Source organism: Neoarius graeffei, chromosome 15 (genome assembly GCF_027579695.1).
Source record: "Neoarius graeffei isolate fNeoGra1 chromosome 15, fNeoGra1.pri, whole genome shotgun sequence".
Classification (NCBI taxonomy): Eukaryota; Metazoa; Chordata; class Actinopteri; order Siluriformes; family Ariidae; genus Neoarius; species Neoarius graeffei.
In genome coordinates this window covers 57,121,072-57,182,322 of record NC_083583.1, presented here as the reverse complement: position 1 = coordinate 57,182,322, position 61,251 = coordinate 57,121,072, and the positions used below count along the sequence as shown (strand labels likewise).

Below are 61,251 nucleotides of genomic sequence, written 5' to 3'. Positions count from 1 at the left end.
ACCGTAGGTGTGAATGTGAGTGTGAATGGTTGTCTGTGTCTATGTGTCAGCCCTGTGATGACCTGGTGACTTGTCCAGGGTGTACCCCGCCTTTCGCCCGTAGTCAGCTGGGATAGGCTCCAGCTTGCCTGCGACCCTGTAGAACAGGATAAAGTGACTGGAGATAATGAGATGAGAAGTTCAACCTTGGTTTCACCAGAACACATTTTCCCACATGCTTTTGGGAGAGTTGATGGCTTTTTGGGTTTTTTTGCAAAATTTAGCCGGGCCTGGATGTTTTTCTTTGACCCTACCTTATAGTCCAGACATATGGAGAATATGGGAGATTGTTGTCACATGTAGTACACAACCAGTACTTGCCAGAAATTCCTACAGCTCCTTCACTGTTGCTGTACACTTGTTGCCAAGAAAAAATCTTGTTTTTCCCCTGAACAGATTTTTGTTTTTCAATTGAATTGTACAAGTTATAGGTCACATTAAAGGTGGGAAAAGTTTTGAAATTATTTATCGTGGTCTCGTTTTTTTTTTTATATCAGAAAAACCGATCATTTTAACGGGGTGTGTAGACTTTTTATCTCTACTGTATGCTAAATATAAATCCATTTTAGACATGAATGAACAATTCTGTGCAAGTACCTTAAACATTTAGTAATGCCTACGGGGGGAAATTGCATCGAAAACAAAGTAAACACGCCATATTTTAAAGGAAATTAGATAAGGTGGTTATCGGTAGAACTAAGCCAAAATGCAAAATCCTGTCTTATCACATGGATGTCAGTGCGTCCAGGACAAACATCCAAACGCTGCAGCTAATGTTGTTAACTCTGCAGTCATGTTTGCACAGGGTCACAGCAGCAGCACCATCTGTGCATTACAGTTTGATTCCAGCTGCCTCAAAGCAGATTAAATCAGCCTCTAATGTCTGAAAACACATCAGAACTGGCAAACAACGTTCCCGCTCTTCATTAAAATATTGCACTATTACTGTAATTACAGTGGTGCTTGAAAGTTTGTGAACCCTTTAGAATTTTCTATATTTCTGCATAAATATGACCTAAAACATCATCAGATTTTCACACAAGTCCTAAAAGTTGATAAAGAGAACCCAGTTAAACAAATGAGACAAAAATATTATACTTGGTCATTTATTTATTGAGGAAAATGATCCAATATTACACATCTGTGAGTGGCAAAAGTATGTGAACCTTTGCTTTCAGTATCTGGTGTGACCCCCTTGTGCAGCAATAACTGCAACTAAACGTTTCTGGTAACTGTTGATCAGTCCTGCACACCAGCTTGGAGGAATTTTAGCCCATTCCTCCGTACAGAACAGCTTCAACTCTGGGATGTTGGTGGGTTTCCTCACATGAACTGCTCGCTTCAGGTCCTTCCACAACATTTCGATTGGATTAAGGTCAGGACTTTGACTTGGCCATTCCAAAACATTAACTTTATTCTTCTTTAACCATTCTTTGGTAGAACGACTTGTGTGCTTAGGGTTGCTGTCTTGCTGCATGATCCACCTTCTCTTGAGATTCAGTTCATGGACAGATGTCATGACATTTTCCTTTAGAATTCACTGGTATAATTCAGAATTCATTGTTCCATCAATGATGGCAAGCCGTCCTGGCCCAGATGCAGCAAAACAGGCCCAAACCATGATACTACCACCACCATGTTTCACAGATGGGATAAGGTTCTTATGCTGGAATGCAGTGCTTTCCTTTCTCCAAACATAACGCTTCTCATTTAAACCAAAAAGTTCTATTTTGGTCTCATCTGTCCACAAAACATTTTTCCAATAACCTTCTGGCTAGTCCACATGATCTTGAGCAAACTGCAGATGAGCAGCAATGTTCTTTTTGGAGAGCAGTGGCTTTCTCCTTGCAACCCTGCCATGCACACCATTGTTGTTCAGTGTTCTCCTGATGGTGGACTCATGAGCATTAACATTAGCCAATGTGAGAGAGGCTTTCAGTTGCTTAGAAGTTACCCTGGGGTCTTTTGTGACCTCGATGACTATTACACGCCTTGCTCTTGGAGTGATCTTTGCTGGTCGACCACTCCTGGGGAGGGTAACAATGGTCTTAAATTTCCTCCATTTGTACACAATCTGTCTGACTGTGGATTGGTGGAGTCCAAACTCTTTAGAGATGGTTCTGTAACCTTTTCCAGCCTGATGTGCATCAACAACGCTTTTTCTGAGGTCCTCAGAAATCTCCTTTGTTCGTGCCATGATACACTTCCATAAACATGTGTTGTGAAGATCAGACTTTGATAGATCCCTGTTCTTTAAATAAAACAGGGTGCCCACTCACACCTGATTATCGTCCCATTGATTGAAAACACCTGACTCTAATTTCACCTTTAAATTTACTGCTAATCCTCGAGGTTCACATACTTTTGCCACTCACAGATATGTAATATTGGATCATTTTCCTCAATAAATAAATGACCAAGTATAATATTTTTGTCTCATTTGTTTAACTGGGTTCTCTTTATCTACTTTTAGGACTTGTGTGAAAATCTTTTGTTTTAGGTCATATTTATGCAGGAATATAGAAAATTCTAAAGGGTTCACAAACTTTCAAGCACCACTGTATTATAAGAAAAGTGAAACACTGTTCTTGGCTTCTGGTCAATGCTCTTAGACACTGATAAGCTGTAAAGATGCTATTGAGGGCTACTGACGATTTATTTTATTATTATTATTATTATTATTATTATTAATTATTTATTTATTTATTTATTTTTTAAATCCAGAAGTTAATTTATGCTGGATGCTCCTAAAACAGAGACTTGTTCCAGACCCTTCCAAAAACTACAGGGGTCTAATTTCCAATTATATAACTACTGTATAATAGTTCAAATCATAGTTGTAGTGTAATCAGTTTGTCATGCACACTGTATATGCTTTTGTATCAATTGTGTTAGCGAACCCAGAGTTTAAAAACACTTTCTTTTATATAGAAGCATGCAGTAGTTATGTGAATTTACTGTATGTGAGTACACAAAATATTCACATCAATTGAGATGTATAACATTTCCATATTCATGCACTATGTCTGGACCTGTTAAATTCTACTGCATCCAATATCCATTGCCTGTCTTTAGTTGTAATTACTGGAAAATGCAAACATATCTGTAGTTATACTCCATTAGTGTCCATGAAAGACTAATCAGCATGTTAGCATGAATTATCTTGCCCTGTTGGAGGACGTTATGCACTGGGCTATTTGGAGAGAGCATAATTCTATTTTTTGAAAGCTCTGAATGGAGAATTAGACATGTGCACCAACAATCGGAGATGGAACCAGGAGGTACAACCGTGATATCGTTTTACATTATATGGACACGAGTGTTTCACTTGTATTTTTCATACATGCTACATCTGGGACATGGAGAACCAAAACCATGACATAAATCTCTATATGTCACTTGTGAGGAAATCGGTGAATTGTTTTGATAAATTTGGGTACTTGTTGTTTGTGAATGTGTCGATATAATAAAAAGAAAAATCACACGTTAGCTTGAAGATATGAAGTTTATCTGCTCATGTTGAAAAACTTGAATTTTTCATACAAAATATATTGTGAATCTGAGCGACATATTTAAATAATATTGGCTGGCGTTGAGTGGTATATCAGATATATTCCATTCAGTATTATGCTAGCTGAATGAGTCGAAGAGGAGTAGCTGAATGGAATATATGATCTCATCTCATTATCTCTAGCCGCTTTATCCTGTTCTACAGGGTCGCAGGCAAGCTGGAGCCTATCCCAGCTGACTGCAGGCGAAAGGCGGGGTACACCCTGGACAAGTCGCCAGGCCATCACAGGGCTGACACATAGACACAGACAACCATTCACACTCACATTCACACCTACGGTCAATTTAGAGTCACCAGTTAACCTAACCTGCATGTCTTTGGACTGTGGGGGAAACCGGAGCACCCGGAGGAAACCCACACGGCCACGGGGAGAACATGCAAACTCCACACAGAAAGGCCCTCGCCGGCCACGGGGCTTGAACCCCGACCTTCTTGCTGTGAGGCGACAGCGCTAACCACTACACCACCGTGCCGCCCGGAATATATGATATACCATGAAAAAAAAGCCATTATTATTATACATACACATTCCAACTCGTCTTTCTCTTTGAAAATTCTCTCAAAATCTTCCGTATTTAATGAAGCAAACCTGGCGGCCATGTTTGTTTATAAATTGTCACAGTCACTCGCTAGCGCAGAAGTTTTACATCTCTGATGTGTCTCTTCAGTTTTTTGATGCCCGTTGGTATGTTTTTCTCTTGTAAATATGCGTGAAGAATATCTAATGAAGTTTTGGTAGCCTATTGGGTGTTCAGTGCGTCTTTCTCTTTCCCAGCGAACAAAGAAATGCTTCTGTGCATGCGCAGCAGAAAACTTTTCTCAGTGAATATTCACATCAGCTCCGACATGTGACGTCATGTTGTCTTGACAACCATGCAATATCGTAAACCATATTCAACGCTCATACTCCATTGGGTAGAGTGATGTAATACATGTAGGATAAGCGATATGCTAATAATATTGCATGCTATGAAACCCACTAGAAGGGAATAGAACATGTTTTTATTCCATCGAGAAAGTGTTCTGTATGTATAATTCCTGATATTTCACTCTGATGACATCACTCCCAGTGTTTTCCTGCTGACTAGACATGCATTGTCAAAATGCCAAACCAGTTCAAAATTAAAATTATTTTGATTAACTTGCGGGGTTTTTTTTGTGGATATGTCCATATAATATAAAGAACATTACATAGTGATGGGAAGATCTCATCTCATCTCATTATCTCTAGCCGCTTTATCCTGTTCTACAGGGTCGCAGGCAAGCTGGAGCCTATCCCAGCTGACTACGGGCGAAAGGCGGGGTACACCCTGGACAAGTCACCAGGTCATCACAGGGCTGACACATAGACACAGACAACCATTCACACTCACATTCACACCTACGCTCAATTTAGAGTCACCAGTTAACCTAACCTGCATGTCTTTGGACTGTGGGGGAAACCGGAGCACCCGGAGGAAACCCACGCGGACACGGGGAGAACATGCAAACTCCACACAGAAAGGCCCTCGCCGGCCACGGGGCTCAAACCCAGACCTTCTTGCTGTGAGGCGACAGCGCTAACCACTACACCACTGTGCCGCCCTGATGGGAAGATATGAAGTTTAACTTCTTGTGTTGAAAATATTTTCACTCATTCATTTTACTCACTTGTGAATTTATTCACTGCTCAACGATAAACTTCATATCTTTGCACAACTGTGTAATATCAGAATCAGATTCAGAAAAAGCTTTATTGCTAAATAATTGTTGCAACTACAAGGAATTTAGCTTGAAGTTAAAGTGCTAAATAAATAAATACTAAATAAAGACAGTCTATTCTAATAAAAGAGCTACATAAAAACAGTCTATTCGAAGATATTAAGAAATAAGTAGTAAAATAAACAAGATAGAAATAAGATAAAATAAATAAAGAACTGTGCAAATCAGGTAAACAACTTGGGGGGGGGGGGGGGGCAGAGTAAATGGGGGTCACTGGTCTTGTTTATTGGGGGGGAGTGGACCAGGAGTCTGAGGAATGGTACTGGTGGGGAGGGGGCAGGGGCAGAGTAAGTGGGGGTCACTAGTCATGTTTATGAGGCCAGCAGCAGTAGGAAAGAAACTGTTTCTGTGGCGTGAGGTTTTGGCCTTGATGGATCGCAGCCTTCTGCCGGAGGGGAGTGTCTCAAAGAGTTTATGACTGGGTTGGGAGGGATCAGACACAATCTTTCTTGCCTGCCTCAGTGTCCTAGAGGTGAACAGGTCCTCAAGTGAAGGCAGGCTGCAGCCCATCACCTACTCTGCCAAGCGAATGAGACCCTGCAGTCTACCCTTGTCCCTGGCAGAGGCAGCAATGTACCAGATGGTGATGGAGGAGGTGAGGATGGACTCAATGATGGCTGTGTAGAAGTGCACCATCATTGCCTTTGACAGGTTGAACTTCTTTAACTGCCGCAAGAAGTACATCATCTATATATCCAAGTGCTTTCAACCATAGATTTTTTTTAATTTACAAGCCTAATTAATTGAGAAACTGAGAATATAGTGGGAATATAGATAAACTTAAAAGTCTACATTGATATAAATCCTGATTTAAACAGTCAGCCCTATAAATACCTCTTAAGAGTCAGCAACAATATTCTATACAATTCTGTTTTGCTCGGTTGTTCTGTCTATTTGTGTATTTTTACATTCATGTCACACTGTCATGTATTTGCACTTTATGTAGTCCTGTGAATTGTTGTTCATCTCTGTTAGCCCTTCAATAGATTGCTGACCTGCCCATGGTGTATTTCGCCTCCCACCTGAAGTCATTTGGGATTGGCTCCAGCAGCCTCCCCCAAGATCCTGATAGACAAGCAGGATGGATGGATGAATGTAGTCTTATGTACTGTGCTACTACATCATTATGTGTTGCATCATGGCCCTGAAGAAACAATGCTTCATTCCAATACAAGTTCATATAGAGGAATGACAAAACTCACCTGAATTGAACTTGAAAACAGAACTTGAATATTTGATACTTCTAGCTTAACAGGGACCTTGCTGTTTTAGTTAGTGTTCTCAGGCTTGTCTGTCGTAAAGTAAAGGGTAATAATAACATACCAAAGGTCTAATGTGTTTAGCATACTTCTGAAACCATTGTTCTCGATAACACCATAAGATTGCATGTTATTACAGGTGAAATGCGGCTACTGACACAGGCCGTAAGTCCATTTTATTGACGCGTATGCTAAAATATTTTAAGTCAGGTTCTGTAACTTGTATTGGTTTTGAGCAATGAAAAATGACAAAATACAATACTGGCATCTTCAGGCATTAGGTACAGTATGTATTTCGTCCAAATCATCTGGACTTTAAATGTTCAGCTTATCAATGCAAAATCATGTCAGAGCTCAGACATCAAGTATCCAAACAAATCCAAAGAAATTTTTATTTATTCTTCTTTAGCAACCACTTCATGCTGGTCAGGGTTGTAGCAGACACAAAGCCTATCCCAGTAACACTGGGCAGGAGGGGAAATGCACCCTGGCTGGGATGCCAGTCCATGACAAGACACTATGCATGCACGTTCATACACTCATTAACACCGAGGAAACATCCATCCATCCATTCATTATCTGTAACTGCTTATCCTGTGCAGGGTCACGGGCAAGCTGGAGCCTATCCCAGCTGACTATGGGCAAGAGGCGTGGTACACCCTGGACAAGTCGCCAGATCATCGCAGAGCTGACACATAGAGACAAACAACCATTCACACCTACAGTCAATTTAGAGCCACCAATTAGCCTAACCTGCATGTCTTTGGACTGTGGGGGGAAACCGGAGCACCTGGAGGAAACCCACGCAGACATGGGGAGAACATGCAAACTCCACACAGAAAGGCCCCTGTCAGCCATTGGGCTTGAACCCAAAACCTTCTTGCTGTGAGGCAACAGTGCTAACCACTGCACCACCGTGCCACCCCAGGAGAAATTCAGAGTGGACTGTTTACTGGAATGTTTTCAGAGGTGGGTGGAAACCCACATGGACACACGGCCAAGCAAACCTGTAATTTAGAATAAATTAACTCTAACTGGTGAAGCAATGCTACAACCCTCCTAACTACTGTAGTTAGATACAGCTGGTTATAGAACTAATTGGTACAAGTCAATGCAACTGTCACTTAATGAGGCTTAATTTTCAACTATATTATTCATGTATTATGATCATGCTATTATTACACAAGTTTGTCCAGCATAAAATCAGTGCTACCTTTTAGAGTCAAACTTTACTACAGTGTTATTATTTCTGTGATTAAGTTTTAGAAACATTTATCTTCATTTGTACTGTTTGTCCATCCATCCATCCATTATCTGTAACCACTTATCCTGTGCAGGGTCATGGGCAAGCTGGAGTCTATCCCAGCTGACTATGGGCGAGAGGCGGGGTACACCCTGGACAAGTCGCCAGATCATCACAGGGCTTGACTTTGTACAGTGTATACACATATATATATATATATATATATATATATATATATATATATATATTTTTTTTTTTTTTGTCTTGGGTATAAATTCATATTGTAAGAACTGCAGAGGTATGGGGCGGCATTTATGGTGCCAAATGCCATTCTCTTCTACCCGGTAAGTCACAACAAATCACATCCACAGAGAAATCACAAACCAGAACATTGTTGTTAACCAGGCAGTAGTTATAGTGCAATCAGGTTAAAAGAAAATCTCATCATCTCATCTCATTATCTCTAGCCGCTTTATCCTTCTACAGGGTCGCAGGCAAGCTGGAGCCTATCCCAGCTGACTACGGGCGAAAGGCGGGGTACACCCTGGACAAGTCGCCAGGTCATCACAGGGCTGACACATAGACACAGACAACCATTCACACTCACATTCACACCTACGGTCAATTTAGAGTCACCAGTTAACCTAACCTGCATGTCTTTGGACTGTGGGGGAAACCGGAGCACCCGGAGGAAACCCACGCGGACACGGGGAGAACATGCAAACTCCACACAGAAAGGCCCTCGCCGGCCCCGGGGCTCGAACCCAGGACCTTCTTGCTGTGAGGCGACAGCGCTAACCACTACACCACCGTGCCGCCCTAAAAGAAAATCCAAAAGAGTAAACCAAGAGGACACACAGAGGGGCAAATTAGTGATGTTATGTTGGGTACCAGAGCATTGAAACATGCATACTGTAGATAAGACAGGATACATTCAGTTAAAACTCCGTCATTGTTGAAGTAGTTTTCCTGTAATATGCTGATCACCAATGATGGTATGAAGCCTTGTTTAGGGGTTGCTTCGAGACTGGGTTCAGATATGCTGAGGTTGTTTCACTTAGTCTATATTCTCATCTCAGCCTCAAACTCGCATTCAGTGCCCACTGAAAGAAACACCGTCACCACTCAGTTGAAGCACACTATTATTTTTTAGGTTTTAATCTTACAGACAGGATTATATCAGTGACCTAAGAAAGGAACACAACTTATGTGCAACTAATAGTACTCCATAATAGCATTAATAGTACAGTGGGTTGGAAAGTTTCCCAACACACAAATATACATCTCTATCCAGGCTAAGATAAAAACGTGGTACACTATTAAGAATTCCTTTATTTGACATGGCATAAATCAGACATTGATTGATTGATTGATTGATTGATTGATTGATTGATTGATTGATTGATTGATTGCCTTTTTGTGCAGTTATCTAAAGTTTTACATGACCAATAGTGGCCTCTAGTGTGTAATGAATGAAGGTTATTGGAACCTGTTATTATCTTGTGGGTGCGTAGTTCTGGGAGTGACGTGTGTGGAAATGTTATTGTTGCTGTGCATGTGTTCACTTGTTGATTAGAAAACGGTATGCAGATGAACTCACATTTGGATCATTCTGTCATTTATTACATTTTATGTCAGCCAGATAAATATCTACAGACACTACATAGTGGACAGTCGAGAAAATGAACCATTTTTCCATTCTTCACAAAACTTCCTCTAGCCAACACTAATCAACAGGATAACAAGGCCCAGAATGTAAACAACTGCAGGGTTTGACGAGACTTCATAATGAAGTTGTGATCTTGGTGTGTTTACATTACAAAGGAATCAAAACGTGAACCAGAAATGTTTGGCAGATGTCGCGACCTCTGCTGGTGGGAAGGGGTACTGTCCTGAGCAGGGATTACAGGTAATAAAAATAAGTTTAGTTTTTCACTGGAGAATAATGTAGCTAGCCATCAGATGAAAAAAACAAAGACACACCAGGAGAAAAGGCTATTATTATTATTATTATTACCGGCACAGTGGTGTAGTGGTTAGCACTGTTGCCTCACAGCCAGAAGGTTCTGGGTTCGAGCCCAGTAGCCGACAAGGGCCTTTCTGTGTGCAGTTTGCATGTTCTCCCTGTGTCCGCGTGGGTTTCCTCCGGGTGCTCCGGTTTCCCCCACAGTCCAAAGACATGCAGGTTAGGTTAACTGGTGACTCTAAATTGACCGTGAGTGAGAGTGGTTGTTTGTGTCTATGTGTCAGCCCTGTGATGATCTGGCAGTTGTCCAGGGTTTACCCTGCCTCTTGCCCGTAGTCAGCTGGGATAGGCTTCAGCTTGCCCGTGACCCTGCACAGGATAAGCGGCTACAGATAGTGGATGGATAGATGGATGTATTATTATTATTATTATTATTAGCCTCTTCTCCTGGAGTGTCTGTTTCTTTCACCTGTTGGCTGACTACATTATTCTCCACTGAAAAACTAAAAAAAATGTTGGACACCAAAGCGATGTAGTGATGTAATTGACTACAACTGGAGTAAAGGAGACAATGTAAAAATTTCATTTGTCCTTTACATCTTGGAAATCTATGCATACATGTCATACGTTATGGTTCATAAATCCAGTACAGTATAATTCTGATAGCTTTATTTATATAATTTATTTAAGTATAGTAGATATTCATTTAACTGAGTAACCATTCTGGCCCATTAAAGAAGCATTAATGGCTCAACATCACAAAACATTTACTTATATGGTTATAAAAATACTGCAATGAGCAGGCAAATAAGCCAACCATCTCATGGTTATATATTCTGATACCTAAAACACTTCTTTAAAATAATGTGTCAGGACAGAGACACACAAAAACATTACAAATACTGAACATGTAAGAAAAATATTATTAATGTTATTTTTGACCTGGTAGAATACAGTTTATAGATGGTTATATTATGGTTACAAACACTACACTGGCTTAACTTGATCAGTCTTAATTAGTAGATGTATGACTAGGATCTATGCTGTTCTGACTATGCTCTCCCTGGAGTGTGGAGCTGCAGGTTTTACATTAGAGTTTTCCATCTCCTAGAGAACTAACTTGACAAAGACTAAGGGGCCTCTCTCTCCCACTGGGCTTACCGCGTGCCTGGACACCAACCCAGGTGTTTCTACGTCCCCGCGCATCAATAACTTGCAGGGCACCACATACATACATACATACTGTACATACATATCCAAACACTCATTGACTCCTATCACTCTCAGAAAATAAAGTACATCATTGTACCTTTAGGGGTACAATGGCTTGTTACTGGGCCAGTACCCTCTAAGGTACTTATTTGTACCATTTATATACTGTTTGGGAACATATATGTACCTTTTTTTTTTTTCAATTGTTTATTTATTGAGTTTTTTTCTTTAATATACACATACAACACACTCAGAACAAACAGTTAAGCTAAGAGAGAGCAAATACATTAATATAGCTATTAAGCAATATAGAATGTGTGAAGACATTGACAAGGGAAAAAAAAAACAGAAATAATACAAATAAATAATAAATACAATAGCAAAAAAAAAAAGTGCATTATTGTTATTATTATTACTATTATCTTAGAGAAGAAAATAAGGTACACAGAAATGGCACACATGGACGTAAGTCATATATAAGGCCAAAGTGAGATGTCACTCAAATTAGGTCAAATGATGATCAAGGGCGCCAATGTTTGTGCAAAGAGATCCCCTTTACCTTTCAAGTGGTAAGTGTGTTGTTCCAGTTGCATTGTGTCATTCATTATTGATTTGAAGAGGTTAATTGTAGGTGGTGTAGCTTGATTCCAGTTAAGCAATATGCATTTTTTCGCTACATAAGCTATTATGCCAATTCTTTTATTGGAGATAGAGTCTAGTGCACCGTCTGGATCTGTACCAAATAGATACAGTAAAGGTGATAGTTTGAATTCAATTTGCATGACTTTGGTTGTTAAATTGTGTACCTCATTCCAAAATTGTTTTAATTTACTACAATTCCAGAACACATGAATAAGTGAACCAATGCATGTTTTACAACGATGACATTCCGGGGAGACAGTGGGAAACATCTTGCTGAGACGGACTGGTGTTAAATACATTCTGTGCATAAATTTATAATTCTGCTCAATTACCTTGTTACAGGATAAAGAAACAAAAACATTACAACATATTTTGGTCCAGAGCTCGTCATCAAGATCTTGTTCCAAATCTCTCTGCCATACAGTTCTAAGTGACATCAATGAGGAGCTATTATAGTCCAATAGTGCCCAATAGATCACAGAGATCTTTCCCTTCAGCGTTGTGGAATTGACCATAATTTCTTCGATGTCAGATAAAGTAAGGGACATTTGCCCTGTATTTTCCAATGTGGCTATATAATGACGAAGCTGTAGGTATTTGTAAAAGTCTTTGTTTGAGATTTCAAATTCAGATCTGAGGTCTGCAAAGGATTTTAGGGTACCCTTCTCAAGTACATTTTGGAACTTGTGTATTCCATGATCTTTCCATTTAGTAAATAATGATTTCCCGATCGAGGGTGGCAGGTCTGGATTAGAGGATATAGGGGCTAAAATAGAAATGGTGGTAAGTAAGCCACAAAATCTCTTCACATCTTTCCAAGCCTGAAGAGTGTTTCTTATTACATATGTTCTTGATACTGATTTTATTGCTTTTATGTTATTGATGAATGGCAGAGTAATGATTGAGCTGGGAAAACAAAGTTCTCCTTCAATGTCTGTCCAATGAGCAGTGGTTCGATTCTGTATCCAGCTAATTATGTCCTTAGTCTGTGCCGCCCAGTAGTACAATTGAAAATCTGGGAGGCCCAGCCCGCCCTTTTCTTTAGATTTAGTTAAAGTTTTCAAGGAGATTCTTGGGGTGGAATTCTTCCATATAAAAGAACTAATTATTTTGTTAATTGACTGAAAGAATGGTTTGTTTAAATAACAAGGTAAGGACTGGAAAAGATAATTAAATCGTGGCAGTACATTCATTTTAATCACATTGATTCGTCCAATAAAAGAAATGGGAAGCAGATTCCAGTATTCCAATTCCTCTTTGATTTTGCTAAGTAAAGGAGTATAGTTTACCTGAAATAAGTCTTTTAGGTTTTGACAAACATTAATTCCCAGGTATTTAAATCCACCTTGTGTCCAGGTAAAAGGAGATATTTTTTTTAATTCTGATGAAATGTCTGTGTTAAGTAGGCAAGCATTGGATTTTGTTAAATTAATTTTGTAGCCTGATATTCTTCCAAATTTCTTAATTAGGTCTAGAGCTGCTGGGATTGATTTTTCTGGGGCGGACAAATACAAGATCACATCATCTGCATATAAAGAAATTTTATTGTTTTTTTTGCCAATATCAATGCCAAAAATATCTGTACTTGATCTTATAGCTTCTGCAAGAGGTTCAATAGCCAAATTGAATAAGAGAGGGGACAAAGGACACCCTTGACGACAGCCCCTAAATAGGCCAAATCTGTCAGACAAAGTGCCATTGACACGTACCTGTGCTTGAGGGTCCCTATAAAGACTCCTGATCCACCCAAGAAATGATTCGTCAAAATTAAATTTTTTCAAGACAGCAAATAAATATGGAAACTCTACCCTGTCAAATGCCTTCTCGGCGTCCAGTGAGATTAGCAGTGACTGGTGTCCAGACAGGGCTGAGTAGTCAATGACATCTAACAGTCTCCTAATGTTATCTGAAGCATATCGTGCTTTGACAAAACCTGACTGATCGGGATTGATTAACGTAGGCAACAGGTTCTCCAGTCTCCGTGTGATGAGTTTAGATATAATTTTGAAATCAACTGTGAGTAAAGAGATTGGACGGTATGAGGAGCATTCAGCACTGTCTTTGTCTTTCTTGTGTATCAGTGATATTACAGCCGTTTTCATAGAATCTGGGAGCCGCCCTTTCTTAAAAAAGTCCTGTACCATAGGCATAAAAAGGGGCTCTATATCAGGCCAAAATTTCTTGTAAAATTCAGCAGGATATCCATCCAGTCCTGGGGATTTTCCTAATGGTAGAGACTTAATGGTATCCAACACCTCTTCTGATGTAACAGGGCGACATAAGTGTGCGTTATCTTCATCTGACAAAGAAGGTAGTGATAGTTTCTCTAGAAAAGACTGAATGTCTGACTCTACTGGGTTTTCTGATGTATATAATTCTTTATAAAAGTTCAGGAATGAGGACTGTATACTTTGCAAATCATATCTTAATTGGCCATTTGCCTGACGTATATGTTTTATGGTACGGTCAGTTTGTTCTTTTTTGAGCTGATAAGCTAAAAGTCTGCTGGGCTTATTTCCATATTCATAATAACGTTGTCTTGTGAAGAACAGAAGTTTTTTAACTTTCTCTGTTTGGATGATATTGAGATTAGCTCTAACAGCTTTGAGGTTCCTCAAGTTTTCCTCTGTGGGTGATTGTTTGTGGGATTGTTCTAGGGTAGTAAGTTCTTTTTGAAGTTGAGAAGCACGTTCATTGGCAGCCTTTTTTATAGCGCTTGTATATGAAATTAGATGTCCCCTAATGACTGCTTTAGCCGCGTCCCAAATTACAGCAGATGTAACAGGAGAGAATGAATTTTCCTGCCAATATTGACCTATCCATTGCTTTATTTTTAAACAAGCTTCATTGTTTGAGAGAAGTGAGGCGTTAAATCTCCAGTATTTAGTCCGTTCTCTCTGTTGCCCTAGGGCGAGCTTAAGATATACTGGAGAATGATCAGATAGAAGAATTGGGCCAATAGTACAGGACATGACGGATGACAGAAGGTCTTGAGGTAGAAGAAAGTAATCTAATCTCGAATATGTTTTATGTCTGGTGGAGTAAAAGGAATAATCTTTGGTGGTAGGGTTAAATTCCCTCCAGACATCAATCAGACCTGCATCGTTGCATGCCAGCTGTAGGGCTTTGGATGCATTTGGATTGGATATTAAGTGTGATGATTTATCAAGATTGCCATCCATGTTACAGTTAAAATCACCAGCAATTATTCCTAGATCTTTATGGTGTTGAGAGAATAAAGTAATCATATCTGACATGAATTTAGGGCAGTCATCATTTGGTGCATAAATGTTATGCAGGATAGTTTCTCGGCCATATAGCAGTCCACAGACCAGGACATATCTGCCTTCCTGATCGTGGTGCTCTTCTGTCATTATAAATGGCAAGTTTTTATGGATAAGTATAGCTGTTCCCCTTTTACTGCTTGTATAGCTTGAAAAGTAAACCTGTCCAACCCAATCTCTCTTCAGTTTTTTATGCTCTTCTTTTGACATATGCGTCTCTTGCAGATAAGCTACATCTGCTTTTTGGCTTTTCAAGAACGTAAGAACTCTCTTGCGTTTAATTGGGTGACCTAGGCCTCTGACATTGAAAGTTATCACATTAAGTGAGTTTACCATGTGTTAAGTGAGTAGTGTTGCGTCACATATTGCACTTATGAGACAAGAAAGAAAAAACAGAACATACATAAAATATAAACAACAGAGTAAGTAAACCAAAATACAGACAAAGTAAAAATCTCTCTCAGCATCCCCTAACCCTCCTCCCCAGCCCAAAAGCCAAGTCCCCAATTGACAAGGCAATCCAATTACAAAAACAACCCTGATACTGTCTAACAAAGTGTAGCCTACATTAAATGCCTGTAAACAACACACGCAAAGATGTCAGAACTTTTTTTTTTTTTCCCCACCCCAAAGAAATATAGGGGATCCCATAAGCCATAGAATGAACATTTCAGACCAAGTGGTAGAGTAAATTGAGTTATACAAGGAAGAATAAAAAAAAAAGGGAGAAGAGAAATAAAAACCTTGGTCAACACAGCAAGATGATCTGAAATAATAACATTTGGGTTAACTTTATCGTTATCCATATATATAGAGTCCCATGTAGTTTACAGTCCTTGCTTGGCTTAGTGGGATCACATAAGAAAAATAAAGCTCACCCCTCGTTGTCGTTTGCACCAACCTGGGAACCCCCAGCCATGGTGCTACGGTAGAAATCTTCAGCCTCCTGTGGTGAGGAAAGGTGGCGGATCTTTCCTTCGTGGAGTACTCTCAGCTTGCACGGATGAGGATGGAAGCCGCGGAAAGTTCCCATGTCCAGGAATCGCTGTTTCACTTCATCAAACTTGCGTCTCTGCTTCATGGTTTCAACAGACACGTCCTGGGTGAAGTACAGCTTGGATCCGTCGTGTGTGATTTCGCGATTCTTTGCTGAACGGAGCGCCAGCTCTTTGTCTTGGAATTTAAGAAAGCGGATAATGACAGCTCTGTGCTGGTTCGGCCGTACTTCGCCCAGAGTGCGATGCGCTCTTTCCAGTACGAGTGGCTGACTTGAGTCCAATCCAAGCCATACAGGTAGCATATCTTGCACGAAGTCCAAGAGCCGACGTGAGCCCTCTGCGCTCCCTCCAAGACCAAAGAGCCTGATGTTCTTACGTCTCCCACGATTTTCCAAATCTTCCGTCTTTGATTCAAGTTGTGCAATTCTTTCGGTAGCAGCTGCTAGTGATGCTTCCAGGCGATTTAGCTTGTCTTCTGTGCCAGATATACGAGTCTCGGCCTCGTCAATACGTTTTTCGTTGGCGGTAACATCTCGACTGATATCTGAAAGATTGTTCTCTACCGATAAAATAGAGTTGGCCATTTCGTTCAAACGTCCATCTATTGCATCGAGTTTAGATCCAAATTCAGACCGAAGGGCCTTGAGCTCGGTTAGCACCTCTGCTATCGCCATGTTGTCTTGGTTGCTGAGAGTTTCCTCCGGTGGTTTCTTCGAAGATTTTTTACCTGCTTTACGTGCTTTTCCGAAAATTTCACACTCTTTTACTGGCTGGGGGTTTGACATAGTCAGAGCAAGGAAGATAGCGGGGTGAAAACTATTTGGGGTAGTTTTATGTGCGAAGTTAACAGGAGCTTCCAACTATGCTGCCATTCTCTTCAGGGTCGAGCGCCCCCCCCCATATATGTACCTTTTTGACCCTAAAAAGGTACACATAGTTACCTTGAAGTCCAATAATGAGCCCTAGGGGGTACATTAGTGTAGTTTGTACCTTGGGGGACAGAACTGGACTCCTACTGTCCCCCTGTTTTTGACGGTGTAGGGGCAATTTGGCATTGCCTGTCCATCTAAAGGCATGCGTTTGGGAGGTGAGAGAAACTGGAGAACCCAGAGGAAATCCACAAAAACATGAGAGAATGTATATCAGGCTGATGGACAATTGCCATTAACACTTTTTACACAGGCCCTGAGCTATCATCCCTACCTTCCCATGCTTTATAGCATTTCTGTTCAAAGGGAGAGTATTACGTCCATATTGTAAATGCAGAATGAGAGTCGGTGATTACGCCTTATATCTCTAGAGCTTGAGTATCTCTTGTTAAATGTTTCATAGTGATCTTGCAGACTTATTGTGGAGGAAGCCACAAAGAATTCAAGATTGCTTGGATTAAAAGAGATGTCAAAAATGCATATTTCCCACTGACTCACTGGGCCAGTACCCTCTAAGGTACTTATTTGTATCATTTATATACTGTTTGGGAACATGTATGTACCTTTTTGACCCTAAATAGGTACACATAGTTACCTTGACGTCCAATAATAAGCCCTTGGGGGTACATTAGTGTAGTTTGTACTTTGGGGGATAGAAATGGACTCCTACTGTCCCCGTTTTTGACGGTGTAAGGGCAATTTGGCATTGCCTGTCCATCTAAAGGCATGGGTTTGGGAGGTGAGAGAAACTGGAGAACCTAGAGGAAATCCACAAAAACATGAGAGAATGTGTATCAGGCTGATGGACAATTGCCATTAACACTTTTTACACAGGCCCTGAGCTATCATCCCTACCTTCCCATGCTTTATAGCATCTCTGTTCAAAGGGAATCAGAGTATTAAGATATACTTCTTTCCATATTGTAAATGCAGAATGAGAGTCGGTGATTACGCCTTATATCTCTAGAGCTTGAGTATCTCTTGTTAAATGTTTCATAGTGATCTTGCAGACTTATTGTGGAGGAAGCCACAAAAAAGTCAAGATCGCTTGGATTAAAAGAGATGTCAAAAATACATATTTCCCACTGACTCACTGGGCCAGTACCCTCTAAGGTACTTATTTGTACCATTTATATACTGTTTGGGAACATGTATGTACCTTTTTGACACTAAAAAGGTACACATAGTTACCTTGACGTCCAATAATGAGCCCTTGGGGGTACATTAGTGTAGTTTGTACTTTGGGGGATAGAAATGGACTCCTACTGTCCCCCTGTTTTTGACGGTGTAAGGGCAATTTGGCATTGCCTGTCCATCTAAAGGCATGCGTTTGGGAGGTGAGAGAAACTGGAGAACCTAGAGGAAATCCACAAAAACATGAGAGAACGTGTATCAGGCTGATGGACAATTGCCATTAACACTTTTTACACAGACCCTGAGCTATCATCCCTACCTTCCCATGCTTTATAGCATCTCTGTTCAAAGGGAATCAGAGTATTAAGATATACTTCTTTCCATATTGTAAATGCAGAATGAGAGTCGGTGATGGGGCGGCACGGTGGTGTAGTGGTTAGCGCTGTTGCCTCACAGCAAGAAGGTCCGGGTTCGAGCCCCGTGGCCGGCGAGGGCCTTTCTGTGCGGAGTTTGCATGTTCTCCCCGTGTCCGCGTGGGTTTTCTCCGGGTGCTCCGGTTTCCCCCACAGTCCAAAGACATGCAGGTTAGGTTAACTGGTGACTCTAAATTGACCGTAGGTGTGAATGTGAGTGTGAATGGTTGTCTGTGTCTGTGTGTCAGCCCTGTGATGACCTGGCAACTTGTCCAGGGTGTACCCCGCCTTTCGCCCGTAGTCAGCTGGGATAGGCTCCAGCTTGCCTGCGACCCTGTAGAACAGGATAAAGCGGCTAGAGATGATGAGATGAGAGATGAGATGATGAGAGTCGGTGATTACGCCTTATATCTCTAGAGCTTGAGTATCTCTTGTTAAATGTTTCATAGTGATCTTGCAGACTTATTGTGGAGGAAGCCACAAAGAAGTCAAGATCGCTTGGATTAAAAGAGATGTCAAAAATACATATTTCCCACTGACTCACTGGGCCAGTACCCTCTAAGGTACTTATTTGTACCATTTATATACTGTTTGGGAACATGTATGTACCTTTTTGACACTAAAAAGGTACACATAGTTACCTTGACGTCCAATAATGAGCCCTTGGGGGTACATTAGTGTAGTTTGTACCTTGGGGGACAGAAATGGACTCCTACCGTCCCCCTGTTTTTATAATAAAGAGATGTCACAAATTTCCCACTGACTCCTGTCTGCCAAAGCTGTCCTTCAGGAAAGGACGCATGCGTATTGAGGGCGTCACCATGCTTAGCGCATGCGCAGTCCGGACATGCCTCAGTTGTATATAAAGCGTGCAGAGCCGCCGTCTCGTTCCACCTTCAGCCATTTTGAGGATGTTGGGTGCTGTGGGACGCTGCTGCACGGGGGCTCTGCAGGCTCTGAAGCCCGGGGTCACTCCCTTGAAGGCGCTTAGTGGAACTCCAGCGGCGTTGTTTTCTCGTAAGCTATGCGCTAATTTGACGTCTTTTGCGAATTTTCTGCTGCTTTTTCCACAGCCTTCTGAAATCAATGGCGCCGCCATAACGAGGCCGGACAGTCTGCAGCATGCGGCCGGGCAGGCCGCGAGCTCCTGCCGCTGACGGTTTAGATTAGATTTGTTTAATATAAAGTGTGTACAGGTTTATTGGGCGAGGATGACGCGTATTGTTGTCGTGAAACAAACTGGAAAGTAGCAGGAACGGTAACTGCCTTAAAACCGTAATGACCTTTGTGTGTCATGGTGGAAGTGACATGAAGGCTAAATGAGCTTAGCCTGTTAGCTTACAGGATGCTAATGTAGCAAGCTAGCGCCGTGGACTAAATAAGGCTGTTTATTTGTTTTATTATTAGGTAAAGACTTATCTGTGTATTTATTTGACGTAAATATAGTATAACTCAGCCTTAGCTGTTCCTAGTTAGTGTACGTGTGTGTGCGCGCTAACCGGCACCACCAGAAGCTAGCTAGCTTCTGTAGCTAATGTTTTGCCCTCGAGCAACCGGAAATGCAGAATTGCAGTCGCTTCGTAAGGTTTAAGAAAATAAAAGCTCTTAACCGGTGTCACGGTCTGAATTTGCCACCAGTCTGAGTTTACCAGCTAAATTTAAACTTTAGCAGCCACGGCCTGAATTTACCACAGTATAAATTTACCAACTTGGTATAATTGGGCCTGGTCTGAATTTACCAGCCGAATGAGGTTTATGTTTAGGGTGGCCGGACGTCCTGCTTTAGGCCGGACCGTCCGTCTTTTCAATGTTTTGTCCGGCGCAGCATCAAGCCGGACGCACATTTGTCCTCCTTTTAGAGACGATGAGCGGAATTATATAATATCGACTTGCCAGACTGGAAGAGCAGCGTTCTAGAATAACGTTTTGTATGGAAACTGCAGATCTGTGCTGCACACTAGTAATCTACAATAAAGAGTCTATGGCTCGATGTTTTTTGGCATGCAGTGCGAACTCCGCACCGCGAGGCGTTGCGCTCTATCCCCCTGGCCCTGGCTGGGACTTGGAAACACGAGTCTGTCCGGTAGACCAGCTGCTCACAACTTAACTTGTTAGGATATGGATGACAGTGCAAATGCACATCTACTATATCTACCTTAAGTTTAATTTCAGTGGTTTGTTACTCCACAATGTTTTTAATAAATACAAATATGATGATCTAGCCAATTAAGAGCTAATACATCTCATCTCATCATCTGTAGCCGCTTTATCCTGTTCTACAGGGTCGCAGGCAAGCTGGAGCCTGTCCCAGCTGACTACGGGTGAAAGGCGGGGTACACCCTGGACAAGTCGCCAGGTCATCACAGGGCTGACACATAGACACAGACAACCATTCACACTCACATTCACACCTACGCTCAATTTAGAGGCACCAGTTAACCTAACCTGCATGTCTTTGGACTGTGGGGGAAACCGGAGGAAACCCACAGGGAGAACATGCAAACTCCACACAGAAAGGCCCTCGCCGGCCACGGGGCTCGAACCTGGACCTTCTTGCTGTGAGGCGACAGTGCTAACCACTACACCACCGTGCCACGCCATTATAATTTATTCTCTCAAATTTACCAGCTTGGTATAATTAGACTGCTGTCATTGGGCCTAGTCAGAATTTACCAGCCCAATATGATAGATTTATGATCATACTTGATCCACAAATAAATGATTTTCACTATCTTGATGAATATTGATTTGTTTGAGTGAGACTCATCATGATTATAATAGTTATTCTGTCAAATTTACCAACCTGGTATAATTAGATGCCTGTCATTGGATCTAGTCAGAATTTATAAGCCCAATATGAGATGGGATTTACGTTCATACTTGATCCACAAATTTATTTTCACTTTATCTTGAATGAATGGCGTGTTTTAGTTCCAGTTTATGCACTAACCCAGTTTGTAGGAAGAAGGTAAGTTAGGTCATCTTTCTTTTGAAAATGGCGAATCACTGGTCTCGTGCCTCTTTGGACTGTGTTTTGCTGATCTTCATTTTGTGACTGGGAAATGATTGCTTCCTCATCCATATTCGACAGCTTGTCTACTGATAATCAAATCTCACAAATGTAGTCACAACTCGTGTTCTATTAGTCTATAAATGTGTTGAAATGCTCGGTACAAAATCGCAGCAAGAAATGGTAAATGTAGACTTCCCGGGAGAAAAAAAGGTCTGCGCATGGTAAATTTATGCCAGCGCATGATCAGACCGTGACACTGGTGCATCTCGAGGAATATTAAAATGAATCCAGATCAGAGGTCGTGTCCCCCATGATCGACTGACCGTTTTCTCCTCTGTATATTCCAGGCAGGGATTATGTGGCTAAAGCTGCTGCTGCTGCTCCTTCCGCCGCCGCCAGCGGTCGGATCGTGGCGGTCATCGGCGCCGTTGTGGACGTGCAGTTCGACGAGGGTCTGCCGCCGATCCTTAACGCCCTGGAGGTGACCGGTCGGGATACTAGACTCGTCTTGGAGGTGGCACAGCACCTGGGTAAATGCTCCAAACAGTACTTAAACTCCTTGTTCAGAGGTTCGGGTGCACAGAGTTGGAGGTTTTGATAACTTGTAAAGTGTCTGGAGAAAAATTATTAAAAACTAGGCAGGATCAATGCCATGACAGTGGCAGCTCAGTGGGTTGTAGGTTTGATCCCCAGCACTGCTAAGCTGCTGCTCTTGGGTCCTTGAACAGTGTACTTGACCCCATCACGTATTGGTATTCAAATTGACCCTACAAAGAATTTTTCTCCCCTCCCCCCTTCTTTCAAAACTTTATTTAGAACATGTAGTACAAACGATGCACTTCGGTCACGTACAATTCCTTCTTTTGGTTGAGCAAAAAGTAATATAAAGGGCTTTCTCGTGTTAACTTATTTTTTTCGTAGTCCGAATCCTGCACCCTGATTGGCTGGTGAGTGGGTCCGTATCCTATGATATGGACCTTTGACTCGCTCGTTCACAACAACATGGTAGCATTTTTGTCAACATTTATTTTCGTATTTCTGAGGAGAGTAGTGTTAATTTTACAGCATGGATAGTGATGACACTGTTCACAGCGAAAGTGAGTTTTACTACCCTGAGGAAGAAGAAATAAAACACTTCAGGAGAAAGCTAAAAACCTAACTTGCTACTGCTGAGCAAAAACCTGGCTGAATCCTGAATGACTGCTATTTGTATAAATGGGGGACTACATGGGTGGCAAAACGTGGTTTTTTTTTCCCTTGCCATGGAAGTGCACTTGTATGCTGAGGAAGAAGCCATTTACATTACAGCTTTGAATGAGGATTCAAAATGACGGCTCGGCTCTGCTTTCCCTTTTGGGCGCTCTTGTTTTCTGTTAGAATTTGGTAAAGGGGGGGGGAAAAAAAAAACCTTTATTTACCTGCTTAAGGTTGGTCTGTATGGTGAAATACCGTGATCTCGGCCTTGAATACTGCTTTCAAGACCTTGGTCACGGTATTTCATGATGTGGACCTCCCAGCTGGTAAATAACATGCATGTATCAAGTAACAACTTGAGGCTTTTTTTTAAACCGACTTGAGACCTGAAGCTCATTCCTCCATCTAATCAGTGTTTTTGCTTTTAAAATACCTGGATTTATGTATAAAGAACTTTCCAAATAAAACTAACAACAAAAATCTAGATTTCTATCAATAAACACCCCAAATTTGACCATGTTGACCGTCAGAGGTGACAAATCGGTGTTTTTGGAATGCAGCAAGCTTTGCATATCGTTCCAAAAAGGTTGTACTAGGTCGCAATTAAAAAAAAAATGTTCCAGACCCTCAATTTCTTTCTCACAAAATACACAATTGTTTACATAAAAATTAAATCTTAGGAATTTGTTGGATGGATTTTGTTTAAGATTTTAAAATTTAACTTTCAGGGGAAGAGGAAATTACCTAATTTTTTTTTCTTATTTTCTTTGCCTCTTCAAATTCTTTGAGAATATGAAATCGTCTATTGGATTGGAATAACATTCCTGCATCAGCATGTATCTGACAACCTTATTGGAACATTTATAATCTCAGAAATCAACACCCTCAATGCAAAGCTGTCTTAGTCCTGGAGAGACCTTTGAATAAACAATGTCCTCTTTGACCATTGACAAGTCATACCGCTTTCTCTTTAATCTTGTACAGTTTAACTGTGTATTTGAATTGAAATTTAACAATTATCTGTTGTAATACATTTCAGTTGTCGTCCAAAAAAAAGAGCAATTGCCCAAATCCCTTTCAGACCCTACAGAAGTGAGAGGGTAAAGTTGATCAGCGCCTGAGATGTGATGAATGGTCCATACAGATAAAAATTCCTATTATTACAGGCTGCTTGACCAGATTAATGATGCTTTGTTAAAGCAAATAATTTGCACCTGTAGAACCCAAAATGTATTGCTTGCATCTTATTGTGCAGACTTTTTTTGAGATTATTTTGAGCATGTGATGCTGTTTTCACCAAGGACTTAAAAAAAAAAAAAAGCCAGCATTTGGTTTCGTTCTGTACATGCAGTGACTCAAGTAAAGGCCAAATTATGCTGACAACCCAGTCCTCGCAGATAGCGTCGCAGACAGTGTCTGCGTAGCCCCCCCCTTCGCAGATGCTCTGCGCGCACCTCCCAAAAATTGTGACCACCGCAGAAGCCTTGCAGATGAGAGGGCTCTGATTGGTCCACTCTACATCCGCTGTACACGCACTTCCGCTTCCCTACTTTCCCGGCTTGGTTTGTTTTCATGGCCGCCATTTTTAAAAACACGAGCGAAGATAGAGCAGCATGAAGAGCGGTTGATCGAGGAAGTGAGGGAGTACGTACGTCTATGCGACTCCAGTTCTAGTCATTATAAGTAACCGGAGGATAAACACTCCACTAACCACACCCACCAACTACTCCTAGCGATTTCGCGACTTCGCGCCCCCTTGCGTTGTGGCAGTGAATAACATCGTGCATGCCTATTACTCCCCGCTCAACGGTAAATTACAACTATCTGCGAAAAGCTATCTGCGAAAGCCTTGTCGCAAGAGCATGCAGAGGCCTTAAGATGGGTATGTTGTTGTAAGATGGTCTGAACCCACTGGAGAGTCTAGAGGTTGAGTAAGTCGTACCACCAGCTGGGTAAAATCCGGAACCCTGTTTACATTGGGTATATCATAATGCTCTGCAGCCTAAGTAGTTCACTGTCCAATAGGATTCATTAACAAGGCAGAAAAGTTGGAGTAAGGTGGAAATGCTTAAGCTTTGCAAATGGAATAGGTTATGCATACCTTGATGGCATTACGATTTCAGTACACTTTGTATAGTTGGGGGAAGCAAATTGGTCATTGTCGTAAATGGAGGAGGGAGATTTTTCTGTGCCTTGGGATGGTGGGGTTAGTTTTAAGATGTGAGAAGGTGTTTTTGTAAATGTCCCCCACAGTTATGAAGTTGGGGATTTGGTCAGGTTTATTATTTTTTTTCAACCCCCTCTCTCTCCCTCCCCCCCCCAATAGGGGAGAACACTGTACGCACCATTGCTATGGATGGTACTGAGGGTTTGGTGCGTGGCCATGGTGTCTTGGATACTGGTGCCCCTATCAGAATCCCTGTGGGACCTGAGACGCTGGGTAGGATCATGAATGTCATTGGCGAGCCCATTGATGAGCGAGGACCAATCACCACAAAAATGTAAGATGAAACATGTTTATAGCATTTCATGAAGTATTGTCACAGTATTATTGTGACTCATTAAAATGTGTGGGGTTTTTTCCTCCCCCTCCTTTTCTTTCTTTAGGACTTCTCCCATCCATGCTGAAGCCCCAGAGTTTACAGACATGAGTGTGGAACAGGAGATTCTGGTCACAGGAATCAAGGTGGTCGACCTTCTGGCTCCCTATGCCAAGGGTGGAAAGATCGGTATGACTTAAGACACCTTCAGAACTTGTTGTTCACATGTTGATGTCTCTTCCAGCACCCACCATGCATTCACAAGTCATGTCAGCAACTAGTTAGCTTGGGAAGTGGTGTGTCAGGAGATGTAATGCACAGCTCAGTTTATTCTGGTTTTTGGTTTCAAATTTGAGATGGTGTAGATTCAACTGGTTCAGAATGTTAATTCGACAATCTGAGTATACAAGTGCTCCCCCTCCTCTCCAACACCTGTGTAGGTCTGTTTGGTGGTGCTGGTGTAGGAAAGACTGTGTTAATTATGGAGCTGATCAACAATGTGGCTAAAGCCCATGGTGGTTATTCCGTGTTCGCTGGTGTCGGGGAGAGGACTCGTGAAGGAAATGATCTGTACCATGAGATGATCGAGTCTGGTGTCATCAACCTGAAGGATACCACCTCCAAGGTAATTTGGGATTATTTCCGTTTGAGTTTTTTGGTGATGATGCTGCTTTGGAGTAGAAATGGATGGATGTCAACATTTTCTGCCACCAGGTCGCTCTGGTGTACGGACAGATGAACGAGCCCCCAGGTGCCCGTGCCCGTGTGGCTCTGACTGGTCTTACTGTTGCTGAATATTTCCGTGATCAGGAGGGACAGGACGTGCTGCTTTTCATCGACAACATCTTCCGCTTCACCCAGGCTGGATCAGAGGTCATTACTGATGGATGTCTGACTGTTCATCATGTGCAGTGTTGGCAGCCAAATTGAGGTCTTGTTGTCTTTCAGGTGTCTGCCTTGCTGGGTCGTATCCCCTCTGCTGTGGGTTATCAGCCAACCCTGGCTACTGACATGGGTACCATGCAAGAGAGAATCACCACCACAAAGAAGGGTTCAATCACATCTGTACAGGTTTGTGTGTCTCTATATAAAAGCAGTTTGTCATTTGTTTCAGATGCATTTGATTGGATTTGAGCTTTAATTCTTGCTCTTCAGGCCATCTATGTGCCTGCTGATGACTTGACTGACCCTGCCCCTGCCACCACCTTTGCCCACTTGGATGCCACCACCGTGTTGTCTCGTGCTATTGCAGAGTTGGGTATCTACCCTGCTGTGGACCCTCTGGATTCCACCTCCCGTATCATGGACCCCAACATTGTGGGAGTTGAGCACTACGACGTGGCACGTGGTGTGCAGAAGATCCTTCAGGTATGTGGCCTGTAGTTCAATTTAAGGCAGCTTTTTATGCCTCCGCCACCTTAAGGTGCAGGAGGCATTGTGTTTTCAGGTTGTCCGTGTGTCCGCGATATGTCAAAGGCTAATGAAAGGAATTTCACCAAACTTTCACCATTTGTGCAGTTTGGGACAAACATGAACTGATTAGATTGAGATCAGAAGGTCTAAGGTCAAGGTCACTGAGGTCAAATGTCTGTCCGAAAACCTTGTGAACACTATCTCCAAGGCTGATACAAGTAATTTCACCAGGTCAAGATTACTGTGAGGTCAAATGTCCATCCCCAAATCACAACTTGAGGCGTGTAGTCTACCGGGCGGAGGCATCGCCATCGACGCCATTGGTGTCGTTCTATCTAGTTGGTGGTTAAGTTTTTCAGTGATCTCTTTGATGAAAGCTAATAATGTAATGGTCACATTTGGTATTCAGGATTTATGCATTGCTTTGCAGGATTACAAGTCTCTGCAGGATATTATTGCTATCCTGGGTATGGACGAGTTGTCCGAGGAGGATAAGCTGACTGTAGCTCGTGCCCGTAAGATCCAGAGATTCCTGTCCCAGCCCTTCCAGGTGGCGGAGGTCTTCACTGGACACTTGGGCAAGCTGGTGCCCCTTAAGGATACCATCAAAGGATTCAAGAGCATTCTTGCAGGTTTGTGTCTTTACACTTTTTTTTTTCAGTTCCACTTTGTTTCGACAGGTAACATGAGCCTTGAGTGCAATCTTGCTGAAATACCGTTTATCTTTAACAGGAGAGCATGATTCATTGCCTGAGCAGGCATTCTACATGGTGGGTCCCATTGAGGAGGCTGTCCAGAAGGCAGAGAAACTGGCTGAGGAGCATTCGTAAAGGCGTATTTGGGCAGAATTTTAACATTGCAATGGAATGGGGGGAGCACTTGGTTTGTAAAGTCACATTCAACAACTGTACCTGTATTGTTGGTCATTTCTGAAATTGTATTTAATGTTTCCAGTCTCAAAAATGGAAATAAATCTTACCATGAGATGTTGGGTTTCTTCCATACCTGGAAATGGGTTTTGATTTAACTAAAAGCTTGGTATTGAATGTAATGGTTGCTTTTTTTCTTCTGAAGACAATTACTATTGAGAAATTAACACTTTAAAAGTGCAATTTCGTATTGTAAGCTTCAGTATTCAATCCCTTAAATGTATGGGTATGGGGGGGTAATTTGCACAAGTATTCACCACTATTGCTGGGGAAACTCCTAAATTAGTTGTGCAAACAGTTGTCATCAGAGGTCACATTAGTTGGAGTCCACCTGTGAGATATAAACGTGCCTGTTGCTGGAAGGCCCCAGAGACCATACCTGAATAAACATCATGTAGACTTTAATCTCTACACAGAGGAAGCAAAACAAGTCCATGACACTAATGCAGATTTCAGTCAGGTTTTGGAGAGCTATTAAGATTGGGCGGGGTCAGTTGCACAAGCATCTGGTTTAACCTTTTGTCACCTGATCAATTCTTAATCTATTGAAAATCGAATGGTAACTCCATTTTAGCTCAAGGTTGTAACACTACAAAATAGGGAGATGTTTGGGGGGGTAAATACTTATGTATGTCCAGTGTAGCACTCTTGTGTTAAGAATCTGTGGTAAGTGTATTGATCTTGTTGTTTTCCTGCTGTCTATAGCAGCACCTCCTTAGTTTATATAACAAATATGCTGTGTTCACACTTGTACCGGTACGAAAGTGGTATAACTGTATCAATACAAAGTATAGCGGTACAGTTTAGTGCATCTGTCCACACTAGCGAGAAATGTTTGCGGTTTTCTTTCACGGTAGTTGAAATGCGCGTGCACGAAATGTTTGTGGTTACCGAGTAACTTCCTTCCGAGAATATATGGCATCCGTTATTTCGAGATCTCGAGAAAACAAAATTATTTCATGATCTCAGCTGGATCCCTGTATCTCCGGCGGTAGAGACGAAGCCGGGCCAGTCTTCTGCGGAGGTGCCGCGGACTAATTTTGAAATGATCCCTTATTAAAAGACTTAATGCAATCTCTCCCTGTGTCAACCCCTGATCAAAATATTGCCTTATTAGGTGATCGATTATTCCAGACATTCTAATGACCAAAGTTGCGTCTATACAGAATGAGAAATAGCCCCAAAGTCAGCATAGCACAAGTCTCTTGGCGCACCTGAATGAACCATTTCTCAGCTGTTTTCTCGAGATCATGGAATAAGTTTTGTTTTCTCGAGATCCTGAATTATGTCATCTCGGGATAACAAGGTGAATAAAAAAAAGGATTATATGAAGGGCCTCTCTCGGCTTCCGTACGGATGAAACAACGTGTGCTTTTTGTCAATGTACAGTCTGTATTTCTGGTGGTCATTTATTCAGTCGGATCGTATAAAACGCGCGAGGCAGTTGAGAAAGAAACAAGCGAATCTCTGTTCACTATTTTATTCAGCGAAGACATCGATTGAGGTGTGACTTTGCGCATTATATTTGTATCGATACAGAGCCGCTTCATCTGTCCACACTACAGCGAAGCGCTACTGTACCGGTACGAAACCCATACATTTGTGGGTTTCGTACCGATACAGTTATACCGCTACAGTACCAGTATAGTTGCTAGTGTGGACAGGTGTTGCGGTACGAAAGTAGTTTCGTATCGGTACAAAATCCCTAGTGTGGACAGGGTAATAGTCTGGTAGGATGCCAGCAGAAGCGGTTTCCAAAAAAACTAGAACACAAGGCTAGCTACTGGGTGACTTATTTTAAATTGCAGAATAGGTGGGGTGTAACTTTTTTTTTTTTGGTGGCATTACTGTGGAGAGGCACTTTGGGTCTTTATTAATGTATTTTTTATAAACCCTTCATTACAAAGACCAATGCACGTTTGAAAGTTCAGTGGAGCAAAACCTAACTTTATTTTTTTTTGGCAGGGGAAGTTGATGGTTGGATCTTCATATGATGTGGGCATATCGTGTGAAAATTCAGTTCAAATTGCTTGAAACTGCTTTATTGAATGCAGAACTTTTTTACAGAATTAAAATGCTCATCAATTTTTGAGATTACAAATGAAAGATTGAAGAAATGGCTTAATTTTTAGACAACTGTTGTAATGGGATAACATGGGCCTAATTTAACAAAGGAGCCCCCACCCACCCCCAACCTTTTTTTTTTTTCAAGACATTTACATAGAAATTGTCAGGCACATGGATGGTTGAATACAAAGTTTGAAAAATTAGTATTATGCTAATTGGGTAAAAATTGGTACACTCCAAAGTAGTAGGATTATTTTTAGCAGGTCTTTTGTATTTCTCAAAAGTAGGACCTACTAGTGTTTATCACTTGTTCTTTTAATATAAAACTCACAGCTTTTAAGGCTAACCTTTGAAAAAACAGATCCATATCTAATAAACAATTCCAAGTAATTGAATTGAACTTGGTCCTCATGTTTGACTTTTTTTTTTTTTAATATTCAACTAGCTATATGGCGGCACGGTGGTGTAGTGGTTAGCGCTGTCGCCTCACAGCAAGAAGGTCTGGGTTCGAACCCCGTGGCCGGCGAGGGCCTTTCTGTGCGGAGTTTGCATGTTCTCCCCGTGTCTGCGTGGGTTTCCTCCGGGTGCTCCGGTTTCCCCCACAGTCCAGAGACATGCAGGTTAGGTTAACTGGTGACTCTAAATTGACCGTAGGTGTGAATGTGAGTGTGAATGGTTGTCTGTGTCTATGTGTCAGTCCTGTGATGACCTGGCGACTTGTCCAGGGTGTACCCCGCCTTTCGCCCGTAGTCAGCTGGGATAGGCTCCAGCTTGCCTGCGACCCTGTAGAACAGGATAAAGCGGCTACAGATAATGAGATGAGATGAGAACTAGCTATGTTCTAAAATAGTTATTTACATGTATCAGTTTGATGGGGGGGGTTTAGTAAAGCTATGAAAACTCATTTCAAATTCTCCTGTGAATCATGACACCAAAACTAGCTGAGGAAAATTTTGCTGAATCCTTCATCAGAAACCGTGAGTGAAAGAACATCCCTATAAAATTTATCTGATATTCACGAGTAATCCAGTCAGAAACAGAGAGACACCCTGACAGTTTTCTCCTGACTCAAAAATCACTGGGAGTTTCCTGATGCCATGTGAGCAGAGTTTTTACTCTGTTGTACCAACTTCAACCTGCTGTTATTCCCAAACTACTGAACAGATCTTAACAAGAAATGCTTTGGAAAGCAGAGATAAGGTTTTTAATGATAGTATTTACAATAGGCGGCACGGTGGTGTAGTGGTTAGCGCTGTCGCCTCACAGCAAGAAGGTCCTGGGTTCGAGCCCCGTGGCCGGCGAGGGCCTTTCTGTGCGGAGTTTGCATGTTCTCCCCGTGTCCGCGTGGGTTTCCTCCGGGTGCTCCAGTTTCCCCCACAGTCCAAAGACATGCAGGTTAGGTTAACTGGTGACTCTAAATTGACCGTAGGTGTGAATGTGAGTGTGAATGGTTGTCTGTGTCTATGTGTCAGCCCTGTGATGACCTGGCGACTTGTCCAGGGTGTACCCCGCCTTTCGCCCGTAGTCAGCTGGGATAGGCTCCAGCTTGCCTGCGACCCTGTAGAACAGGATAAAGCGGCTAGAGATAATGTGTAATGTGTGAATGTATTTACAATAGAAAATAAAGTTAAGCAATGACTGATTTGGAACCTTAAATGCACATCTGCATGCACAATTTCCACAGCCAGCGAGCGTCTGATTATACCTGCCATATGGCAGATTGTGGACCAACTGAGGAAATCGCTTTTGCAGGAACGGAGTTTCATTTCTCCAGTTCGAGAGAGACAGAATCTGCACGTTTGTCCAAGAACTAAACACTTATTTTTCCACATCTGAATACTGAATGCATCTACCATTCGTTACTGATGTACACTACAGTGGCTTTCTGACTGTATTTTTCAGATAGATTCAAGAATCTGTAAATGAGTATGATAGTTTTCCAGATTCAAAAGCTTTTAAGTGGTCATAAAATGTGCTGCTATTATTGATTTCATCTGCGTCTAGACTTGTCATAGCTCACTTTAATAGACACACATGCACCTGATGATTTATGCAGATAATCTGATCAATCATGGGGCAGCAGCACAATGCAGAAAATGCAGGTACAAGTCAACAGCTTCAGTTAATGTTCACATCAAACATCGGAATGAAGAAAAAAATCTAATCTCTCTGACTTCAACCACGGCATAGCTGTTGCTGCCGGATGGGCTAGTCTGAGTATTTCATGAACTGCTGATTTTCTGGGATTTTCCACACGCACAGGCACCAGTCTATGCAGAATCTTATGGGGGAAAAAATGAATGCACGATTAGTTCTGTGGGTGGAAACGCCTTGCTTATAAGAGAGGTCAGAGGAAAATGGCCAGATTGATTCAACCTGGCAGGAAGGCTATAGTAACTCAAAAGCACTTTACAAGAGCTGAGAAGCACATCAGCATCCACAAAAGATTATTAGTTGAGGTGGACAGATTACAACAGCAGATGGTCACATCGGGTCCCATTGTTGTCAGTCGAGAACAGGAATCTGAGGCCGTCATGGGCACAGAGAGACATAAACCTGGTGTGTTTTTTTCCCTCTCTCTCTCCCCAGTCTTCAACTATTCAGTTTGTGTGAGTCTGTTCTTGGCTGACAGGAGTGGAACGTGATATGGTCTTCTGCTATTGTAGCCCATCGCCCTCCAGGTTGCGCATTCTGAGGTGCTTTTCTGCTCACCATGGATGTAAAGAATGCTTACTTGAGTTCTATAGACTTCCTGTCATCTCAAACCAATCTGCAGCCTGCAGGCCCTCCATTCTCCTTCAGAAACATTCTTTGTAAACTCTCGACATCCATCCATCCATCCATCCATCCATTATATGTAGCCGCTTATCCTGTTCTACAGGGTCGCAGGCAAGCTGGAGCCTATCCCAGCTGACTACGGGCGAAAGGCGGGGTACACCCTGGACAAGTCGCCAGGTCATCACAGGGCTGACACATAGACACAGACAACCATTCACACTCACATTCACACCTACGGTCAATTTAGAGTCACCAGTTAACCTAACCTGCATGTCTTTGGACTGTGGGGGAAACCGGAGCACCCGGAGGAAACCCACGGGGACACGGGGAGAACATGCAAACTCCACACAGAAAGGCCCTCGCCGGCCCCGGGGCTCGAACCCAGGACCTTCTTGCTGTGAGGCGACAGCGCTAACCACTACACCACCGTGCCGCCCCCAACTCTGGGATGTTGGTGGGTTTCCTCACATGAACTGCTCGCTTCAGGTCCTTCCACAACATTTCCATTGGATTAAGGTCAGGACTTTGACTTGGCCATTCCAAAACATTAACTTTATTCTTCTTTCACTATTCTTTGGTAGAAGGACTTGTGTGCTTAGGGTCGTTGTCTTGCTGCATGACTCACCTTCTCTTGAGATCCAGTTCATGGACAGATGTCCTGACATTTTCCTTTAGAATTCACTGGTATAATTCAGAATTCATTGTTCCATCAATGATAGTAAGCCGTCCTGGCCAAGATGCAGCAAAACAGGCCCAAACCATGATACTACCACCACCATGTTTCACAGATGGGATAAGGTTCTTATGCTGGAATGCAGTGTTCTCCTTTCTCCAAATACAACACTTCCCATTTAAACCAAAAAGTTCTATTTTGGTCTCTTCTGTCCACAAAACATTTTTCCAATAGCCTTCTGGCTTGTCCACATGATCTTTAGCAAACTGCAGATGAGCAGCAATGTTCTTTTTGGAGAGTAGTGGCTTTCTCCTTGCAACCCTGCCATGCACACCATTGTTGTTCAGTGTTCTCCTGATGGTGGACTCATGAACATTAACATTAGCCAATGTGAGAGAGGCCTTCAGTTGCTTAGAAGTTACCCTGGGGTCCTTTGTGACCTCACCGACTATTACACGTCTTGCTCTTGGAGTGATCTTTGTTGGTCGACCACTCCTGGGGAGGGTAACAATGGTCTTGAATTTCCTCCATTTGTACACAATCTGTCTGACTGTGGATTGGTGGAGTCCAAACTATTTAGAGATGGTTTTGTAACCTTTTCCAGCCTGATAAGCATCAACAACGCTTTTTCTGAGCTCCTCAGAAAGCAGATGAAATCTGGATCAAAATCCCATCGCTCAATTTCCTCTGTGAAACATAGTTGTGTGGGCAGGCCTGCCAGGTCTAGGTCCTTATGTTTATTAATGATATGATTGCAAATGACACAAATTATTTTTCATCTTATTTGTACAACACATTTTCAGAACCAAAAGTGGAATAAATCATCAGTGAGGATATCAAACACACTGATGTCTGTCAATCACAACAATAGCAATCTTACAGTTTTATTTAAGAAGTTGTTAATTTGTGATATTGGCTTATGTTCAGTGAAATTATGGAGCTATACTAGTGCATCTCAAAACATTAGAATATCGTGAAAAAGTTCTTTTTTGTAATTTAATTCAAAAAGGTAAACTTTCATGTATTCTATATTCATTACAAAGTGAAATATTTCAAGCCTTTTTTGTTTTAATTTTGATGATTATGGCTAATAGCTCATGAAAATCAGAAATCCAGTATCTCAAATTATGAGAATATTTTGTTTCAACTTTGAGTAAATTATTATTCAAACAGTATAAATACTGTGCATCTCGGTCTAGTTCAGTTCATGAAATCACAATCATGGGGAAGACTGCTGACTTGACAGTTGTCCAGAAGACGATCATTGACATCCTCCACAAGGAGGGTAAGGGACAGAAAGTCATTGCTGGAAGGCTGACTGGAAAAGGTGCACAAGCAACAGGGATGACTGCAGCCTTGAGAGGATTGTCAAGAAAAGTTGATTCAAGAACATGAGAGCTTCACAAGGAGTGGACTGAGGCTAGTGTTCATGCATCAAGAGCCACCACACACAGACGTCTTCAGGAAAAGGGGCTATAACTGTCGCATTCCTAATATCAAGCCACTCCTGAACCAGAGACAATATCAGAAGCATTTTACCTGGGCTAAGGAGAGAAAGAACTGGACTGTTGCTCAGTGGTCCAAAGATCTTTTTAGATGAAAGTAAATTTTGCATTTTATTTGGAAATCAAGGTCTTAGAGTCTGGAGGAAGAGTGGAGAGGTACAGAATCCAAAGTGTTTGAAGTACAGTGTGAAGTTTCCATAGTCTGTAATTATTTGGGGTCCCATGTTATCTGCTGGTGTTGGTCCACTGTGTTTCATCAAGTCCAAAGTCAATGCAGCCATCTACCAGGAGATTTTAAAGCACTTCATGTTTCCATTTGCTGACAAGGTTTATGGAGATGCTGATTTCCTTTTCCAGCAGGACTTAGGATCTGCCCACAGTGCCAAAACTACTATCAAATGGTTTGCTGACCATGATATTACTGTGCTTGATTGACCAGCCAACTCACCTGACCATAAAGAGATGAGAGAATAGAGAGAATCTATGGGGTATTGTCAAGAGGAAGATGAGAAACACCTGACCCAAAAATACAGACAAGCTGAAGGCTGCTATCAAAGCAATCTGGGCTTCAATAACACCTCAGCAGTGCCACAGGCTGATCGCCTCTATGCCACGCCGCAGTAATTCATGGTAAAGGAACCCCAACCAAGCACTGAGTGTATAAATGAACATACTTTTCAGAAGTTGGACATTTCTGTATTATAAATCCTTTTTTGATTGATCTTAGGAAATATTCTAATAATTTGAGATACTGGATTTCTGATTTTCATGAGCTATAAGCCATAATCATCAAAATTAAAACAAACAAAGGCTTGAAATATTTCACTTCTTGTGGAATAAATATAGAAAAGTTTAGCTTTTTGAATTAGATTATGAAAAAATGAAGTTTTCCATGATATTTTAATTTTTTGAGTATATAATTTTACTGTATATAGAAGAACTGCGATTCCCATAGACTCGTATTCAAGCATTCTAGCCAGGGGTGGACAAATAATTTCATTAGCTTGGGTCTCTTTAGCCATGGTTTGGTTGCCTAGAAAGCAGACTAGGCTAAAAACGTACTATAATAACATATGATGAGCTAGTGAGCAACTGAAAACTTAAAGGTGCTGACTGCAAAGTTGAATTCCAGGCAAAATGCTCTGTCAGTAGCTGTTGGAGTTTTGAGATGTTGCGATGCTGCACACACCATGTATCCTATGTGTGAATGTTTTGACGAGATAAAAAAAAGTCCCACATTTTACAATTCCGGAGATTGCCAAAGTAAGCAAGCAGCAATATCATGTGACCACCGTGGGGCATGTTTGACCTACTTTTAACCAAAACAAGTTGGCATGGGCAAACATGGCGGACTCAGCTCTCTTGCAAGCTAAAAGCCAGCCTAGTGAGTGCAACTACGAGATAGAGCAAGGTCAGATGACATCATCTTTCTGCACAGATAACTAAATCATTCTAGCTAGTGCTTAGCTATCTTAGAATTAGAATGCATGGGCTCAACTCCATATTAGCGGTATGGAGTTATAGGGGCCTTTAACATGATGTCATCGTGGCTGCGGATTTGTTTATCCGGCCAAGCTTTCTGCTGGACAACGATGGCGCAAGTGTACGCAACTGATTGTAAGCCCAATTCAGTACATCTACAGATAAACTCAATATATTTAACAGTGAATACATGTTGTGCTGTAAGGAAAGGTATAGGACAGCTTTGCACTGCTTGGGCTTGCTAGTGTTACCACATAACGGTTACACTGAGTAAAAACCAGATCCTTGGTGGCGCAATAGGCAGTAAGATTCAGTGGGATGTTGCATCACAGCATACATATCAAATGAAAATTTCTCAGTAGGAAAAAGGAGTTATGTTTTCAGTAGGAAGTATGTTTATCTTTTTTATGGTGGTTAAACTGACTTGCTCCCAAGTAATGACAAAAAAGTGATAGAAATAGAAATATGCGTGTTCTAGATGCCCAAGCTACTGATTTATCCATCCCTGCTAGAATATAAAAAAAGGAAAAAAAAAAAGTCATTGTCGGAATATTGGATTTTACTGAAGTTCACAGCATCAGTCTAATCCATCATTTTTGTAGGTTTGACAGCATCTTTAAGAAAGATGTAATCAGAAATACAGGTGGGGGCATAAGAGAGTGGCAGCCAGAGAAATTTTGCATCCCAGCCAGGGGAGTAACGGGTGCGAGGGTGCACGGCTGAGACGGCATGTTCCATACAGCTCACAACCTTCATCAAGTCATCATCTGTCATCTTGGAGAACTTTTCTCTCATCACTATTTCCACTGGACAGCACAGAAAAAAACAAAACAGACATGAATATTTAATTACACACAATGTAAAACCATCTCCTAGCTACTGAATACCAAACTTGTCACATGCAAATATACCTCTGCTTATGTAGTCGTCTCCATATTCGTCTTTTGTCTCCTTTGGCAATCTTTCCCAAAGCATTTTAATATTTCTGAGTAGCACATCTGTATCTGTCACACTGGTCTTAAAGAAACCTGGCTCAATACACAGAACTTTCACTCCGAATGGGTGCATACATAGCCTGAATAACAGAAAAAGTATTTGCATTCAGGAAAGTGGTCATAGGATCTCCATATAATAATGTTATTCAAAGCTTATTGCAAACAACAAATGTTTTTCATATACCTGAAAAATACCAAAGTCTCATTGTCCCTACCTGAGGCTGTCATTAAATGATTCCACACCATATTTGGACACACAATAAGGTCCTCCAGTTGGAGTGATCCTGCCAAACACACTAGCCACATTAACCACACGTCCCCTAGCTTTCTTAATGAGAGGAAGGACACTCAGGGTCACACCGATGACTCCGTCCAGGTTGATAGACAGCATGGACTTGTAGTCTTCCAGGGTCAACCAGTCACAGGGACCCGAGGGAACAGAGACCCCTGCGTTATTGACCACAGCCCATAGACCTGCCAAACAAGGGAAAGTTTTAGTGCATTTATGGAAATTTTGCACTCTCACAGTAACAAGATCTTTCACAAGCTTCCTCATTTTCTTCATTTCTTTTTGTGTTCACAAAAATGACCAAGTATAATATTTTTGTCTCATTTGTTTACGTAGGGGGGCGGCACGGTGGTGTAGCGGTTAACACTGTCGCCTCACAGCAAGAAGGTCCGGGTTTGAGCCCCGTGGCCGGCGAGGGCCTTTCTGTGTGGAGTTTGCATGTTCTCCCCATGTCCGCGTGGGTTTCCTCCGGGTGCTCCGGTTTCCCCCACAGTCCAAAGGCATACAGGTTAGGCTAATTGGTGGCTCTAAGTTGACCGTAGGTGTGAATGTGAGTGTGAATGGTTGTCTGTGTCTGTGTGTTAGCCCTGCGATGACCTGGCGACTTGTCCAGGGTGTACCCTGCCTCTTGCCCGTAGTCAGCTGGGATAGGCTCCAGCTTGCCTGCGACCCTGTAGAACAGGATAAGCGGCTACAGATAATGGATGTTTACATAAGTTGTCTTTGTCTACTTTTAGGACTTGGATGAAAATCCGATGATGTTTTGGGTCATATTTATGCTGAAATATAGGACATTCTAAAGGATTCACAAACTTTCAAGCACCACTGTATATTACAGGGTAAACTGTAATAAAATGGAAAGATGTTTAAATGTTGTAAAGATGTTTTCGATCTTTCTAAAGCATTCGACACAATAGACCACTCTATACTCCTTAGAAAACTATCAGCCTATGGCATATGTGATATTGCTTTAAATTGGTTTAGGAGTTATCTAAGTAACAGAAAACAGTATGTAATATTGAATGAAATTAAGTCTTCCTGCAAAGAAATCCAATGTGGAGTACCACAAGGATCAATTCTAGGCCCTTTGTTGTTCTTAAATTTACATAAACAATCTTGCTGAAGCCTCCTCAATTCTTTTCTTTTCTTTTATTTGCCGAGGACACAAATATATTCCTCTCTCGCAAGGACTTTGATTCTCTGATACGATTGGCCAATCAAGAACTAGAAAAGGTTGTTACATGGTTCCAAGCAAACAAATTATCCATAAATATTAAAAAGACTAACTTCCTAATTTTAGAATAGAATACCTTTATTGTCACTATACACATGTACAATGAGATTAAAGCATCTCCAATAACAGTGCAAACAGCGTGTAGAGAGGGAGAGAGAGAGGAAGGGGGGGTGTAAGGGGGGTAAGGTGCACAGTCTGAGGTGTATGTGTTGTGTTACACATTATGGAGTGAGGTATTGCACATATAAAGTATTGCACAGAGACAGTCACATTATAAATTATTGCACGAGAGTCACATTATAAGATAAAATATTACACATTATGAATTATTGCAAGGTAAGGTAAGGTGCACAGACTTGAGGTGTATGTGCTGTGTGTAAGGTGCACAGTCCTGAGGTGTATGTGTTGTGTGTAAGGTGCACAGTCCTGAGGTCAGTGTGTTGCGTTTCACATTATGGAGTGTGGTATTGCACATTATAAAAGTATTGCATAGAGAGTCACCTTATAAAGTACTGCACATTCATAAATTAGTAAAATAGTAAAATAAAATAGACTATAAAGTCAGGGCATATCCGAGTTCAGGGCGGTTATGGCTTTTGGAAAGAAGCTGTTTTTTAATCGATTTGTCTTTGTCCTGATGCACCTGTAGCGCCTCCCTGAGGGCAACAGGTCGAACAGATCAAAGCCAGGGTGGGAGCTGTCCTTGATAATATTCTTAGCTCTGCTAAGGCAGCGGGAGGTGTAAATGTCCATCAGGGAGGGGAGAGGGCAGCCAGTGATCTTCTGTGCTGCCTTAACTACCCTCTGGAGCCTCTCCCTGTCTACAGCAGTGCAGCTGCCATACCATACTGTAATACAGTACGTCAGTATGCTCTCGATGGATGAGTGGTAGAAGGTCAGCAGCAGGTTGGAGCTTAAGTTGTACTTCCTGAGGACTCTCAGGAAGTGTAGCCGCTGCTGAGCCTTCTTAATGACTGCTGTAATGTTTGCTGACCAGGAGATGTCGGCGGAGATGAGGACACCGAGAAACTGGAAGGTGTGGACCCTCTCCACATACACGTTGTTGATGTAGAGGGGGGCTAGGTCGGTGCTGTGCTTCCTGAAGTCAACAATGAGCTCTTTGGTTTTCTTGGTGTTCAGAGCGAGGTTATTTTCTGAACACCAGGCTGCCAACTTCAGGACCTCCTCTCTGTAGGCTGCCTCGTCTCCTTTTGAGATGAGTCCAACCACTGTGGTGTCGTCAGCAAACTTGACAATAAGGTTGTTGTGGGTCGGACTACAGTCGTGGGTGTAGAGGCAGTACAGGAGGGGGCTTAGCACACAGCCCTGTGGAGAGCCGGTGCTCAATGTGTGGGTGGAGGAGAAGTGGGGGCCAAGTCTCACAGTCTGGGGCCGGTTAGTAAGAAAGTCCTTTAACCAGGCACAAGTGAGAGGGGGGAGGCTGAGAGTGTCCAGTTTTCTAATAAGGATGTCCAGGATTATTGTATTAAAAGCTGAACTGTAATCCACAAAGAGTATGCAGACATAGCTCTGCTGCTGCTCCAGGTGATTTAGCGCAGAGTGGAGAGCTACGGCAATGGTGTCCTCTGTGGATCTGTTTGTGTGATATGCGAACTGGTAGGGGTCGAAGTCTGGGGGGGAGGTGGTCCTTAATGTGCTGAAGAACTAGTCTCTTGAAGCACTTCATGATTACCGGGGTGAGGGCCACAGGACGGTAATCATTCAGGCTGGTGACGGGAGACTTCTTCGGCACTGGGATTATTGTTGCAGATTTTAGGCTGGGCAGGATGACTGCCTGACCCAGGGAGAGGTTAAAGATCCTGGTGAAGGTAGGGGCGAGCTGGTGGGTGCACGCTCTGAGCACCTTACCAGGTACACCATCTGGGCCGGCAGCTTTCTTGGGGTTCACTGCCAGGAGCACCCGTCTGACATCGTGCTCCTGTACAGTGAAAGGAGTGGTGTAGGAACTGTGTGGTTGTGGGGGCAGGGCAGGAGCAGATGAGTGCTGTTGAGATGTTTCAAAGCGAGCAAAGAAGCGATTTAGCTCCTCTGCTAGCGGCGCACAGTCTCCTGTTGGTGCATCACAGTCTCTGAAGTTTGTGATGTCCTGAATGCCCTGTCACACCTCCCGTGTGTTGTTGCTGGACAGGTGGGACTCTATGCACAGCCTGTGGTCCGCCTTAGCTTTATTTATTCCTCTTTTCAGATCAGCTCGAGCAGCTCTGTACAGAGCTCTATCACCTGACCTGAAGGCAGCATCACGAGCCCTGAGGAGTGAGCGGACCTGGCTGGTCATCCAGGGTTTCTGGTTTGGGAGGACCAGGATGTTTTTATCCACTGTCACATTCCCGATGCAGAACTTGATATAGTCCAGCACCGTTCCTGTGAATGTCTCCAGCTCCTGGTGTTCAAATAAGTCCCAATCTGTCTGTTTAAAGCAGTCCTGTAGTTTGGAGAGTGCGTTGTCAGGCCAGGTTGTGATAGTCCTTGTGGTGGGCCTGGCTCTGCTTCTGAGGGGGGTGTAGGCTGGGGAGAGCAGGAGGGAAAGGTGGTCTGACTGGCCGAGGTGGGGGAGGGGTATGGCTCTGTACGCGTGCTTGATGTTAGAATAAACATGATCCAGAGTGTTCTCCCCTCTAGTAGAACACTTAACATGTTGGTAAAACTTCGGCAGTACAGTCTTCAAGTTGGCCTTATTAAAGTCACCTGCGATTATGTGAACACCGTCAGGGTGGGGCTGCTGCTGTTTGTTAACGGTGTTCAGCAGGAGAGAGAGCGCTGTGTTCACACTGGCATCAGGTGGAATATACACAGCTGTGACAATCACTACAGTTAGCTCTCTCGGTAGAAAAAAAGGCCGGCATCTTACAGACATGTACTCGAGGTCCGGGGAACAGTGTTTATCTATAATTGTTCCGTTGTTACACCAATTATCATGCATGTAAATACAGAGCCCCCCTCCTCTACTCTTACCAGAATTCTCAGTCCTGTCCCAGCGGAGCGGAGTACGGCCTGCTAGCTGCAAGCTAGCATCGGGTATTTCCGGATGAAGCCAGGTTTCCGTGATAATTACAACACAGCAGTCCCGAACATAGCGATTTCCAGCGAGTTGTAATTCCAGATCATCCGTTTTATGTACCAGGGATCTAGCATCGGAGAGATACAGGCTCGGTAGAGGTGGCTTGTGTGGTTGCTTTCTTAGCCTTAGCATAGCACCGGACCTGCGGCCCCGCTTCTGCTTCCTCTCCCTCCTCCGTCTGCGCCGCCTCCTAGACCCGACAACAATCCACGGAGAGCCCGGCGGTCTCGCTATGTCATATGGGATGTTATGCGTGAAGAGAAAGTCGCTTGAAACAGATACCTGATGTTGGTCACCAATGGCTAAAAGCGTCTGGCGGGTGTACTGGATGTTTGCAGAACCGATGTTGCACAAACAAGCAAGAAATAAATACAAAAACAAACAAAAAAAAGAGCACTGAAAAGGAGAGCCGTAAGCCACTACAACCACGCGCGCCGCCATCTTGGAACATTTTCACCAGTAAAAATAAAACTTATGACAGCACAAAGGCCAAAATTGTCCTTGATAATGCCCCTCTTATGTAGGACACCCAGGCAAAATTTCTAGGAGTAATTATTGACGATAGACTGAGCTGGAAGCCCCATGTTTCCATGTTAAGTAAAAAAAATTGCTAAAAATATTGGGATATTGGAAAAAATTAGATATCTCCTTGCTCAAAAGACTATTGTCACTATTTATAACAGCCTTATTTACCCCACCTTATCTATTGTAACATCGTGTGGGGTAGCACCTGTCAAACCACCTTATTTCCTATTGTTTCCTTACAAAAGAAGTTTGTGCGGATAGCTACTGCTTCTAGTTTTCGTACTCATGCGATGCCCTTATTTCAGCAGCTAAAAGTTTTAAATATCATGGACATCAACAAACTACAGCTTTATCTCTTTGCATTTTGGTTCCTTACAAACAGTCTCCCTCCGGCATTTGATAACTTTATAAGGCCTAACTCACTGGTTCACAATTACTCTACCCGCCAAAGGAGTCAAATTCATGTTCCTCTCTTTAGAACATCTTTAGCCCAATCCAGTGTACAATATAAATGCGTTAATGTACGGAATAGCCTTGATTCCTCAATCAGAGCCGCCATGTCATTTGTTGGTTTTAAATGTCTTAAAAAACTACTTGCTGTATTGCCCAAGTATCAATTAACTTAATTATTTACTCAGATATTATGTTTAATTAGTATATATTTACTCTTTGCTTACTTTAACTTTACTGCTTGTAAACTTATTGTTTTTAATATTGTGACGTGTGTGTGTGTGTGTGTGTGTGTGTGTGTGTGTGTATATATATATATATATATATATATATATATATATATATATATATATATATATATATATAAAATACACACACACACACACACACACACACACACACACACACACACGTCACAATATTAAAATTAAAACAAATGATGTGGCGGCTCATATATATATATATATATATATATATATATATATATATATATATGAGTGATTCCACGCTTATGGGTACTGAAATGGGGACATGAACTTATTTTTAAAAATTCACCTAAAACCATTACTTTTTTTACCGTCAGGTCACAAAACATGTAATCTTTAATGAATGATATGTTAAAAGATAACTTTAATTTTCTGAGATGTAATAAAAACATATTTATATGCCAAAGTCAGAACGTAACAGAAGTGTTGTGGACATATATATTCTCAATTTTAACAATGTAGAATTACTTTTTGAAACATAGGAAGGTGATGTTTTAGCAAATATAATTAATAAACATGTGTAGTAGAATAAACATACACATTCTTTCAATAAGATTAACATGGTATATAGCTAGATTGTAATTAATTTGTAACAGACGCGAGATGGACAATCGTAACAGAAGTAATGTAACAGACATCATTTTGGAACGCATAGGCTTGACTTTGGCATATAAATATGTTTTTATTACATCTCAGAAAATTAAAGTTATCTTTTAACATATCATTCATTAAAGATTACATGTTTTGTGACCTGATGGTAAAAAAAGAAATGGTTTTAGGTGAATTTTTAAAAATAAGTTCATGTCCCCATTTCAGTACCCATAAGCGTGGAATCACTCATATATATATATATATATATATATATATATATATATATAAAATGTAACCCCTTTTTAACAGGTGCTGATCACCCAGCACAGTAGGCTACAGGCTACTAAAGAGTTACCCTAAATCCCAATAAATAATGGCGCAACAGGGTCCTAAGTTCTCAGCGGTGGAGTGGTGAGCTGGCTGAGATTCCTGATACCATAAGGCAGTGGTTCCCAAACTTTTTTTCTCAAGCCCCCCCTTTGATGATATAATATAAGAACATTGTAAGCCCCCCACCCCTCCCCGCACCGATCCCACCCACCCCAAATCTATCGCACCTTCTTTGTTTTGAATAAATTTAATAATATACAAATGCTATATAAAGATCTTTTCTTTCTAAAATATGTACATATCACTTCACATTTCAATTTCACAGTTTTTATTGTTTGTTATGCTGAAAACTAGCAATACTAACAAACTTTAAATTGAACTCTAGTATTCATTCTGCATTCAGACAGTATTACATTCTTGAATATGTGTTCAGGTAAATTTAACTTCATGTTTTAACATTTAATTGAGGAACAGTGCAACACCAACAAACTCCAAACTGAAATGAAAACCTTATGTGCATGCTATTTCTGCAGTGACCTGCATCAACATCATTCAAAGTGCTACATATGAATCAGTGTTGCCCCTTTTCCACCAAAGCAGTTCCAGGGCTGGTTCGGGGCCAGTGCTTAGTTTGGAACCGGCAGGGGCGATTCTAGCATCTGATCTTTGGGGGTGCTTAGCCCCCAGAGCTGACAGAGGCACCTGGCTTGAACGACAGTGTTTCCACGTTTATTCCGCATTTAGACTAGACTTAACTAGACAAGAAGACTAGACTAGACAAGACTAGACTTATGCAATGTTTTAACAGAAGCTGACCCAATAAACTACAGGTATGATATCTACACATTTACAACCACTGACACAAATATTTACGTTATATTTTTAACTAAACAAGACCTACTACTGCATTTGTAATGTTGGAGCTATTCATTTTGAACAGTGGTAATTGTTAATTAATGTGTTATTGTGTATTGTGTAATAATAGTGTGTATTATTATGATTTTACATTAGTTTACATTAGTAAACGCTATGTTACATTAAATAAAATTGACTAACACACGGTGGTCTAGCACCGTAGCACTTGTACAGCTCTGCACAAAAGTATCTCGATATGGATGATAAATGTCGTTTTTATCATTCTGTTCATAGACCAGGGAACATCAATATTGCATTATGCATATTATTGTGTTGTGTTTAACAATTGTAACTCCAGTCTGTACCTTCACATCTCGCTATGCCAGTAATACTCAGGTGCTACTTCGAGTTCCTCATCGGCGTGGAATCTCATCTCTCATCTCATTATCTGTAGCCGCTTTATCCTGTTCTACAGGGTCGCAGGCAAGCTGGAGCCTATCCCAGCTGACTACGGGCGAAAGGTGGGGTACACCCTGGACAAGTCGCCAGGTCATCACAGGGCTGACACATAGACACAGACAACCATTCACACTCACATTCACACCTACGGTCAATTTAGAGTCACCAGTTAACCTAACCTGCATGTCTTTGGACTGTGGGGGAAACCGGAGCACCCGGAGGAAACCCACGCGGACACGGGGAGAACATGCAAACTCCGCACAGAAAGGCCCTCGCCGGCCACGGGGCTCGAACCCGGACCTTCTTGCTGTGAGGCGACAGTGCTAACGGCGTGGAATCCAGTTAAAAAAAACACACCATGTCGTAGCAAGCACTCGCGCGGACAGGCAACCCAATCAGAGGGGGACGCAAGGAGGAGAGGTATTTTACTGGTCATAGAACTATCACGTAACAGGTGAATTCAAGAACACACACACGCCCGCGCACACATTCATTGCGCAGTGCGCAAGGGCACTTATTTCTGAAAATTACGTACAAAAACAGTGTTTTTGAGGGTGCTGAGCTAGGGGGTACTGAGCTCGTTTTTGGGGGTGCTTCAGCACCCCCAAAAATAGGCTAAACACACCCCTGGGAACCAGGTTTTCTGTTTCCACTGACAAAGAACTGGCTCTGGGGCCAGAAAAACCGATTCCAGGCTAGCACCAACTCTCTGCTGGGCCAGAGGAAAGAACCGCTTACGTCAGTGGGGGGCAGAGTTGTTAAGACCAACAACAATAACAAGACCGCGAAAGCTCGCCATTTTTAAGCGACGAGAAGCAGCAGCTGTAGAAACGCGAAGTCATCCATTATTATTATTATTGTTGTTGCTACTGCTTCTTCCGTGTTGTTTTTGCTTTGATATTCATGCCAAGGTTTATGCAAACGTAGCGACGTAACTGACGTATACAGCGACGTAATGACGTGGCTTCTCTTAGCACCGCGAGCTATGGAAAAGCAAACTGGTTCTCAGCTGGCTCACAAGTTGAACGAGTTGTGAACCAGCACCGGCTCCGAACCAGCCCTGGAACTGATTTGGTGGAAAAGGGGTATGACTGGTGTGGGCTTGCTTTGTTTTGCAAATTTTTTCAAAGCAGGGTTGCTGTTTAGAAATAGCCACTCTCAGTTCATGTTCAATGTTCAACTTAGATCTGTATTTGGTCTTGATTGCAGCAACTGCAGAAAACCCTGTTTCACATAAATAGGATGTGGCAAAAGGCAGCAGTATGTCCATAGCTCTTTGGCCAAGTAGTGGGTAGTCTTTCTCCAATCCAATCCAAAACACAGCCAGTGAAGTGGATGTGAACTGTAATCTCTTTCTTGAGTCAGATGTCATGTCAATGTACTGTTCTTCCTGTGTGGCACTGAGGTCTGCAGGTACAGTTGCTTGAAAGGGGTCTCGTATCCAGTCATATTTTGCAGAATCCTCAGGGAAATACCTCTGAAAGTGCTTCTGCAGGGCCGAGATATGAGCCATCATACATGGAAGAATTATATTTTCCAGCTCATTTTTGTCAAGGTATGCTTTCAGGTTTTCAAATGAGTCCACGTTTCCCTCTGCAAGCCTTCTCTCCCACATCTTCATTTTTTTGTGAAAGAAGTTATTTTGTCTGTGAGTTGTGGAAGATGAGTGTTGGTGCCTTGCAACTGTAAATTCAGTTCATTTAGCTTCTGAAATAGGTCACTGAGATAGGCAAGCTTTTGTAAGAACTTTTCATCATGAAACTTGTGGGCAAGGCCATGCCCTTCTTCAGTCAAGAAAACTCCAATCTCATCCTTCAGTTCAGAAGCCCTGGACAGAACCTTCCCTCGTGAAAGCCATCTACACTCACTGTGCCACAACAGAGCTGTGTGCCGAGATCCCGTTTCTTCACATATTGAAGATAAGAGTCTGGATTTCAGGGGTCTGGTTTTTATGTAGTTGACTGTTGTGATGACATCTGTCAACACTGAGTTTAGCTCAGGACTTGACTCTTTGGAGGCAAATGCCTCTCTGTGAAGCAGGCAGTGTGTCCACTGTGCTTTGGGGGAGACGCGTTTGATGAGAGCTTGCAGTCCGCTGTGTTTACCAGCCATCGCCTGAGCCCCGTCTGTACAAACTCCCACACAGTCCTCCCACTTCAGGTCTGCCTCTTTCAAATATGTGTCAATAATTTGGAAAAGTTCCTCTGCAGTGGCTCTGTTAGGGATATATTTGCAGAAAAGCAAATCCTCTTTCATATCTTCCTCATCAATATACCTGACGTATGTTATTAATAATAATAATAATAATAATAATAATAATGTTAAATTTATATAGCGCCTTTCAAGAAACCCAAGGACACTTTACAATAATAAACAAAGAAAGAAAAAAATATCCCCTCCTTGAACTGCCACCTTATTGTGGTGGAGGGGTTTGTGTGCTTGAATGATCCTAGGAGCTATGTTGTCGGGGGCATTATGCCCCTGTCAGGGTTTCCCAAGGCAGACAGGTCCTAGGTGACAGGCCAGACTAAGAGCAGTTCACCAAAACCCCTATGGAGAAAAATCCGAGGACCGTGACGTCGCCCGGGATGACGCAGCCGGGGCCCCACCCTGGAGCCAGGCCCGGGGTTGGGGCTCGTATGCGAGCGCTTGGTGGCCGGGCCTTTGCCCATGGGGCCCGGCCGGGCTCAGCCCGAAGAGGTGACGTGGGCCCGACCTCCTGTGGGTTCACCACCCACAGAGGTAGCAGTAGGGGACTGGTGCAATGTGGATTGGGTGGCAGTCGAAGGCAGGGGCCTCGACGACCTGATCCCCGGACACAGCGGCTGGCTGTTGGGACATGGAATGTCACTTCGCTGGGGGGGAAAGAGCCTGAGCTTGTGCGGGAGGTTGAGAGGTACCGGCTAGAGATAGTCGGGCTCACCTCCACGCACAGCTTGGGCTCTGGAACCCAGCTCCTCGAGAGGGGCTGGACTCTCCACTTCTCTGGAGTCGCCTGTGGTGAGCGGCGGCGGGCTGGTGTGGGCTTGCTTATAGCTCCCCAGCTCAGCCGCCATGTGTTGGAGTTTACCCCAGTGAACGAGAGGGTCGCCTCGCTGCGCCTTCGGATTGGGGAGAGGGCTCTTGCTGTTGTTTGTGCCTATGGCCCAAATAGCAGTATAGAGTATCCGGCCTTCTTGGAGTCCCTGGGAGAGGTACTGAGGAGTGCTCAGACTGGGGACTCCATTGTGTTACTGGGGGACTTCAATGCTCACGTGGGAGATGACAGTGACACCTGGAGGGGCGTGGTTGGGAGGAACGGCCTCCCCGATCTGAACCCGAGTGGTGTTTTGTTATTGGACTTCTGTGCTAGTCACGGTTTGTCCATAACGAACACCATGTTCGAGCATAGGGGTGTCCACAAGTGCACGTGGCACCAGGACACCTTAGGTCGGAGGTCAATGATAGACTTTGTAGTCGTTTCATCTGATCTCCGGCCCTATGTCTTGGACACTCGGGTGAAGAGAGGGGCTGAGCTGTCAACTGATCACCACCTGGTGGTGAGTTGGATCCGCTGGCGGAGGAGGAAGCTGGACAGACCTGGCAGGCCCAAACGTATGGTGAGGGTCTGCTGGGAACGTCTGGCCGAGCACTCTGTCGGGGAGGTCTTTAACTCCCACCTCCGGGAGAGCTTTTCCCAGCTTCCGAGGGAGGCGGGGGACATTGAGTCTGAGTGGACCATGTTCTCTACCTCCATTGTGGACGCAGCTGTTCAGAGCTGTGGCCGCAAGGTCTCCGGTGCCTGTCGTGGCGGCAATCCCCGAACCCGGTGGTGGACACCGGAAGTAAGGGATGCCGTCAAGCTGAAGAAGGAGTCCTATCGGGCCATGTTAACCTCCAGGACTCCCGAGGCAGCTGACGGGTATCGGCAGGCCAGGCGTGCTGCAGCTCGGGCAGTTGCGGAGGCAAAAACTCGGAACTGGGAGGAGTTCGGGGAGGCCATGGAGAAGGACTATCGGTCGGCCTCGAAGAAATTCTGGCAAACCGTCCGGCGCCTCAGGAGGGGGAAGCAGTACTCTGCCAACACTGTTTACAGTGCGGGTGGGGAGCTGTTGACCTCGACTGGGGACATTGTCGGGCGGTGGAAGGAATACTTTGAGGATCTCCTCAATCCCACCGTCATGTCTTCCACTGAGGAGACTGAGGCTGATGACTCAGAGGTGGACTCGTCCATTACCCAAGCCGAAGTCACTGAGGTGGTTTGCAAGCTCCTCGGTGGCAAGGCACCGGGGGTGGATGAGATCCGCCCTGAGTATCTCAAGTCTCTGGATGTTGTGGGGCTGTCTTGGTTGACACGCCTCTGCAACATCGCGTGGCGGTCAGGGACAGTGCCTCTGGAGTGGCAGACTGGGGTGGTGGTCCCTCTTTTTAAGAAAGGGGACCGGAGAGTGTGCCCCAATTATAGGGGAATCACACTTCTCAGCCTCCCAGGGAAGGTTTACTCCAGGGTACTGGAGAGGAGAATTCGACCAATAGTCGAACCTCGGATCCAGGAGGAACAATGCGGTTTTCGTCCTGGTCGCGGAACACTGGACCAGCTCTATACCCTTCATAGGGTGCTCGAGGGTTCATGGGAGTTTGCCCAACCAGTCCACATGTGCTTTGTGGATCTGGAGAAGGCATTCGACCGTGTCCCCCGTAGTATTCTGTGGGGGGTGCTTCGGGAGTATGGGGTTCGGGGCTCTTTGCTAAGGGCTGTCCGGTCCCTGTACGAACGGAGCAGGAGTCTGGTTCGCATTGCCGGCAGTAAGTCAGACCTGTTCCCAGTGCATGTTGGACTCCGGCAGGGCTGCCCTTTGTCACCGGTTCTGTTCATAATTTTTATGGACAGAATTTCTAGGCGCAGCCAGGGGCCAGAAGGAATCCTGTTTGGGAACCACAGGATTTCATCTCTGCTTTTTGCGGATGATGTTGTCCTGTTGGCTTCTTCAAACCAGGACCTTCAGCATGCACTGGGGCGGTTTGCAGTCGAGTGTGAAGCGGCTGGGATGAGAATCAGCACCTCCAAGTCCGAGGCCATGGCTCTCGACCGGAAAAGGGTGGCTTGCCCTCTCCAGGTTGGTGGAGAAGTTCTGCCTCAAGTGGAGGAGTTTAAGTATCTCGGGATCTTGTTCACGAGTGAGGGAAGGATGGAGCGTGAGATCGACAGGCGGATCGGTGCAGCCTCCGCAGTGATGCGGTCGCTTTACCGGTCCGTTGTGGTGAAGAAGGAGCTGAGCCAAAAGGCGAAGCTCTCAATTTACCGGTCGATCTACGTTCCGACTCTCACCTATGGTCATGAGCTTTGGGTAATGACCGAAAGGACAAGATTGCGGATACAAGCGGCCGAAATGAGTTTCCTTCGCAGGGTGGCTGGGCGCTCCCTTAGAGATAGGGTGAGAAGCACAGTCACTCGGGAGGAGCTCGGAGTAGAGCCGCTGCTGCTCCACATCGAGAGGAATCAGCTGAGGTGGCTCGGGCATCTTTTTCGGATGCCTCCTGGACGCCTCCCTGGGGAGGTGTTCCAGGCATGTCCCCCCGGGAGGAGGCCCCGGGGAAGACCCAGGACACGCTGGAGGGACTATGTCTCTCGGCTGGCCTGGGAACGCCTCGGTGTTCTTCCCGAGGAGCTGGCCGAGGTGTCTGGGGAAAGGGAAGTTTGGGCTTCCCTGCTTAGACTGCTGCCTCCGCGACCCGGTCCCGGATAAAGCGGAAGAAGACGAGACGAGACGAGAAAAAAATATATATATAATAAAAAATAAATAAATAAAAAGTGAAAAGTCCACCAAGTAGGGATCAGGATGTAATTCCCGTGGTGTAGCAGCCACAGTCCCACCAAAAGGTGCACGAAAACAAGTCCCACATCTCCAGCACCGCCGCCGCGACGCCATCAACAACATCGCTCGAACACCACGGATCCACAAAGTGAGCAGAGAAGCTCCGCCACGCAGAGCACTGGTGTGTCCCAAACCGCCTGCACAACCGCCACGACACCACCAAGCAACATCGCTCGGAACATCACGCCAAGCGTTAAAGCGCAGAGCGCTGGACAACCACGATGTAAAATGAGCAACGAGCTCACTGCAGTCCAGAGCAAGGAGCATAGGCATCACCCACAGCGAACTAAGGCCTGGAGGGAACCGACGCCCAAAACTAGGTCCGGAGCTACACCACAACCGGTGGAAAAAACACTCAAACAAACATCAAACTACACAAACACACAGAAAAAAAATAGAAAAAGAAATAAAATAAAACAAAAAAGCTCCGGTGAGAAGCGGCAGCCAGAACACGCATGACGTACTAACAGACTGTCTTTATTACTGTCCGTTGCCTCATCCATTTGCAGTGCAAAATGACCATCTTTTATCTTTTCAATAAGCTGCTCTTCTATATCTGCAGAGAGGTCACTTATACGTCTTGAAATAGTGTTTGACAACGGGATAGTTTTCAGTTTACTGGCAGTTGATTCATCAATTAGAGTTGAAACCATGTCAATAGCTGCGGGTAGTATTAACTCCTCCGCTATGGTGTGCGCTTTTTCGCACTGGGCGACTCTGAAGGCTACCTTGTAAGAAGCGAGTTGTGCTTTCGCAGGGACAGATGCACTTTGGACAAAGTGACTCTGCTGGGCACGACAGTTTTCCAGTTTCTTTTTAAAAAAAATCAAGGTGCTTGTTCACATGTTTGGGGTGGTGGGTTTCCAAGTGTCTTTTCATTTTATTGGGCTTTAGACTGTCGGCCGCTAGTATTTTTAGACACACAACGCACTGCGGTCTCTCTTCTTGGCCGACCACAGTGCTTGTAAAGCCCAGGGACAGATATTCCTCGTCATATTTTCTTGTTTTTACCCTTTTCTTTTCCGTTGTTGTGGGGGTCGCATCGCTTGTTACATTTGACTTGCCATCTGATTTTCGCTTTGCGCCTGTCACAAACCTGTCCATCTTTACTTCTCACTCTACTTTTCACTCTTAGGCTACTTCTCACTCTACTTTTCATGTCTTCTTCTTCTATGGTTTCTGCAGAACAAACGTCGCTCGTTCTTCTTATTTATTTTATTGCGGTTTGCAAACCCACTGAAGGTAAATGCATTACCGCGATTAGCTGGACTGGAGTGTATAGCAGGAGATCCTTTGACGCCCCCCCTGCAGTTCCACTGCGCCCCCCCTAGGGGTCGCACCCCCCAGTTTGGGAACCACTTATGGCATAAGGATACAAGTATGAGTATAGAGAGAGAATAATAAGCATGAATCTAATAAATGATAAATTTAACAGCGCGGTGCCTCCACTGCGAAAATACTACACTTACCTTTGAAGCTAGTGTATGGTGTATTTCCTCAGAATTTAAAATAAACAGTAGTTTGAGTGAAATAACTAATAGCTAGTCTGCAGTGTGCATGTCAGAATGTTCAAATATAAAGAACCAAATGAGCAGCCAATACACCCAAGATATAATTAAATAATAATAATGATTATATTTATTAATAATAATAATAATAACAATAGGAGATATTATTTGATAATAAATGCTTCTCAAAGAAGCATGCAATGTAGTCACCAATATGAATAAAATAGTAACACCTGCACAAGAAGAGCGGAAACAATTAGCCTACATCATAGAGATGTTACAGATAGCACATCAGCAGTGTGTATACCAGCAGTACATAGTAAGAAAATAAAACTGGGTAAAGTATCAAAAGAAAAGAAGTGGAAAAGAAAAAAAAAAAAAACGTGCGCGCAGTTGGGGCCCGTTGGTGCACAGGTGGCAGCTCTCTGAACTGCAGGCAGAACAGCAACCGCTACAATGCCCTTCTAAAATGCTGGCTATCCAGGCGAGACCAGAGGAACGTGTGTGTGTGTCTGTCAGTGTAAGTGTGGGTTCGCGTTACTCACAATCCACCGGTCAGACCAGACGGATCAGGTTACAGGTGTCGGTACAGTCACGCAGCAGATGCTCCTGAGCAGAGGGCTAGCTACTGCTGTGGGTTAGCTCGCTCGAACAAGATGCTGCTCACCCCAAATCCCTCGGTAGCTGGCTGGGTCCCAGACCCGACACAGTGAGTCCCCGGGAACTGACGAAAGCGCTCCGGTGGGCCCAGCCTAGGGCGTAATTTTGGGTAGGGACGCTAGGGACGTGTCCCTACCAATATTCAGCCGCTACTGTGTAATCACGATCAATAAAACCGATGTCCTAACCTGAGCAATGATTATATGGCACACAAAGGGTTAAATGTATGACACTGCTAATAATCCCCCCTCTAACGTAGATATCATTCTCTGATTAGCTACCTGTTTCTCGCTAACTTACATGGTTGGCTATCCCAGCTGTCACTCCATCTGCTGTAAAAGCAGCACACTTCCCACAGCAGCCGTGACTACCCGCCCATCAACCCCCCGTATCTCACACGTACACACCTGACCTACCCCACGCACCCCCCACTCTCCGTCAGCCTACAAATTGAGCTGGACTTCGATGTCCATGCATGCTTGCCCTACGACTCGCATGCTGACTCGAGTATCATGGATGACGGCCCCCCTCCCAAGAAACGAGACATTCGTTCATTCTTCTTCAAAGTCAAGAATGTAAGTGCAGGGTTTCCGTCGAGCTTTAAAAACTCAACAAAATCTGCGTTAACCTATAAGATCTGCATGACATGAAAATATGATTGCTAATGGAAAAAAAAACCCACCTTTCAGAAGCTCTGCCTTGGATCACTTTTGTGTCCCCACCAATGTCAAAATCAAAGTTACTCCCTTGGGCCCAGCACCGGAGGGCAGATGTGTCCGCGAAAAAAAAAACAGCAAGATCACTCACTGGAGTGACACCGGAGTCCCAGGTACACGTTATGGCCACAAGCAGGCCAAACTATAAAAATACTCTCTGCAAAATAAGTGCTGAAATAGAGCTCACAAAGAACGTGACCTCTCTCTCCTCTGCTGCAGGTGGGAACTGACGTGAGCTTCTCTCTCGCGAAGTCATGGAACATTCAAAATGCTCGCGAACTCGCGGGCATTAAACATATATCAATTATCATTGGCTGACATCAAAATTCAAATAAAAATACAACGAGCAAATAAGTCTGATTGGTCCAAATGCGGGGCGGCACGGTGGTGTAGTGGTTAGCGCTGTCGCCTCACAGCAAGAAGGTCCGGGTTCGAGCCCCGTAGCCGGTGAGGGCCTTTCTGTGCGGAGCTTGCATGTTCTCCCCGTGTCCGCGTGGGTTTCCTCCGGGTGCTCCGGTTTCCCCCACAGTCCAAAGACATGCAGGTTAGGTTAACTGGTGACTCTAAATTGACTGTAGGTGTGAGTGTGAATGGTTGTCTGTGTCTATGTGTCAGCCCTGTGATGACCTGGCGACTTGTCCAGGGTGTACCCCACCTTTCGCCCGTAGTCAGCTGGGATAGGCTCCAGCTTGCCTGCGACCCTGTAGAACAGGATAAAGCGGCTACAGATAATGAGATGAGATGAGATGGTCCGAATGCACAGTACGTCACAAAACATCAGAACAGTGAAAATATTTCAAACCACAAGGCATTATGGTAAATGGAGTTAATTACACAGAAAATAGGGCAATCCAATATAGAGTATAAAATACAGTGTTATTTTAGAGGACCTTACATATATAAAGATGGGGGAGGGCCAATTATGAGCCATTTAGGTTTCCTCCCCTCCCACAGCATGTACTTTGTACCTTTATTTGTATTGTTTTTTTTTAACTATGTGTGAATAGAAATAAATAAATAAATAAAGTTCAACTTCAGGCGGCACGGTGGTGTAGTGGTTAGCGCTGTCGCCTCACAGCAAGAAGGTCCGGGTTCGAGCCCCGTGGCCGGCGAGGGCCTTTCTGTTCAGAGTTTGCATGTTCTCCGCGTGGGTTTCCTCCGGGTGCTCCGGTTTCCCCCACAGTCCAAAGACATGCAGGTTAGGTTAACTGGTGACTCTAAATTGAGCGTAGGTGTGAATGTGAGTGTGAATGGTTGTCTGTGTCTATGTGTCAGCCCTGTGATGACCTGGCGACTTGTCCAGGGTGTACCCCGCCTTTCGCCCGTAGTCAGCTGGGATAGGCTCCAGCTTGCCTGCGACCCTGTAGAACAGGATAAAGCGGCTACAGATAATGAGATGAGATGAGAAGTTCAACTTCAGACTATCACTGTATATACAGTATATGTAGCACTTACAGAACATTGAATTTGGAAAGAGTGCCATGTTAACTTCAGTAGTAATGAAATAATGATGATAATGAAGCGCTCCATAGGTTTTGTGTGTGTTTTCCCCACCTTTCTGCCCGACTCGCTCCTTGATAAAGGCTGCAGCCTTATCAATGCTTTCCTGCTTTCTGACATCCAGATGGACTGTAGACATTCTACTTGAGCAGCACTTTTTCAGCTCCTCTTCCCCCTTCTCTGTGAAACATGCTGCCACCACACAGAAGCCGCACTTGTCCAGATGGCGTGCGAGAAGGTTTCCAAAGCCAGAGTCACAGCCAGTGATGTACACGTACTTGCTCCCTTTGTCTGGAACTCTCTCCAGCTCACGGAACCAGCGCACCACATAGTACAGGACCACCAAAGCCAATACGTACATCCACATGGCTGCACAGAACAGAGCAGTTAATACAGGCATGTCATCAGTGATCACATGAGAACCTGATCCAATTTCCTAAGACTGTGTGCAACTCTGCAGTGTTGGGCAAGTTACTTCAAAACTGTTTTGCATTATTTATTACTTGTTACTGTCATTTTAAAGTAATTAGTTACATTACAATATTACTGTATTTAAAATGTAAGGCATTACACTACTATTGCATTACTTTTAAGTTACTCTCACCAAAATAACTGGAAGTATGGATTTGGCAATCTAAATGTAGCTCAAGACACTCAATTAGCTCATCACACATCCAGTGGAAGGTGATGTGGTATCTGACTGAGCTTGGTTTATGGTTAAAAACAGTAGAATATACTAGCCACAGTGATGGCTCATGGCACAATACAAGGAACAATCATCGCAAGAACAGACAAAAGGTGAAAGTCTGGCAAATTGTGATAGAAGTACTGTAACTTTAGGCCTATTCATATTAACGTTAATTGTACTGTATTGTATTGTAATGTCTAAAGATATGACAGGATACAAAATTAGCATTTCTATGCCTTTATTGTTTTCAATTTTACAGCATTAAGCATAGTTTATGCTTCATAAAAAAAAAAAAGATTAGCCCTAAGGGATATGACGCCATCATTTCAGAAATTTAACAAAAATTAACATATTAGTCTAGTCGTGATTTCATGAACCCGGAAATATTGAGTACCCTAAAGTTTTATTGCAGAAATATCATCTATAGGCCTAATGGATAGAATTCAGCTTGGTTGCCCAAAGTTACACTTTGAGCAATTTGCATAATTTGCATAAATAGGCGATTAAACTGAGATTATTACAGGTGAATAGGCTAAAAAAAATAATAATAGATATTACCATCAAACTTTCTCAGTTGATTACTTATGCTAACATGAGAAAAAAATGTATTGCATGTTTTTGTAATTTAATGTTTAAATATGCAAATGAGTCCATCTCATCTCATTATCTCTAGCCGCTTTATCCTTCTACAGGGTCGCAGGCAAGCTGGAGCCTATCCCAGCTGACTACGGGTGAAAGGCAGGGTACACCCTGGACAAGTCGCCAGGTCATCACAGGGCTGACACATAGACACAGACAACCATTCACACTCACATTCACATCTACGGTCAATTTAGAGTCACCAGTTAACCTAACCTGCATGTCTTTGGACTGTGGGGGAAACCGGAGCACCCGGAGGAAACCCACGCGGACACGGGGAGAACATGCAAACTCCACACAGAAAGGCCCTCACAGGCCCCGGGGCTCGAACCCAGGACCTTCTTGCTGTGAGGCGACAGCGCTAACCACTACACCACCGTGCCGCCCAAATGAGTCCATAAACCATCAAATATGCGCTCATTTGCATACACACAAAATCATATTCATTGATGAAGCCCGAGTCAAAATAATTTTACTTAGGGTAAAAATGTATACTTGGGGGTATGATTTGGTGAAAAACGTTTAAGGAATCTGATCAGGTGGCAGTGTTTGGACTACTGTATGGATAGTTTAAGGAGTGTTCCATGCAGAACAAGTATCCGGCATGCACAAACACACCCAGACTAACCCAAAAGAACAATAACACAATAACTATGTACATGAACTGCAAATGTGCAAACAAACTGTAAAATAACTATATATAGTATGCATGAACAACCACACCATCCCACTTAATAGCCTTCACCATCTTCATAATTTGTTTCTTCATTCCCTTCAGTCTCAACATCTTCATCTGTATGAACTGTGAATGGGTTGCAGCAGCCGACCTCATCCCCTTCACACTTGCAGTAGTCAGTGCAACTGATACTTGCAGCATGGCAGCTACAGTTTCCTTTACTACAGGCCTTCAATGTGCTGCAGCTACAGCTGGTGACATCAAGCAGCTGTACTGGAGCCACTGCCTGGATGGCAAGAGCAGGCATGATAACCCTTCCACCAACCTCCCATCCAAACTTAGTGATGTCTCTTGCTTCTACAGGTGGCTCTCTCTGACCTGCAGCCTTCCACAACATGACCTGAAGATGAGCACGCAGTATGTGTAGCATCAGGTTGGCATCAGTAGGAGGAAACTTAAGTTTAGGAGGCTTTTTGCTGCGACTGTAAATCTGGTAACGAGTGCTATTCATCGACTTGGCCTTCTTCTGCCCATACAGTGCGACAAAGAACTCAGTCCCAACATCTTTTAGGGCACTGTGAGTAGCATCAGGTTCACCAAGCACTGTATTGAGACCAGGGATAGAATTCCCTAGGAGTACTTTCAGGGCAGATGTCTTGCCCTTTCCACAGGGATAGGAAGCAGTGTCGCATCCCGATAGTGCATGCATCCCCAGGAGACCTTGACACCTGTCACCCAATTCTCTGACAGTGGCATTTATATCCAGGATGGTGCCATTCCACTTCTCCATCTGCACAGTTGATTTGACATTGGCCTTCCAAGCCCAGTACACCAACAGAACAAATGCATCAGTGTCATCACTCAGGATACGCATTATTGGAGCCCCTGCTTCAGCTGCATGGAGCATGGAGCTAACTAGGGTGATGTCAGCCTCTTCATGCTTCACAATGCAGTCTGTGTCGTTCACAAACAAGATGTTATTAGTGGTGAGGTCTCGGTTTTTAACATTTAATTAATGCCCTGAATTTGACAAGTCAGAGCTTTATTTTCCACTAGCAAGATCTAGGTGGATGCATGCATATGGATGTTTATGATGACTGACACAAGCACAGAATGTAGACTGTGGTGAAAAGTGTAGTTGGTAAACTGTGTTCTTCACAGATGTCTGGGAAAGTGGAGCTGAATTGTCAGAATCCTTTTTCTGGCGACTTTCGGCAGTTCTCTTGGTCTGACTTAGCCTTTATGGCTGTCTACTACTACTACTACTACTACTACTGTCTACTAGATTCCACAAAAGGTTTTCACCAACTCAGACCCCCCAAGTACACATATTTACCCTTAGAAACCTTTTTTGACCCTGGCTTTATCAAACGGATTTAGTTTTGTTTGTATGCTAATTAGCATATTTTTGTTGATTTATGGCCTCATTTGCATATTTAAACATCAAATTACAAAAACATGCAATAGATTTTTTTTCTCATCTTAATATGAGTAATCAACTGAGAGAGTTTCATGGTGATATCTATTATTTAAATTTTTTTGCCTATTCACCTGTAATAATCTCACATTAATCGCCTATTTATGCTAATTATGCAAATTGCTCAAAGTGCAACTTTGGGCAACCAAGCTAAATTCCATCCAATAGGCCTATAGATGACATTTATGCAATAAAACTTTAGGGTACTCAACATTTCTGGGTTTACTATTGGGCCTATAGGGATCACGACTAGACTATATTATGGCAAATCGTAGCCTACAATAAAACTGGCCTGAAAAAAACCCACAAGCCTTTTAAATCACAGCTAGACAATGACTATTAGCTATATGAGGCTACCCAGTCACATTTCGAAAAACAGATTTAGAAATAACAAAATCAAAGTGCTTTTAATGATATTGAAGTGCTTCGGCATATTAGCCCTCGAAGGAAAGGCAGCTCAATCACCTCGAGGCTGAAGGAGCATCTCAGAGCGGCAGAACGTTAATTTTGGCTGCTTTGTGATTTTATCACCACTCTCATCCTCCGCTTGCTTCCTTGCTAACTTCATGTTACTACGGCACCTCTGTAAATGTTTAGTTAAATTACTGGTGCTATTTTGGGAAGTGGACAGTTCTTTAGGTTTAGCACACAAAGTGCATTTGACTACAATGTTCTTCACATCCTTATTTTTCACAAACTTAAAGTAATGGGCGTGTGCCCATCTGGAGAATGTGCTATCCGTCGTTAGATCAGCTGCAGGTTCACTCCTCTCTCTCTTCTGTCTGACTAGCCTAAAGGAAAAGGAAGTGAAACATTTTGCATGGACGTTTCACCTCTGCTGATCTCGCGTGATTTTGGCGAATTTGTATGAAGGAAAAAAAAAAGCCCACCACTTCATTCCAGGTTAAAAATGCATTGTAACGCGCGTTACTGACATTTGTACCGAGTAAAATATTACCACATTTTTTCTGTAACGCCTTACATTACCGCGTTACTGCAAAAAGCAATGCATTACAGTAATTCGTTACTTTTGTAACACGTTACTCCCAACACTGCAACTCTGTATGATACAGCTACCGAACAGCACATTATATTTATAAGGTTTGTATGCAATGTGTCACAAATAAGCCCATCGTGATTATGAAATATTGACTTACAACCAATTGCAATTCTGAAATTAATTGTCTTTACTGTTGAATTTGCCCTCACATATACAGCCAAGAATGAACATGAAACAGATAGTGGTATGGTAATTATATTTCTCTCTGCATTTTAGACTATCCAAATTCTAATAAAAAAAATTAAACAATTAGTGAATATACAAATACATATTACTGAAATCTGCACAGAGATTACGTACTACAGATAATACATATAATATGAAGATAATATGATTCTGCTTAGCTCATATGAGATACAAAACCTTGGCTCATCTACGCGATACTGAATCATCTGGTCTGCAAGAAGCAACACTTCCTGCACCATCCTTTAAAAGTCTTGACAGCTTAACACGATACAATCAATGCGCTACACACAAAGACCTGCTTCCACTTGGCATGTCAGATCAGTCTCACTGTGGACATTACTGTAAAGACAGAAGCTCATACGTCCATCTGACACTGTGGAAAGGAAAACAAGACTTCTACCTCATCCTGATGATTCTCAATAACAAGTGCTTTTATTTAGACGTGCCAAATGATCATCTCATTTCACTTGTTTTAATGAAGGCCTTATCAGTGTTGAATCCCAAACCAAAACGATGCAATATTCAAATGAGTTATCCAAAATGATGAAAATTGAAGAGACAACAATCCAAAAGTATGACACAAAATCAACAGAACAGTTTGAAAAACATTTTGCTACGACCATCTCTGTCTGCAGATATGGCTAGAAAAACAAGAAAAGAGAAAAGAAGGTATTACAAAAGAGAGGGTCCATGAGCTACTCACAAAGTCTTAGAAAGGCAAATGATGGACAAACAAGTTCTATTTCACATACTGTATACATTATATAGTAATTTTTATTCTATCCACATTCACTGGATATGGGCAATCACATGCCCTGATTGGCTAATCTACTACTAGGATATCAGCTCATGTACAACCCCGATTCCAAAAAAGTTGGGACAAAGTACAAATTGTAAATAAAAACAGAATGCAATAATTTACAAATCTCAAAAACTGATATTGTATTCACAATAGAACATAGACAACATATCAAATGTCTAAAGTGAGACATTTTGAAATTTCATGCCAAATATTGGCTCATTTGAAATTTCATGACAGCAACACATCTCAAAAAAGTTGGGACAGGGGCAATAAGAGGCTGGAAAAGTTAAAGGTACAAAAAAGGAACAGCTGGAGGACCAAATTGCAACTCATTAGGTCAATTGGCAATAGGTCATTAACATGACT

At 43.0% G+C, this 61,251-nt stretch overlaps 2 protein-coding genes across 2 annotated transcripts; one reads left to right on the top strand and one right to left on the bottom strand.

The window, feature by feature from the left end:
* Positions 1-19,329: 19,329 nt before the first annotated feature.
* atp5f1b (ATP synthase F1 subunit beta) lies at positions 19,330-27,597 on the top strand. Its single transcript, XM_060941687.1, has 10 exons — positions 19,330-19,468; positions 21,812-21,994; positions 24,985-25,159; positions 25,266-25,387; positions 25,639-25,823; positions 25,913-26,071; positions 26,147-26,269; positions 26,354-26,566; positions 27,042-27,243; positions 27,344-27,597. Exons 1-10 carry the CDS (start codon positions 19,363-19,365, stop codon positions 27,439-27,441), a joined length of 1,566 nt encoding a protein of 521 aa, XP_060797670.1. The 5' UTR covers positions 19,330-19,362; the 3' UTR covers positions 27,442-27,597.
* A 9,030-nt stretch (positions 27,598-36,627) lies between these two features.
* Positions 36,628-55,724, bottom strand: LOC132898923 (retinol dehydrogenase 7-like). The gene is made up of 4 exons (XM_060940591.1): positions 55,412-55,724; positions 37,256-37,514; positions 36,957-37,120; positions 36,628-36,851 (listed from the first exon to the last, which is right to left on the bottom strand). The coding sequence occupies exons 1-4, from the start codon at positions 55,722-55,724 to the stop codon at positions 36,628-36,630; spliced, it is 960 nt and encodes a 319-aa protein (XP_060796574.1).
* Between the last annotated feature and the right edge of the window lie 5,527 nt (positions 55,725-61,251).

Coding starts and splice junctions, on each gene's coding strand:
- atp5f1b (XM_060941687.1), top strand. CDS start 19,363: ATGTTGGGTGCTGTGGGACGCTGCTGCACGGGGGCTCTGCAGGCTCTG. Junction 25,824..25,912: donor TGAAGGATACCACCTCCAAG/GTAATTTGGGAT, acceptor TTCTGCCACCAG/GTCGCTCTGGTGTACGGACA. Junction 26,072..26,146: donor TCACCCAGGCTGGATCAGAG/GTCATTACTGAT, acceptor GTTGTCTTTCAG/GTGTCTGCCTTGCTGGGTCG.
- LOC132898923 (XM_060940591.1), bottom strand. CDS start 55,724: ATGTGGATGTACGTATTGGCTTTGGTGGTCCTGTACTATGTGGTGCGC. Junction 37,121..37,255: donor TCATTTAATGACAGCCTCAG/GTAGGGACAATG, acceptor TCTGTTATTCAG/GCTATGTATGCACCCATTCG. Junction 36,852..36,956: donor AGACGACTACATAAGCAGAG/GTATATTTGCAT, acceptor TGTGCTGTCCAG/TGGAAATAGTGATGAGAGAA.